Source organism: Lotus japonicus, chromosome 5 (genome assembly GCF_012489685.1).
Source record: "Lotus japonicus ecotype B-129 chromosome 5, LjGifu_v1.2".
Taxonomy (NCBI): domain Eukaryota; kingdom Viridiplantae; phylum Streptophyta; class Magnoliopsida; order Fabales; family Fabaceae; genus Lotus; species Lotus japonicus.
This window is the reverse complement of record NC_080045.1, coordinates 12216944-12289032: the sequence shown is the minus strand read 5'-3', so window position 1 is coordinate 12289032 and position 72089 is coordinate 12216944. Positions and strand designations below refer to the sequence as shown.

The window sequence follows — 72089 nt, the reverse complement described above, 5'->3', positions numbered from 1 at the left end:
GAGAAGACGGTGGTTGACGACGGCGGTCATGGCGGCGCTACGACCAGGGTGTTGGGCCGGCTTCGTCTCGTCCTCAGGAACTCAGTGGTGGTGGTCTCGTGGGCTGGGTCGTCACAGTTGAAGAGAAAAGGCCAGTCGCAAGTTGATTTCTTCTCGCCGGAATTTATGGAGCTTCTCGGTTTCTTCGTTTTAGCTTTGTTTCTTGCGATTCCTTCGCCCAGATCAGATATATGAAGGTCTAGGAGTGTTTTAAACATGTTATTTCATGGTTTGTGGAAACAATGAGGAGGCAACCACTGTCTTCTCCGGCGTAGGGACTTATTTTGATCAAACAAATTTTTCTAGGGACCCGGAATCGGAAAAAAAAATTTCAGGGACTTATTTTGATACGGGGTACAATTTCAGGGACCTACAGAGTATTTAAGCCATAATAGATAAATCTAGTACTATGAAATGAAATTTTTTATTTAAATAATTTTTTAATTATGTAAAGTATATATAAAACTTATTAACGAAGTTTCTTAACTTATTTGACCCTTCACTTCAACAAGGAAATCCTCGATATATCATTGGTAATTTTGTATTCAGATCCCTTTTGATCAAACTCCTCTTTTTGTGACCCTAACCTTCAAGCCATGTTTCATATGAAGGATAACGGAAATACTAGGGGAAATTGGGTGTCCATCCACCACATGGATGTGATAATTCCATATCATAGCAGCAGCAACCATCTTCATCTCAGTGAAGCTCATGTCCTTCCCCAAACAACTCCTTGGTCCTGCATTGAATGCAATGAACTTGTAAGAAGGCACATGAACAATCCCTCCTCTCTTTGAAATCCACCTCTCTGGCTTGAATTCCAAGCAATCCTCTCCCCATGTTTCTTCCACCCTTCCCACTGAGTAGAGAGAGTACACAATTATGGTATTTGGCTTAATTTTATGTCCACTAGGAAGCACATCAGAGTTCAATGCACACTTGTGCTCATTAGGCACTGGAGGATAAAGCCTTAAGGCTTCACTTATAGCTCCATGGAGATAAACCAATTTGTTTAGCCCTTCCACACCTAAATCCTTCCAATTCACCACATCTCTTGATGGCAAATTTTCTCTGATCTCTTCAACAATCTTAGCTTCAACTAAAGGGTGTGTTGCTACTAGCCAGAAAAACCAAGTGAGACCAGCACTTATAGTGTCTCTCCCTGCTGCAAGTAGATTGATTGCTGTGTCTCTCAAGAATTGGTCATCATTTTGGCCCTCTTCCCTTATAAGCACACTTAGCAAGTCAAATTGTGACTCAATATTGGTGCTGTTTCGGCGTTTGGATTTGATTTCTGCATACACCCAGTGGTTAAGGATTTTCTGGTTTTCTTTGAACTTTTTTTCATTCCCAATTTGAAGCCATTCCTGCAGCTTCCACAAGAAACTTGGCTTGACATGTCTGTAGAACAGAGTATCCTCTGCTTGACTGAATGCTTTCTCACATGCAACTTCTGGTAGTTCAATGGAAAGGCAATTAGGATCATATCCAAAAACCAGAGAACAGATGTTGTCAAAAGTTAGCCTTTGAAATGCATCTTGCAAGTCCACATGCACTCCTTCTGTCCATGCATGATCAAGAAAGGGAAGGAGACAGTTATCCACCTTTCTCTCTATGGTTCTGTGAAGAAACAACTGAAAACTCGTCTGCATGGACAAAATAAAATAAAAATGAGTAAGTGGCGCAAAAATTAAATGGGTTGTCTAAATGACTCATGATAAAGTTTGGGTTAAATAAATTGGGTTAAATTCCAACTCACTTATTTCCAATGTGATTGGATGATGGGTTATTTAACCTAAACTTTATCATGGGTTATTTAGACAACCCCAGAATACATATTTAACAGAATCAACAATGAATAATTAAATTGAGTTCAAAAAAACAATGCATAATTAAATTATGTTATTAGAATTAGAATGTCTAATATAACTCAAAAGCTAGCTTAAGAGTTGATATAAACATAAAAATTGGGTAAAACGACAAAAACTAAATACATATTTAATAAAATCAACCATAAGTAATTGTAATGTATATGTTATTAGAATTTGGGCGACGTAACTCATCTGAAAAATTAATTTAAAAGCTTAGGGTTTTTATGCATATATAAAGACTATCTTGGTCATATTGATTCTAATTGTTAGAATATAATATAAAATCATTCAAGTGATCTTAAAAGAAGCTTAAATTTTTGAAATAATTGGTTGTCGTCTAACAAGTTATCATAGCATTTGTGAATAACTGTTCTAGAGATCAATCTCTGCCGCCCTTAATTCTTCAAATAAAAAGTTGAATTTCAGCACATGGTAGGTGGATTTGTGAATTGTCAACGCTTCATAAGGGGCGTGTTAGAATATATATACTCCCTCCGTCCCTAATTATAAGCTAAAGTTGTAAAAATCACGCTTATTAAGAAAACCTTAATTGATTTGGTTTTCAAAAAAAAATGTGCAACTTTCCATGTTTACCCCAATTTAAGATAAAAAAAATTAATCATTATACTACTAATAGTGTTCCACTACCAATAAATGCAAGGGTATATGTGGAAAGAAATATTAATTTTTGCATAGTTAGCTTATATTTAGTGACATCACATAGGTCTCAATGTTAACTTATAATTAGGGACGAAGGGAGTAATATAAAACTATTTTTTTTATAAGCATAAAACTATTCATATAACTCTTGTCTAACAACTTAAACTTCTGGGATAATTGGTTGTTTTACACTAGTTAATGTGGGACTAGTACTTCTCAAGACATCCCCTCACGCGTAGGTATAATTGAAGCGTTTGATTTGGAGAAATGAACATCTGTGAGTGTCTCATATACAAGTGGTCTCTAATTTAATGGAATTAAGATAAACTCTGATACCATATCAAAGGAATTCACCAACCGGATCTCTTGAAACTCTAGATAATATAAGTGTCCTATCTCAACCCAAAAGTTGTCTAAAGAGTAAAGGATCGTCTTCTAATTTATATATATATATATATATATATATATATATATATATACTTTTTAATCAAGGAAATCCAGTAATAAAGATTTCTAAAGGGACTTAAGAATGGTAATGTTTCTTCCCAATCTGGCTGACCAACGGACTCACTACCTCTCAGGTTTTACGGCCGGGACCACTAGACTCCAGGGGTACCTCACACTAGATTCTTATATATATATATATATATATATATATATATATATATATATATATATATATATATATATATATATATATATATATATATATATATATATATATTTAACGGTTATTTTGATCATATTTTTAGGCAATGTGTGAAACTTTTTTTTACACCCCCTAGCTCATACTCAAAATCGGACATTAAGAGCGTGAGATTTACAGGTATGAACATCGCCCTATTTGTGATCTTCACTTACGGACCTATAGGATATGTTTTGATATTATATTAGAATTTAGAATATTTAAATTAACTCAAATACTAACTCAAAAGAAATTGATAATTTTCTTCTCATAATTATGGCTTAAATAAGTTTTTGGTCCCTAACCTTTACTAAATGATTGGTTTTCGTCCCTCGCCGGAGCAAAGGTGGGTTTTAATCCCTAACCTTTGCCAAAATGTTTGGTTTTCATCCCTCCGGAGCTCTGGGTCAACGCCGGAGCTCCGGTGGCCCATGTGGCATTGCCACATGGGATTAATGAGGCCAGGTGTTTTTTTATTTAAAAAAAAGAGAAAATTATTCTCTTCACCATATTTTCTGTTGTTTGCGTTAATTGGGGTGCTCTAATTAAACTCTTCAATTGCAATAAACTAATATTTTCCCTTCTTCAACAGCCTGCATCCACTCAAAGTTTCCAGATCTTTCACAATCTCCAAATTATGTTTAATCTCAACAATTCTTTTCATCTTTCAAAAAGCAATTTAAAATAGTATTTTCACTCACCCAAAAACGTGATCCTCCACACCACCCCTCCCAATCCCAACACACCATCATCAACAATCAAACCCTGTGCTACAGCCCAAATCAGTACTCGATCTTTGTCACATTCCCAGCCCTGAGAAGAAAACCACTGCACCAAATTGCCAGAACCAGACGAACAACAACATAATATAGAAGAACAATTGGAAGATCATGTGTTGCCTAATTTGGACTGGTAGGATTCCATAATGAAGGATTGATCTCAGATGCCGGTGGAAATATGGATCTGAGATGCATGTGAAAACCCAGATCCAGGGGTCGTGGTGGCTTGGTGCGGTGAGGGTTCGTCAAGCGCGCACCGCCGCCACCATCATCTTCATGGAGGCCATCCACCGTTGTGTTTCATATCTGGGTTGGGGTTTGAGGGATCTGAATTGGATTTGGGTTTCAATGACTGCCTCCCTCTACTCTCGTTATCTCCTCCTCCCTATCCCTTCAGTCGCACCCTTTGTATAACCATCGATGGCTTCATAGTGGCTCCGGCCATGGTGGTAAGTGTTTGAATAAAAGGTTGATTTGGGGGAATGGGTTGTTAAAAGTTGCGATTTTGAGGAAGAATCAGTGGTGAAGATGGGGTGAAGGTGGTGTTGGGGTTGGGGTTGGGGTTGGGATGGAGTGTCTGTAAGCAATTTCTGCGCTTGGGATGAGGTAAAGGAGAAGAAGATGAGGAAGGATGATGGTGTTGATGATGATGAAGAAGAAATCTGGGTGTGGGTTTTAATTAATTAAAAAAGAGGTTAATTAGTGCATTGTGGTGAGGGATTAGTTTAGGTTAATTGGGGTTTTTAATTAGTGAGTTAAGAGTTTTTAATTACTGAGTTAATTTTCTATTTTTCTTAAAAAAAATTAATAATAATAACAGCTGGCCTCATTAATCCCATGTGGCAATGCCACATGGGCCACCGGAGCTCCGACGTTGACCCAGAGCTCCGGAGGGATGAAAACCAAACATTTTGGCAAAGGTTAGGGACTAAAACCCACCTTTGCTCCGGCGAAGGACGAAAACCAAGCATTTAGTAAAGGTTAGGGACCAAAAACTTATTTAAGCCCATAATTATTTCTTTAGGCTGGGACCGCGGTCCTCGATCGATCCTTACCTGTTTGTAGATTGAATGGAGTGTGGTTCTGTTGTACTTCCATACGTGGGAATCAGACCTAAAAATTCCATCTCCAAGAACTTCAAAGATATCTCTGAAGTGGCTCCCTTTGCCGTAGTTATCGAATTTTGTGCTGGTGATGTGTCGCACGTTCATGGGGTCGCACGTGAAGACCATGTCCATGTTTGTTAGCCATGGTCCTTGAAACATGAAGGTGCCACCGTGAAGTTTCAAAACTGAGTTTAGATATTCATGGATGGTGGACACGTTGAGCAAGAGGCTGGGTAGCATTCCGACAACGGGCCAGTTAAGCATGGGTGTGTACCTGTTGAGCCTCCAATAGCGGATTAAAATGAAAACAATAACTGCTACAAGGAACTCTACGAAGCCAAGCCCTGCCATTGTAGGTATACCACGGATTTTTACTTTTTTTTTATGAAGCTTTTGTGCATAAGACAAGAGATGTTTTCTTCTTAAAGCTTATAGATAGTAGTTGACAAGGAAAATTATGTACCTTTGCAGTGTTTAGTTCTGTGAGGAAGCAACTGTGCTATTTATAAGGAAAATATGGAAAATGTTTGGTAGTTCAGCAAATGGTGTATTGTGAAAAAAAAAAATTGACATAAGATGTGTTGTGATGAGAAGTGAAAAATAGAGAAAAAAATAGTGTTTGAGGGTGGTGTATATTATTGGTGCTTGCTTGGGTGCCCAGAATTTCAGATGAGTGCACTTTTTATGCCATGACCACAATACTTGTTATTTTACTAAATATGTCCCTATTTTTGGGGACCAATTTCAGATCTATTTTTTTACCAGCTATCACCCTTCACTTAAAAATTAAAAAATAATTAGGAAATTGTAATTAAAAAAAAATCTCATCTTCTTCCTCTTCCTCTCCCATCTTCATCTTCTTCCCCACAACTCAAACCAGAAATTCATGAATCACCTCATCATCTTCTTTTATCAGTTTCAAACACAAATCTAAGAAGATTGGCCCAACCTTTCGAGACTCAACCGAGAATTGAGAGCCTGCAACGAGAGATCCATAATCAGAGCAAGGAAGAAGAAGATGCCTCTACCGATGGGTTTCTGTATGCAGCGGCGGCAACGCGAGAGCGTGGTGGCGGTGTTCTAGATCTGGTGTTTTATCAGGTGTGGAGGTTGAGTATGGTGCGGTGTGCTCCTGGTTCTGTAGTGACCATCTTCTCCTCCTCTCTCTCGCTAATCTGTGCACGAGCAATCAGCACCGTGACTTCTGCAATCATCTTCCTCCACAAAAACAACTCACTACCTTCACTTTCAGAAAGCCAAACCCGTTCCCTCTTCCCTCGGAAATCGGAAATCCAAAATCCCAAACTCAGTTTCTAACGAGGACGAGATGACGCGAGCAGGGATGACGACGAAAGCCACCACTGTAAACCCCATCGTTTCTCTGGGTTCAATGGTGCGGATTCAAACAATGATGGAGATGGCTTAGATCTAAGTTCCTCTAGTTCAGTGGTGTGTAATCAAACATGGAAAAGTTTGATTTTTAATTAATGTTGTTCGTGAATCATCTAATTAATTGAATATGAATGTTAAAGGAGGAATTCAGTGGTGTAATCAAACATGGAAAGGTTTGATCTAATTGATTTGGGTTCCTCTGGTTCAGTGGTGTTAATGCCGATGAACTCTGTATCCTTTTAAGTTTTAACTTGAGATGCGGACTAAATTGAAAACAAATGTAACCTATGGGGTTGGTTCATAATTTGAATAATCCTACTGGGTTAATATAAAATTTCAAGAGATCATAAATAATATTTACTAATATTTCCACATGTCATTTTTCCTATGGTACATGTCACTCCTGTATTTAACCCAAAAAGTTTTTGCTTGTACCAGAGGAATTGCCTATATTATTAGTGGTCTATATATCATAAATGGCTAAATGCGAAAATATTATCTTCAAACTCTCAAATTCACCTACATTTAGTGAGATATAAAAAGAGAATAGAGAGAAATGTCAGAAGTAGTGAATGATGTTGTAAAAACAAGAAAAATTAGAAGAAATGGGTTGTTTAAATGACTCATAAGAAAAATTAAGTTAAAATCACTTACTCATTTTCATTAGAATGTTTGGTAGATCAGCAAATGGTGTGTTGAGAAAAAAAAAATGAAGTGTTGAATTTGACATAAGATGTGTTGTGATGAGAAGTAAAAGATATATAGAGAAAAAAATTGTGTGTTTGAGGGTGGTATATATTACTAGTGGTCTATATATCATAAATGGCTAAATGCGAAAATATTATCTTCAAACTCCCAAATTCACCTAGTAAGATAGAGAAAAGAGAGAAATGCCAGATATAGTGAGCGTTGTTGTAAAAAAAATGAATAATTAGAAGAAAGAGGTTGTCTAAATGACTCATGAGAAAGTTTAAGTTAAATCCACCTACTCTTTTCATGAGAATCTTTGGTAGATCAGCAAATGGTGTATTGAGAAAAAAAAAAATGAAGTGTTGAAAAAGATGTGTTGTGATGAGAAGTGAAAAATAGAGAAAAAAAATTGTGTGTTTGAGAGTGGTATATATTATTGGTGGTCTATATATCATAAATGGCTAAATGTGAAAATATTATCTGATAGAATAAGAATATGTTAATTATTTCATATTTGTGTACCTATAATTACTTTGTAATTAGGTTTAACATTTATGTATTAGTCAACTATGTATCGTATAAATACTGTGACATTTTATCAATAATATTCACCAATTCAAACTATCTTACATGGTATCAATTATTCCATATTCTATCATTATCTTCAAACTCTCAAACTCATCTACATCTAGTGAGATATAAAAAGAGAAGAGAGAGAAATGCATAGTGAGTGGTGTTGTAAAAAACATGAAAAATTAGAAGGAAGGGGTTGTCTAAATGACAAATGATAAAGTTTTGGTTATATCGGGTTTTGGGTTCGGGTAACCAGAAATCTAGGGGTTCGGGTTTAACTTTTGCACTCATATTAGGTTTTGGTTTAGGTTTGAGTGTTAAGTTCGGGTTCGGGTGTGAAAATTGTCAAACCCGCACTTACGGAGTCCGCTACCAACCCTACCTGCTCCTTTTAATGAGAATGTGTGGTAGTCAGCAAATGGTGTATTGAGAAAAAAAAAATGAAGTGTTGATTGTACATAAGATGTGTTGTGATGAGAAGTGAAAGATAGAGAAAACAAATTCATGAAAAACAGAACGGAATTTTCATGTAAAGGAGTTTCCGTGTTCCATGTTTGAATGGAAGTCTCATCCATGCTCCTGCATTTCTCAAATTTGAAAGGAGGTCTTTATATTGTCTTGAGATAGTAGTTGTTGCAGGGGAGGTAGGAAATTGATGGGCTGTGTATCTGTTCTGTTTTTTGTTCGATGGTGGGGGTTAGATTATTGAGAATGTGGGAAGAACTATTATTAGTTAACAACAGTTCTTTAGGGTCTGTTTAGTTGCAGTTTTTTAAAACTGTTTTTAAAAACTGTTTTTCGAAATTGTTTTTGAAAACTATTCTTCAAGAAAAAAAATTATATGTTTTCCAACATTAAAATATTGTAATCTGAATACTAAAAATGGAAACAGAAAACATCTTTTATTTGTTCTGGTATTTTAGTTTTAAAAACTGAAATTGAAAACTATTTTTGAAAACAAATAGGTTTTCAAAATTTTCAGTTTAAAAAAAAAAAAACTGTTTTTAAAAAGTGTAATCATGAGTCTTCCTCTCTATCATTTTACTTATTTGTTTCCTTATATATTATTCTGGGTACACTCCTTTTGTACCTTATTCCTTTGTATTGGGTTTTAGCACGCCTTGTGCTAATCTTAATAAACCATTGCTTATAAAAAAATTGGCCTAAGCTAGTCATAGATGGCTAATATTGATCTAACCAAATAGTTAATGAAAATCGAAAAGTCCTTCAAAGTTCATTGACAAAAGACAAACCAGCACGTATTATTTGCCATGTGCTTTAGTGGCTCAGAGAAGGTTAGTACTGAAATACTCAATATATTGATCATATTAATTCAGCTCCCTTGTACTAGAAATTAAGGATACGAGTGGTGTGTGTGATACCCCGTCCCTTCACTGTGTAGGGACAATGCATATTAATTGGAAAATGATATATATAACATCAAGATAAAGTTTACACATGCTACATACTAGATAGTACAATGGCTAATAAAAATGGGAAAGTGCTTCAAAGTTTGTTGAGAAACAAGCACTCGCTACGTACGTTATGTTAATTGTTCCTGTCGCTCATAGAAATTAGAAGGTGATCGACCACCGACGAAATTAATATAATTAATCAGGTGTGGCAGAAATTAAAGTAATGAAAGGTGTGTGATTTCATCCCTTGGTACCTAAACAGAGGCAACCCGGACCCTCCAAGTTTTAGGAACACGATCTAGTTATACATGGATTCGATGATGCAGCATACATCAATATAAAGTTTACAATGTACTAGAAATACAATGAATATGATGTGTGAGTTGTGATTAGTGTAGTAGTTCAGCATTTCATTCCTTAAGCAAGTGGTTTGAGATTCAATTCTACGTACTGCTTAGTGCATTGACATGTCGAGAATTAATCTCACGAGAGTCACAAATATATGCTATGAAAATATCTTAGTTAAGACTAAATATATAAACTGCAACGTGATGTTCGTGTATTAAGAGTGAACTAGACATAGTGAATTTGTAATCATTTATAATATTTTTTAGACATTCACCAGTAGAGTTGTTGACTTGGGTCCAACCCGTGAGTCAACTCAACCCGCTCGAGGGTGTGTTGAGATGGTAACAATGCAAATTGAATATACTTGAGCTAGACTAACCCGACCCATTTAACCCTTGCGGGTCAAACGGGTTAGCTCATGGGTTGAGCAGGTTGCTCGTGGGTTGCACACTTTTTCTTTTGACCCTAAGTTGTTACTTACCTGGCCTACTCAAAAAAAAGTTACATACTTGGCCACCACTCACATGAGCCTGGTTTCTTTCTTGGCAAATTATTTTCTAGCGAAAGAATTGGCATCCTCGGAGAAGGAATCAAAACAAAAGCGTACTAACATCAACGTTGTTGATGATGAAGGCAGTTTTTCTTGCTCTGTTCTCACTTCATTTCCCCAATTTCTACTTCTAACATTACATAGGTTTTTGTATATGACTGGAAATTGAGGGAAGCCACATTGCACATTCAACCCAAGCATAAAAATGAGATTACCCTCTTAATGAATTCCTATAATTCTATGAATCTTGAATGGCTTCTCCTGCTAAAGTATGCCTCTCGTTTCCAATTTTTCATTTGCTTAATTTTCTTTTCCTAAAACACTCGAGCCAGCTCACCAACCCTTATTGGGCTGAGATGGGTTTAACTTATTTTGGCTTGTTCAAAATGTGAGTCGGGTTGGCTCAACCTATTTTTTCGGAACCCGCACGAGTTAAGGTAAGCCCTATTGACACCTCTATTCACCAGGAGTACTGGTCATTACATTTTGTTTGTTATGAGAGAGTTAAAGAATAGAGAAAATGAGAAGATAGAATTAGAGGAGAGACTACAAAGCCACCTTTGTTTGGTTTAAGATGAGTGGGAGGTCAAAATGTGGGACCCACCAACTTTGAGGCCCAGTCACTTGTATTGTGTACTTTGCTGGTTGCTTCTTTTACACATGCTTTCATTTTAATAATATATCTTTAATTTTTTAAAAAAATATATTTTACTTTCTCTCCAACCAAACAACCTAAAAATTGTCTATTTTTTCTCTCTTTCTTTTATTTATATTCTATTCTCTTTTCTTTTCTTTAGTTATTTCTAGTGGTTCTAAGTCCCAAAAACATCATTTTGACCACTAAAAAAATAATCTATTAGATAAAATTGTAATTTATTTTAGTTCTACACCTCATTCTTTCTTTTCTCTTATTGTCATATCAAACAACTAACAAATCTACTAAATTTCTCACCTCTTTTTCTCTACTCATCTTCCATCTTCTCTATTTCTCTCATAAGCTAGTTAAAGCTTTTTAAAAATATTTGAATTTGCGTAAAAATATTAATCTTTTAATTTTTGTTACGAAGTAACTTATTTTAATTTTGGCTATACATATTACTTAAACGTCAAAAATGAAAAAATGGCTACTTACAAAAAAGCATTTTATATTTGAAAAATAATTAAGGTTACAATTAATCACAAATTATTCGGTCTTCCTCTTGTAACAAAAAAATTAGAAATTATTCCAAGTAGCGTGTAATAATAAATAAATAAAATTTAACTTAACGATTACAACTCAAACCAATAATATTTTTTAAATTATTTCAATTATTCGCTTCAAAATGTAATTTTTTTTTGAAACAAAAATGTAAATTTAGTTCAACTCAATGTAGTTAAATTCTTTATGTATTATTTTTTTTTGAAACCTTTATGTATTATTATTTTCATCATATATGCACATCTTCATCAACTATCCAGCTAAAAATGATTTTTCTATTAACAAACCAAACATTGCTTTTACAGTTAAAATCAGTTGTTGAAATTTGAATACAAGAATAAAATGTGCCATTACATACATGATGCATTGTTCTATCGTGCGGTAGGCTGTGCAATGGATTCATCAATTGAGATGTAATTCTCTGTGGCGGAAAAATCCATAGAACCCATGTTCATGGAAGAAGCGTGACCGGAGTTTCTTACCGGCAACTCTTCTGAGTTCCCTTCGGCCTCTCTCTCAATGGCAATTGCGTCTTGGATTTCCTTCAGAACTTCTGAAATCGATGGCCGCATGTGTCCGTGAGGTTGAACGCACATCAATGCCTTCTCCGCTATCTTCCACATTGATTGCAGGTCATAGTCGTTTCCTAGCGCTGGATCAATGATGCCTTGTATGTCTCCACTCTCAATGTGTAATTTTGCCTGTCACCACACAATTGTTTAGGCAAATGTAATTGTAACAACACAATGTAATTGTACAAGCTGATGAATGAACTGAACCAAATCGACCTATTGATGACTGAGATTAATTGCTTGGGAATTCGTCATACCTACAGAGAAGGTAATATAATTGCAGATTATTTAGCAAACAAGGGCTGTGAAATTCAGGATCCCATATGGGAGCTTGTAGAGGACAGGAGGGGCGCGAATGTGGAAAGCATCTAGTTGTGTCTTTGTTTTACATAGGATTGTTTTCCCTTGTATCCTGGATGTTCCTTTTTGCTTTTGTGGAAGTTGTGTTAGGGCAATGTTGGCTCTAATGCTGCGTTCCTTTCTACCTTGTACTATGATCCTTTTTTTAATATTAATCTTCATCTTTCAAAAAAAAAAAAAAACAACACAATGAAGTTTTCTTATTTGTTGGTTGAAGTTACTAATATGTATGGAAGAACTTTATCTTATTTAATAACCATATTTATGAATTTAGCTTGTCTTGACTTTGGTTACATGTGGAAAGAATTTAGCTTGTCTAAGTCAAGAGGGTAAAGTAAGCATAAATGCTAGCTGAGAAATCAGAGGTTTAAAAGCACAATAGTTTGTTATACTTTTTTTTTGTCTTTGACGGGTGTAAACCCATTTAGAAAACTGTGGTAGTCCCTCCCAAAAGATGACTTTATCAGGGTTTGAACTTGTGTCTGCACCCTTACGGGAGATCTACTTGCCTACCACCGACACCTTGTTGGTAACATAGTTTATTATATGTGTACAAGTATATGATCATAATCTCAAACCAATTGATTTCTTAATCAATAATTGTGATTACTTTTAAAAAAGTCTAATCTATAATTGATAGGCCAAAAGAACCCAGGTTTGGCTGCCCCCCTAAAGGCCCTAAAGGGGAAATTAACATCTAACCATACATTTCTGGGTTGATATATTATCTCAACTTTGATTTTCAAACACTCCTTCAGCAAATCCACCCAGACACCTCATTTTTCATTCTCTCTTTGTGTCAGATCACATCATGTATCATATCTTTCAGTGCTCCCTCATCTCTTCCTATCTCTCTCATCCCCATTTTTTAAAATGTGCTCTCTTGATTTTCATATTCATGATTGAAATGTCTTGCTTCTCTAAAATGATTTACTTACTTTGGAGGAGCTAAGAACACACAAAGAATCGCACTCTTACCACTTTATAAATTTACACGTGCATTCTAATGCATGTAACTATGGTTTTTTTATTCCCAGGTTGTAAAGTTCAATTCAACTACTGTCCGAGTCATTTCAGCAAAAAAAAAAAATTTAAGGATTTTCAGATCATATATTTATTGATGCTTCACAATTATATATGATAGCGGAGAACTGAGAACTCACCCATTGGACTATGTTTCGGCAATTAGCACCAAAGCTGTCGTTAGATATTGCTTCCTGACCAGATATCAGCTCAAGAAGAATTACACCAAAACTATAAATATCACTCTTATCTGTCAGCTGCTGGGAAATATAGTACCTGGTACAGCAAAGTTACAATGATAAGTGTTCATTGAGAAGTTTTCTCAAACTGACCACTAAAAGACTTAGGTAATCATCAGGTTAAGTGCATGTTTGGATACACGGTGAAATATCACGGTGAAACCAAAATCACTGTGGATAACCCCAAAAGTTAGGGAAAGTTGTTTCTGTCCACCGTAATTTGGCTCACAGTGGTTTTCCACCATATATCCAAACATGCCCATGCAAATCAGTTCAAGGTCTTACTCAGGATCCAGATATCCCACTGTGCCCCGAACTATGCTAGAGACATGGGAGACTCCATCAACAGCAAGCTTTGAAAGACCAAAATCTGAAACCTTGGCTCTCAATTGCCTGTCAAGAAGAATGTTGCTGCTTTTTAAGTCTCTATGGATAACTGCAGGAACACAGCCTGTGTGAAGATATTCAATCCCTGAACATACATCACAGTAACACAATTAACACAACAAGATCTAAAGTAAGGGAAAGGGTCATTCAATCAGAAAAATAGAGTAAAGAAGTGATAACATTAGTGATATAAACCTTTGGCCGAATCTTCTGCAATCTCGAGTCGCTTGATCCAATTGATACTCCGTCCGTGTGTTAATGGACCTGCAAGAAGTTATGCATTACATAATTTAGCACATAGACTTCTAAATCTGTCTGTTCCTTGATTTAAATCATCGCAGGCTTACCGTAGAGATGTTCCTTGAGAGTTCCATTATGCATGAACTCATAAATAAGCATACTATTCCCTTCTTCTCGGCAATATCCAAGAAGCTGTACCAGGTTTCTGTGATGTATTCTTGATAGAAGAGCCACCTGCATCAAACATTATATGAATGCCTGTTAAATGCCAACAGAATTTGAAATGAGTTTCTTCTCTTTTATGTTTCATGTAGAAACCAAATGAACAGGAGGGGGGAGAAAGGTAAACTAGATGAAACAAAGAAGTAAAACATAGATTATGATATGAAACAGATTAAGCTGCAATGTTGGTGTCTGTTTGGGTTTTCACTGTACCCGCCTAAAAGCGAGACGGGACGGGCTAATTCTAACTTCTCTATTGATACTTTCAGATACGTGAAATCACTTTTGTGATTGCACCAACACCAAAACAAACATACACTTAGATTACTGGAAGAACTTTATGAAATGCAGGTTACCTCGTTGGAGAACTCTCGTTTGCCTTGATAGGAATTACTGGTCAGAACTTTAACTGCTATCTCTTTTCCATCCTTCAGTTTCCCATAGTAAACAACTCCAAAACCTCCAGAACCAATTTTTTTCTCAAAATTATTTGTAGAATTTTCAATTTCAGAAAAACTGAAGCAGTGAGCAGCTTCTGCCGGACCATTGGCTTTTGAAAAATCCATACTTTGAGAAGGGAGAGAATTAAGGTTGCCTGTGAAGAGTGTAAACAAATACATCAAGTTCTACCGTCTCAAATATCATAAAGAAAGACAATTTTGACTTGGAACCCTACCTTGCTCATAATATTTTTTCTTTCCTTTATGCATAAACAAGCAAGATATAATAGTAGCTAAAAGTAAAACAGCAGCCCCAATTGCTGAACCAATAATCGCATACATGTGGCTCTTTCTTCTGCTTCCTTTATGAAGCTTGACGTTTCCAGAGTAGCTGTTGAGGACAGAAATAAAAGTAGTGGTCATTTTGTAAGTATAGTGATGAGGGAATCAGAAAACTTGGGGAAAACTTGCAAGAAATATATTGATCATTTTGAAGTATTAGCATTTCAGGGAAAAAATAATCACAATGTCAAAATGTACTGAATATGGAGTGTCATATTAGCTGATAGATACTAACATCATTTATTTAACCAATAAAAGTGAGATCATTCATCTAGCAGAAAGTTAAAAACTAAGAGCTTATGTGAAATCCTCTAAGGAAGAGGTAAGGGTAAGTATTCATGGAGTAACAGATATTAAAACATTGCATAGATTCAAATCTAGAAGATAATAACTGGGTTTAACAGGGCAGAACATTGAAAAAGCATCCACCACATCTTATGAACATATTAATGAATTTTCCTAGGATTTAACATGCCAATTATTTCATCAACTTTTGCATGTGCAGTGCTGCATTATGCTTAAGTTCAACAAGCAAAAATAGCACTCACTTCAAAACCAGATCTTTGCTCAGAAGATCAGACGGTACAGTTCCAGATAACATATTATTTTGGACCCACCTGCAACCATTACAAGAGTTATCAAATATCCATATAAAAGGAGTATTTAGCATAATTTATTTAAATATTACTGAAGAGTCATTAGTAGTTTGTGACATTGTGAGCACTATTGTTACGCACATAAGTCATACATGAATGTATTGAAACTATACTAGTTTTCAATTTGATCAAACAACTCGTGTAAGTTTCAGATAGCTTACAGTTCCCTCAATTTAGGAAGGTTCACCAAAGAGGTTGGAAGCGCACCCGAAAATTGATTGTTCTCAAGATGGCTGTGAGATAACAAATGTCAGGTTAATTGAAAACTACAATAAAAATAAAAAATAAAAAAACAAAGAGTAAGGGAAAAACTTGTCACTATCACAATTACATAATCTTTAAGTCCATGCATCCTGTAAAATCTGGTATTGGGCCAGTCAGCATATTTCCATCAAGCCATCTGCATCCATGATTCAATCACGATTCCACCAAACATGAAGCAAATTAAGAAAGCAATTTAAAAACTTACAGTTCAACCAGACCAGTCAATTTGGTGATGTCCAAAGGAATATTGCCTGTTAAGTTTTTACTAGACAACAAACTGCAATCGCCAAGAAAACAAAGTAAATATGAATGCACAAATAGACAAAATAAAAACCTCAACAAGAAAGAACCATTACATCGAAACTATTCTTGGCTGTATATCCGAGCTACATCGGATCCATGACCATGGAACAGGTAAACATGGGTCACCCCCTTCCTGTGCCCAGTCTGCTGAAGAGTAGTGTGAAAGTACACTAGATATAGCTTCTCCTGCAAAACATCCAATAGCTAAATAAATCATTATGCTTCAAAAAAGATTTAACTGACACCGCTATGTACAGCAGTAGACATACTTATTAAAAGTCGGTTTATTTTTATTTTCCAAGGTATTTCCTTTAGAAAAATGTGCATCGTTAAGCTCAATTTCTCAGCTTGTGGTGACAACAATTTTAAGCAAACATGCTGCAAATAGTTAACTCTGCCTATGCTTGCATAGTCGGTGCCAAGCCCGGGTAAAGGAGGAGGGTTGTGTTAGGCCTTCGACAGCCAACGTAAAACTAGCCGATATCTTTATGATGGATTATGTTCTAAATAGTTACTCTACGGTTGCAAATAGCTAAAAAAATATATGTGGTAGGGACTTACCGTCAGGAGAGCCACCATTTTTCTCCAGATACTTATTAATCTCCATGGCATTTAGAAGAGGCCCCCTGGTAGAATCAGATGTTTTGCCAAATCTAAAGGACAGCACAAAGGGTAGGGATAAATTGGTATAACCAGGTTCATAAAGGCGGTATTTTCCCAGAGCATTTTCTTCAATATTTACCACAGCCTTACTAATATCAGGCTGGCCTGGAAGTACTAGCCTGAATTTTCTGGATTCATTTTGAGGCAGATCTTCAATCTCAGCAAAATAGCAAACTGCCCATCCAATACCAGGAAAACCGTCCAAGTTCATTCGGTAAGTTAGAGATCCATTGGTACCCACCACAGCTGTCTGCATTACTCTCCCCGGTGGCATTTCATCTCTGTTAACATCAATTGGTTCTTTGGTGGAAATTTTCGTAGTTCCAGGAGCAACATCAACAAGATAATTTGCTTTCTTGACAGAATCTGACTCCCAAATTCTATCAAATGGGTCATCAGGATACCTAATACGCCAGAAATATACACTTCCTTAGTGAAAACAAATTTGTTCAAAACCAAAAGAGCTAACAATTACCATGCAGTAAACATGTCAATCCTCAGAGATCTAATCTTTTGTGAGGTAGTTCTTTGCTATGAGGAAAGTTTAAAAAAGTTTGATATTTGTCACTAGTTTAGTGAATACACAACAATAAAATAAAGGTAAAAGATGTCTCTATGCATGTCTGTCTGTGTATGCTAAGCGCACACACACCAAAGTATCATAACTTTTCAAGCGAAATGGATCCCTCTCCCCAGCCATTTCAGCCTAAGAGGTGTGAAGCGGAATAGAAGGGATTCCAATACAATATAGATGAAATAAAATCAAACAATAGAGGGGTAAGGTTGTTCACTTTTAAGTTTTGTAGATTAATTTGGCACTACTCTTATGAATTAATAGGAGGTGAGCACCTTCATACATAAGAAGTTGTTCATTGTTTTTTCTAGACAGACGGACTGGTTTTATATACATTAAGAATTTGGATTTGGGATTTTTTTAACTGGTATCAGGATTCAGGAGTCAGGACTACTTGGCAACTTTATCTGAATCTAATTTCAACCAACTGACTCATCATAGTAAATATATGTATACTCAAAAAGAGTCATTAGAAGACTGATTTGCAATGTAGCACACTATGAAGCAACAGACAGAGTCGGCTTAATACCTGATTGGGGCATCGCTCTCTGCACCAAAATTTATCCTTGCAGAGACACTGAGGTAAAAGTGTTCCTCATAATCTGTATAATAAACCGAACCATTGAATTGCCGGAGTTCAAGTGTAGATATGAATGGTTGCCCTGTTGTTGCATTTGACAAACATACACTTACTGTGGGACTTGAAGCCCAAAATATCAGTTCTCTCACTTCTATAGTATTAGCATCAGATATAACAATAGTAGACCAATGAGTAGCCCCAACAGAAATGTCAAATTTCGGATAAACATTGTTGCTATCAAAGTTCCCATACAAGAATGTTGTCCTCAGTAGGTACCTTGTCCTACTGACAACATCAAGTGTGTAGCAGTATTTTCTAGAATCTGCAGGAAAGTGCCGTAGCGTCATGTATTGCTTCCGTGTCTCGTTGGTAACTGAAATAGTGCTTATTTCTCCATAACTCATTTTATCATCAGGAGTCCATTGAAGACCAATTTCATCAGTGAAATTTTCTTTACCTCCACAGTCCAAACTTACAAAACCTGCTTAACATGACATATATTATCCACCAATTAACAACAAAGATTAAGTGAATTAATTGCTTAATCAACTCTATGCTCTAATGAATCAAATCAAGTATATACTTCATCAAGCATCCTTGATCCTTGTACTTAAAACAAAGGAAGACAGACTAGATTGGAAATTTTACGCATATCAAATTACTCATAATTAGAGACAAGAAACATCCAAGTTCCAACCAAGTAAAACTGAGAACAAAAGAATCACTGTCTTCCATTATTTTGCTTATGTCTGTACTATGCAACAAAAATATCCATGCTAAATTACAGTAGTGGAACAAGATGGTGGGGAAATTCATTTAGCTCCACATGATTTGAGAAAAGAATTAAACTTTGGAACTGAAATTCAAAGGGTATTACTGGAGAAGATTTCAGAACTAAAGTTGCCACCAAAAAAAACCCACAACATGAAAACAAGAGTAACAGAGAGCAAGAACAAACATTGAAACAGGACTGCAAATTTGGGCGTTGGAACAGGAAAAGACTCAAACTTTAGAGAAACCAATCTAAGGGAAGAAAAGGGTACCTTTCATCTGAGCAGAGGAAAGACGCAAGAGTAGCAGCAGAGTGAGTGAGAGGAAGAAGGGTAGCCTCCATTTCCAGTCCATTTTTTCTGGTCTTTACAGAGAACGCAAAACCATGAAAACAAGTGAAACTCTGAGCACAGAAAGTGAGTATAGGAGCGTTTCGAAAAGAAGGTTGGATCCCTCACGTTGCTAAGTAAAAACCAAACCAAGCATTAGACTGAAACAACCAATATACACCAGCCTAATCTTCCACTACTTAATAAAAACAAAACAGAAGCACTAAATTTAAGATAAACAATAATGCTTTTTTACATACCATATACACACTCACCTTTATGAAGAAATGAGAAAGAAAAAATTGATATCATAAATGAATGATAGGAAATGCAGAAAATGATAGAAAGGAATAAAATAGTGAAAATGGAATGAAAGAGAAAGTAGAATGTAAATGAATTATTACTCATTAAAATTCATATAAAATCTACTAAATTATATTGGTCACGCTCTCAATCTAGTGGGACCTAAATAGATAATATTAGAAAAAGTGTGTTGCAAACACTTAAAAAAAAAACTATATTAAGATTTAAAAGAATGATTTTGATAATACCCATTTTTCTTTTTCCAAAATTTTATTTTTATTGGAAGAGACTTTAAGTTCTCAATTAAATTAGTCTTATGTTTGCGAGATATGTTGGTAAAATTAAAATAAAAGGTTCAAACACCAATTCAGCAATTCTTAAATGATTCATGAAAATATTTATTAATAATTTTGCCATTTGATTATTATATTTAAAATACTTTATTTTCCTTAAAAACTTTATAGTTTTGTATTTTTATCATTAACTCTAAAAAAAACGAGGTTAACAAAACGCTTTCACGTAAGTTCCCATAAAAAGTTGCATTAGAGCAGTGTGAGAGGGGACGGTAGAGTTTCAGGACCTAGGACGCGTGGGGTCCACATACTTATGGCTAGACGACAGAGGGTCATGCAAGGGTCCACATAAAGCCCTTGAATATTGTTTTCTAATCAGAGTATAACATGAGTTCACAGATGAATGTCGCGTTAAATATAGTTTGCTACATAAAGTTCATATCAATTTAATTATTGAAAGGTTCATCCATTGGCTTTCTCCAATGGTGGTGTTGAATTGAGGGTGTTTAGTATTGAAAGGGGTAAATAATGGTGTTAAATTGAAGTGTTGAAAGTTGAAAGAGGGAGAAAGGAGTTGAAAAAATTCAACATAGTTGAAACCTGCGTGTGGAACCCAGTGGAGAGAGGGGGGCTACAGATCAACACGTGGCTCCGTTTGATTAGTCCGGACAATTTTCATTTATTCTAATCTTTCCAACTCAATTATTTCATTCAAAAAAAAATTTAAAAAATATAATTTTTTTACCAAAATTCATGATTTTTTTTCTTTATAAATAAAGACTTGGTTCGTTTGATTTGGACACGGAAAAAAAATCAAGTTTTCCATCATCTTATTAACTTTCTATTATCTCCTTTGCTTTGAAATAAAATATATTATTGTGTGTTTAGTTTCTTTTCTTCCATTTGAAGTTAATAAAATAAAATAAATTATTGTGTATATTTTTTTAAAAAAATATTAAATTGTTAAGTGTTTTAATTTAATTTACGTTAAAAAAATATTACGTTAATTTAATTTAATTTAAAAAAATAAAAAAAAAACATTAAATTAAATTAAATCGATAATAGTTTATTTAATTTAATTTTTATCGAAAATTTTAATTTTATGAAATCATAAAAAGAAAAATATAAAATTAAATCAAAATATGAAATAAAAAAAGTGGTGGGGTAGGGGGTAGGGTGTTGAATGAAAAACCATTGGAGTGGGTAAAAGTTGAATGAAGTGTTGAACTGGAGAGAGAAGGTGATGTGGAGTGTTGGGAAGATAAAAAGTGGAGTGTTGAGGGTGTTGAATGTTGAAACCATTGGAGATGGTCTTATGTTTATTTATTACTACTATCTCCTCTCCGCTGTTTCAAATTCATTGTGAGTCTCATAAAAAAAATTATTTTTTATATTGGAAAGATAAATTGCATTCCTTAAAAATTTTTGACCTCTCTCACTCAACTCATATGTCATTTGGTGCTGAGTACTTGAACTATCATTCGGAGAAAAAAAAAAATTGATTTGTTTTTAATTATGTGTCCACTTTAAATTTCATAAAAGTACTAATTAATGTTTTCAAATAATGTATTTATGACAATAATAAATTATAAGATAAAATATATTTTAAAACAGAAAAATAAATAATATTTTTTGGGAAGTTAATAAAATTAATTACAATTTTTAATATGTGTGTTTTTCTCTTTCTTAACTGTTAATAAAAAAAACAAAGAGTATTTTTAACAATAGTTACTAAAAAAAACAATAGTATTAAACATGGGAAACCCTAGTTTAGATGGTCCATTAATACTTTGACACGTGACTTATAAAATTTTAACTCATAACACGTATAAAAGTATTACAATACTACCTAAGGTCATGGTCATTTTACCTCATATTTACTTATGGTAATTTAGACAACTCATTCGTCTAAAGGTAATTACGACTTAATTACATTAATGTTCCTTCTAATTCTGATTATGTGTGATTTTAATCTTTCTTATTGTTAATTTATGCTAATTTGTTAATAATTCTATTGTTAGAGGAGGTTTCTTAAAAAAAAAAGGGCTATGAAATTTATTTGTAAGTTGTTTGCACTGTCTAATAATTCAATTTCCTCTTTTATTATTTTTTTAAATTTTGAGATTGTTTCTTTAATCTTGATCATACTTGAGTGTTCGAGTGAACTACTCCTCACTTTACATTTTCCTTTCTCCAACCTCTAACTTAAGTATTGAAGTGCCATCACATGAACTCCTCCTAACTTTTCATTTTAATCGACCAAAAAAAAAAAAAAACTCCTCCTAACTATGGAGCTCCAGTACGTTACTATTAGGCCAGCGTGAAGCTTCGTGTTCCTTTCTAGATCTCTCAACATTATTGTAGTGGTTTGACCGGCGTTGTCCCATCAGTTCTTTTTCTGCTGACTACTGCAAATGAATTCACGCGCGTGTTATACCACTAGCTAACTAAACAATATCAATATTATGAGAGAGGAAGGGACGTACATGTACATGTATAAAGTGTCAAACCTAAATAGAATCTGAGATAAGACGATGTTTTCGGTGGATCAGCTTGTTTAGTGAAGCACTGTGGTTCACTCTATTTACTGTCTAAAAATACAAAAATAACCTTTTAACAAATAAATATTTCAAAAATACCATTTTCTCTTTTCCACCACACCTCCTCCGCCATGTATCTTCCGACCACCACACCACACCTTTTCCACCACACCATCTCCATGCACAAGATCTCCTCCATTTGACAACAAATCAACAAATTCATAAGGTTCTTTTTGTTGATCCTGGGATCTATCCAAACAATAATATGGGCATAAAAGAAGAAAAGCTACAAGTCACAGAGCCAGCACCCATCACCGATCAATACAATCAACACATTTTTTCACCTGAAGCAACTAATTTGATAAGGGAAAAACACAAGATCTCATGAATTCAGTTTGGGAAAATCAAATTGTGAATGGAGATTTCATGAATTCAGTGTCAGATGAAGCTTGGGTGGTGGGGGAGAGTTGGTGGCGGATCTGGAAGTATTGGTGGTTGGCTGGTTGCAGACCTGTGCGGTGGTGGTGGATGGTCGGAGATGGTGGCGGATCTGAACATGGAACTCGTAAACCCTCGGAATCCTTTCTCTGCGATGTTGGATCTCGGCGCCGAGTTCAAAAGCGGGTCGTAACTCGCCGACGACGGTGGCGGCGTCTCCGAGAACCCCATTTCTTCATCTTACTCTTTAGGGATTCTGCGATAGAGAAGACAGTAGGGTGGGAGAGATTGGAACGAGGGTATATTCGTCATTGTAGTTTTTTACAAAATTTAATCTGGATCACTTAATATTTTAGTATTATATTCAACGGTGACAATTCAACTGTACCACCGTAGTTCACTTTTTAATTGTCACACTGAAGCCAACACCCTGAGATAGTCCAAACTTGATTGATTGATCTCCATTTATTGTTGGGTACAGGTTGATTAATCTCCACGCTAACATGAAAATTTAAGGTAAAAATTTGCTTTTTGGTCGTGATTGATCTTCATGTTCCAATTTACAAGTGACAGTTTCATGGACTATATATATGTCTGTCATCATAAAAAAATTGTTGAATAATGGGAAAGCAATTGGGATAGCATCCACTTACAAGTAGGCTAATTAAAGGTGTGTATGCAGAAAGCAGCACAAGAGGCTCACTACAACATTTTGGGTCTACAGCAACGCCCAGAAACCGTGGCCTAATATCAAAAAACCGTTCCCTTTGGTTTCTGATACGTTTCTGCAAGTGTGGTTGTCTGAGGCGTTGCCTATTCTTTCTACAACGCTTTACTGAGTCATCGGCAACAATAACAGAAAACCGTTCTCAATAAGAAGCTATAGAGAACGTTTTTCTGGTAAACCTATGGCAACGCATTTTCACTCGTTTCTTGTGATGTCACAGGAAAAGCGTTCCCCACGATCATAAGGAGAACATATGCTAAAACGTTATCAAAGGTATTTGAGAACGTTTTTATTTGTAGGTCAAAGAGAACAGTTTTCTAACCGTTGCCATTTCATATACTAAATCCAAACAACACAATCGAACTTTAGAGGACCCTGAGATATTTAAAATACTACATTTCACCTATAATATGTTAACCACATTTGCAGCAATCAAATATAAGATAAATCATAGCTAAATAGAAAGGTATAAATATATGTATAAATATAAGATAAATCATTTCATATCAAAATGATTATGTATGCAACTTGTCTTAAAAATTTCAACTCATTAATTTTTTTTAAAACTTTCAGATTGAACCAAACATATGTATCTGGTTCAGACCAGAGTGAAACAAGAGCTATGAAAGCTAAAATCTAAACTCATGATTTAGATGAAATAAATTTACCAAATAAGAAACATTGAGAATCCAAAATTTACATAAAGTACCTAACAAATGTATTGTATAACTTTCTAGGTCCCAGTTCATAGCCTTTCTTGTGCCCCTTGTTGAGAAGAGTCTTCACTGTTGTTTCCCATTGAATGGGTGAAGTAACCTTCAATTGCATTACAAATGCAATTATTTCTAGTTCATGCATAGTCAACCTAGCTAAGTAGCATTTATTAAATAATCACATATGCAGCTTAGATAAAATGCTATCTTTGCTACTGTTGCAATATCCAGGACAATTCCATGTACCTCAAAACCCAAAAAGTGACTACCAAGACGACCAAACCCTGACTGAATCTCATCGGCTATGACGAGACCTGCTTTGTTTTTGATGCTATAAACTGCAGGCAAGTAACCTGGAGCAAATTTTATTACACACTTACCCCGTCAAACATGAACCTTCCACTTAATAATAAGCAAGCCATTGTGAGTGTCAAAATAACACTATGTTTATCTATGTTTTATGCTTGTACTAGGTCATACACTTAAGCATTTGATGTTGACATTTCTAGTGGTAGGGGAGAGAAGCTAGCTTGTAATAAGTAGGATGTGAATGTGATCTTACCTTTTTTCCAGCTTCCACTTAATAAACAGCGAAGTTCTAAAACATGTGAATGAATTGAATAGTAAAGTGAAACTTACTGCGACGAGTGCGCTAACGAATTGAATAGTAGAGTGAAACTTATTGCAACGAGTGCGCTTCTAGTAAAAAACCGCAGTCACGACCCTTTATAATGTCACCTGGCTTCAGGATATTCTCCATCCCACAATCTGCACAAACACACATCAAATCACATTCTCCAAACCCAAATAAACACAAACAGTACACTTGAAGAGAGATTAAAAGAGAAGAGAAAAAATTGAAAAAAGAAAATGAGTGATTAGAGTCACATCATATTGTCTCTGATCACCAAGAAAAGCCGCTGCAATGAGCAAAAATGCAATCAGAAGTCTTATACAACATTGATCTTTATCAATGGAACCAAATATGTTATATGTCTCCCCTCCTATACACAATAGAAGAATGCTACCATGTTCTGCATGTTGAGAAGATTTAGTTAACCATTACCTACCAGGAAAGAAACACGATATAGTGGGAGGAAAACAATGCAGTAAGGAATTACTAAGAAGTGTCATGTGATGCAAGCTGAATGCAATAGAAGATCATTCTTATTCATTAAATTCCATCATATGTACGCAGATCAGTTTAGTTAACCATTACCTATTTCCAATGCATGCTTTATCCTTCTAAAAATATATACATGCTTTCCAAGCTCATACACACCATTACATGCATTCAAAACTAAATAAGAAAAGACCTGGGAGTGCTTCATTTGGATATGATGTCTACACATTGAATCTGTTGCATAAGGTAATATCTCACTGACTTCATAACTAATATGCAATTGTAGACCCAATCAAAGCATAATAGACCATAAGCAATAAGCATAATCAAGACCACACTACAACCTCAAAATGAAAAAGAAAATGTTTACCCTCAAAATGATCTTGACAACATTCTTACAATCCTAAATCAACATACACTAAAGCTGTTAAACACTGCTTTGAAACACTACACCCACATAACAAAAAAGTCATGGTGAGCAGAAAGTACTTAGCTGCAGTAGTAGTAGTAGTGCAGAAATACAAAAACAGATAATGCATCGATGATAATTAAGAAGGGAACTACATTCATGCACAATGCCAAAAGAGCGAGCTGGTGATAATAATAGTACATAGCCCTTAGCTATAAACATAAACGCTCTTGAGCCATATCTATAGTTTAACATGGAAAATGAAGTATAGAAAACCCATCCTTACATTGGGACTATCTGTGTGCTTGGCTACTGCCTTACTATCTTGCGGGAGTTCCATGATTCTGTTTACCTTAAAGAGAGAGATAGCATGCATCATTAGTAACCACCAATGTATAGCAGGAAAAGATGAAAGTAAATAATAAAATAAGCAGGGCAAGGAGGGTAAAAATTTAACACATATTATGCAAAATTATTAACTACTGATCGAAGGAGGAAAAAACTTCAATAGAAAGAAAATGTAGCCAAATGGAAACAGATTTCCTGAGACTACTCACAGCTCTTGTTCATGCTAGCGTTTTTGAAAGCATCCCATTAGATTCAGGTGGTTCCCACATCCTGAAAAACCCCAAGTTTAAAACATGTTATAGAAAGTCATATTTCTCATGAATAAAATTTTTCGAAATTGAAGCAAAGCATGCGACTGAGAAATTGAATTATTTCTTTTTTTTGTAATGACATGAATCAAAGGTACCAAGGAGACTAGATTTAGACCAAGAAAAATAACAATCACTTCCAATATCAAGCAATACTTACTAGGCCAATATTTGATCCAACAGTTCTCTACCCTCACATAACCTAAGAAGGTAAACACGAGCATATAAACAACACATAAAGAGTGAGAAAAGCACAATGAAAACATAAACCGAAAGTCTATGTGCGGCTAGCTGCATAAGCATTGAAGTTTCTATACAGCACAAATACACTTGTTCAAAACTTCAAATAACATAAAGACTATGTTCATATCTTCTATAATCTATGTTCAAGAATTGATAAATTCAAACCTAAGATCTAATTCTTTCTTATACGAACTTTTAATTGGAATTTCACTTATAAGAGTCCTAGCATATTTAGCATCTAATAAGAGAACAAAGCTAAGTTTTCAACATGCAATTTATCCGTCAAAGTCGTGAACCAGAAGCACAATGAAAACGTTGAAGGCTTGAAGCATTACCTTCCAAAATCGATGAACATGGTGAAGTGTAATCCATGAGCATTCGCAGAAAATCTCGAAGTGAAGGTCAGAGAACGAAGTTTCCTGGCTGGAGCAAAATTCCGATTCATCGTTGCAGCACGAGAATAGCAATTGCTCAGAGCAAGCGAGATCGGGATCGGTGCTTGAATCGTCTGATTCATGTTTCATAATCGATTGCGTGAGGCGAGGTTGAGTGGAATCAGAGATTCAAAATCTAAGAAAAAGAAAAACCCTAGCGACAGAGAGATGAGTGAGAAAGAGAACCAGAACCAGGGTGAGGGGACGGTAAGACATGGTGTCGCCGTCGCTCAGACGCGGCGGTGGACAGCCGATGCACGGCGGTGATGCACGGCGGTGAGTCGCGCGAATCGTGATTCGGCCAGGTGCAGTCGTGAACTCTGAGACGCGAGTCGCTCGAGGAAGGGGAAATCTTCAACGGTGAGCCTAAACCCAAGTTCTTTTTGTTTTTATCTTGAACGGTGAATTAAGTTTCTATTGAAAAAAGTCTTTTATGCTACGGTTCTGCACCTGTGTCTAAATTAAACATTAAAAAACCGTTTTCCTTGAATTTTTCATCCCCAGAAACAACGTAAAACAAAACCGTTTTCAAAAACTCTCTACGGCAACGGTTTACATGGCGTAGGAACGAATGGCGTTGCCGTAGGCCCAAAATGTTGTAGTGGCTCCAGCTAGGCAAGCGAAGGCATTACCTTTGCGCAACAAAGTATGAATTTCAACGACCATTGCGCCATAGATCAGAGTAAAAGCACAAAATGCACGTGTATCCAACTAATTATAAGTCGTTCTAGCTTTCAAAAAATCATGTACCAAAATGAGTCTCTAAAACCTGCAGGTTTCTTAAACAATTTAAAATAACGTTCGTTTTGTGTATGATGAATTAATATAATTTGTAAAAAATATATATAATTGTACTGTGAAATTAATGAATTGAATATATATGACAATATATAGAAAAACGACTTATATGTCTTCTCTATAAATATATCTAAAATCATTTTGAGGAGTCCTTTTTCCTATTGTCACACATCTAGACAATTGCTGTAATTTTTTCAGTTCATCAATTTCACATTATGTGGTACGTACAATTATATATTTATTTTTTCAAGTCATATTAGTTCATCCACACTATAAATTAATAATCATCTTATAATCAACAACATGCTTACAATACTTTGACTGCATAAATATCACACTTCATGCTAAATGATTAATTTGTAAGACGTAAGAATGCATAATCATATCTTTCCTACAATTCTTACATAGTGTTTCCCACTTTTCATTATTCAACTTTAAAACATGCGAGTTTTCTATTTAAACTATCGTCACCTTTTGCAAAAATGTCATCGTTAGTTTGTCATATGTCAAGTAAATGATTTGTCGCTTTGCATATACATTGTGCGATCCCTTTTCATATAGTGTGAGTACATTTCTACAGTCAATCATTTGGAACTCGGAGTTGTTGTCCAAGGATCATCATATGGTTCAGAGTAGGCTATGAGAACATCAATTATGAATATGTATTCTTCCTACATTTTACTTAGCCTAAACAATGACGTTAGAATTTGTCATCGTGGCAGAGATGACGTCACAAAGAAATTGGTGGTAAAGAGAGAAGAAGGGGCGCGGAGGTGAGGGTTACAGTGGACTGGTGGTGGAAGGGGGAGAGGATGGTGTGGCGATTGCAAGAATGGCAATGGGGTAGTGGAGGGAGAAGGGGTGAGTGTGGTAGTGAGGATGGACTGGTGGCTAAGGGAGGCAAAGTGGCACTGTGGCGTCGCAGGAATGGGAAGAATGGCAGAGGGGTGGCGGTAAAGGGACAAGGAGAGGGTGGCGGAGAGAGTGGACTGGTGGCTAAAAGAGGAGAGATGATGTAAGTGGAAGTGGCGTTGCAACGACGTAAGGGTTAAGGGGGATGACATATTTTGTGTGCCAGAGGGGGATGGGGGCGGAGGAGGGGGGAGGGATGGGGTAAGGAAGATAGGGTGAGGGTTTGAGGAAGTTAGTGAATGAAGGGGCTTATGTGAAAGGTGGGGCGGATAAATCATCGAACATTAGTGTCAGCTAGGCCGACACAATCTTGTGGACTACAATATGGACTAGTCCTAGCTCACTTTAATACCATCCCTAACTGATGCTAAGTTTGTCGATGAATGTAGTGTCATCCTAAATTCGCCGTAAATTATCAGTGGGCGGACACTAAGTTGGTTGAGGATCTTAGTGTTGGTTGTAACCGACGCTAACTATCAATAAACCTACTCTAGCTAAAATGTTAAGTTTTTTATGCTATGTCAGTTAAACTGACATTAGTGAGAAAAAATTAGTATCAATATTGGGGCTGACGCTAGTTTTTATTTTAAATTACCATTTTTTTGGGTTCACATGCCCAAGACTCGCACTCATCTGCAAATATGTTGAACTTATTTCACACCAAGAAATTAAAATGATTATTTTCAGTCAAAAAAATTAGTAACGAGCGGTTAGAAAAAAAGTCAATACTACACTGGACCATAAGATTGATTTGGAGGAATTGAGTATGAAGTAAAATGGTCATACATGCTCTTCTACATATGTTTAGTCATTTTGATTTTTTCGGTTTGATGACCTTTCTGAAAAGCTTGATATATATCAACCCTTTTTTTCTTTCGTTGAATAAATATTTTCTTTTTAAAAAGAACATCTTGATAAGAGCATGGCCTTTATTAACTTTCCAAAAGATGACAGAATTATCACAGTTTTCTATTGCCTTCCTTTTTCCCTTTCGCTCTTGGACTTCGGATTCGGATGGAATCAAAAGCATTATAGGTAAGCAAATTAATTTCGTAACATCTAGATGCCTTTATCTGCAATGAAGATTGAATATTATTTTAATATAAGTGAACTTTCTTAAGGTCTAAGTATGCCTATAACCAATTTAAAACTAAAGTATTTAGAGGATAAACTATAAATTAAAGAGAAGGGACGAAGGTATACCAACCAATCACTTAACCTGCAGCAATTTGCTTTTGCGGTAGCACAAATTAAAGGAAAAACGGCTTCAGACCAGATTTTAATGCTGCTTCATTAACCAATAATTTCATCACTATAATTTAGTGGTTTTTTTTTTTTTTTGGGCAAAGAAATATATTGATATGAAGTACAAAGGGGTACTTCAACCCAATACAAAGAGAGAAAAAGAAAAGTAGCAAGCAAAGCTAAATACATTACATAGCTACAACTCAAGCAAAACCCTAAGAGAAACCCCTTTGAAGAGAGACTAAAGAAAGAAATGTCTCATTAAAACCTTACTAGGAAAAACTCTCATTGGGGAAAACCTTACTAGTAGATGAGTTTGGTTTTATAGTGAAGCACCAAAACAAAAATATTAAGTTTTTTATTTACATCAGAAAGATAAATTGCACCCTATAAAAATTGAACCCCGAGCTCAGAGGCTGATGTAGCTCACATTGAGGGGGTTCATGAGGGGGTTCGGAAAAAAAATTGCACTTACTCCTCTATATAATTTTATTTTGAACCCCCTCAAAGTTTTAAATTATACTAGTATATCAAGTTTTGCACATATTTGTACAACTATGACTTGTATAATTTCTCATGTATAAACATACTAAAGTTGTTTTTAATTATATTTTTACCGATGTGTTTATTTGATAAATTTGAATCATCTAACTCTGGGTCCTGGATCCGTCACTGCCCAAGCTTTCCCCAACTAATCCATATGTCACATTACTCTTACCACTTAAGCTATCATTTAGAGATAAAGATAAAACTTAAACATAAATAATGTTATCTCTCTTTGAAGAATGTTTATTAATTTCCTATAAAAATCATTTTTTAAGTAAAGTATCAAAATCTGAATCACATGATATTCAATTCATTTTTATCATAATAACTTTGTGAGAGACAATTACATCCAAAAATATTGGTGCGTATGTACGCACCACTTGTTGCAGTTTCAACCTGCTAGAAGTGTGTTTTGTGTTCTTTTTGTTACTTCATTTATTTCACAAAGATTATTGTTTAAGCGTGTGGCATAAAGTGTAAGATGACAATTATTGATCGCATAATGTTATTAAAGTATCCTTATTTAATTTTACTAGCACCATGTGCAGCTATTAAACTCAACTTGGATAAAGAAGAATCTAGTTGATAGAGAAGAGTTGTAGTTGATTAATATTAAATGTGATAGGTGAAAGAAAAAATTTATTAATGAGGATATAGGTGGTAAAAATTAGTAAAAAATGTATTGGCTTTTTAATACAATAAACTTTTTAAAATATTTTAAAGAGTGTCTAAAAAACAGTGTTTTTGGAATGGAGGGAGTAACTCCGCAACAAATTGTTGTCGTTGTCAAATGTCGTACAGTCGGGTTATGTCTAACAATAATTTTCCATAAAACTAAAAACAGAAATTGAGGAAGTGAACAAGCCCTAAAGTTTTGGCAATCCTCATTATCTAACTACATGAACTTAAAATTGTTAGAGTATGAGGAAGAGACAGAGGGAGAACTCTATAATGGGCTTAAGAGATGAGATCGGAATAGTGATTCCAACATCACATCTTGACCCAAAATCTTAAGGCATTGAGTTTATCCCGTTAATAACCAATGTGGTACTTATTACTCACACTTGAAATTTTCAATATTCTCCCACTCAAATGTGAGTCAAGAGTGAGCCTCAACATCATACTTCCCCTCAAGTGGAAGCCATGCCGGGCAGTACAAGGGCACCGACCATTACCAAACTAAATATTCGGCCCAAATAGAACCATCGGCTTTGATAACGCTATTAGAGTACGAGGAGGGGACAAAAAAATATGGAGAACTCTATAATTGGCTTAAGAGATAAGACCAGAATAATGGTCCAACACCACATCTTGATGCAAAACCTTAAGACTTTGAATCTATGAGTCTTCACACTTATATTGTCTTTAATTAACCCGTTATTAGCCAATGTGAGACTTATTATTCACACTTAAAATTTTTAACATGAACCTAAAACATCTAGAGGAGTAATGGTGAAATATCACTACCGCAAAACTTACCTTTAGCGACACATTTGTAGTGGCAATCACTCTTTTGCCGGAAATTTAACTAAAAAATTAAAAAATTTGTTAAGCTTAAAGATTAGTCAGATTAATTTAATGTACACCGGCAATTAGTGATAACTGCACGGGAAAACACACTTAGCTCTTCATTCCCTCATTTTTCTTCTCATTTCCATATCTGATTGCGAAGGCTAGGGATTGTTCTGCTTTCCTGTGAAATTGAACCACAAGGTGCGTCAATAGTGAGAGAATCGGAGAGGACGGTGACGGCGAATCAGAGGCGGCGGCGCCGATCGCTGAACCCCGGCGTTGCAATCCAAAGGAAGCGGAGCTTGGTCACGGTTCCGGTGGTTGTCCATATGACGGTGCGGTGAGAGGCTGAGGTAGTTCATCTGCTTGGGGCACTTGCGAATGGCGTTCTTTGCAGTTTGCATAGATGCGACCGTCGTCAATGTTGCGTTGCTCGATGGCTTTCTTCACCTTCAGGTTCTCCAATTTCTCCTCCTTCCAAAACCACACGATAAACACCTTTCTGTTTCCAAATTATTGATTTGTGTTGCATTTTGTAACAAGTTTACAAGAACAATTAGGGTTCATAAGAATATTGCATTGCATCGATTTACTCACTCTGTTAATTACAAGTTCACATCAACAATAAGGATTTAGAAAACGAAAATTGAGTTTCTGACAAAAATAATGAGAGGATCTATTTGCTGTGTTGTTTTTTTTGTAGCATTTGGCAGGGCAACAACATGCAGATGATACAGTACACTTTTTCTCCCACAATTTAGGTAGGATCCTACTTAAATTCAATATTAAGTGACCAACTATAGTTCTTGATTGTAATTACTGAAGTTTGAAATAATTCCATTGTCTAGACTCTAGAGCATTGAAGGAACGAGTTTGGGTGCTGATTTGACTGATTTATACAAATATTCTAATCTTATGAACTATAACTATTGTTATCTCTATTTTCTTGATTAACAACATGCTTAAACTGTTTTACATGTGTTTCAGGTGAAACAAGCAGCTTTAGATGATGTTGACCACTTGTTTCAAGGAAAGTCTGAATACTAGAAAATCATGGTCTTCTAAGCACATGGTGTTCCAGTAAATTTTGAAGTTGCAATTACATTATTAGTAGTAGTCTTACTCTGAGCTTTTGTAGTACTTGATTTGTGTGTGGACCACGAAATTGTCACTTCAGAGCATAGATTATAAACATATGATCTTGTGGTGTGAAGATGTTTAGTTTACTCCTTATATGTTATGTAGGTGGACTCTTGAATCGCTTGAACTTAATTTTTTAGAATATTCATGGTGGAAGAATTGTACTTCACCCCATCAAGAATGTCCCGTCCAAATTTGAGCATGTGGAAAAAGGGGATTCATTTTGAATTTTTGATCAATGATAATTTGTTTCTTGCAGGTGTTTGGCACTTTGATCAAAGACTGCTTCATGAGGAAGATGCTGGTTGATCTTGAATATCCTTCTTTTTAGTCTTTCTTTACATTTGGTTAGTAAAGTTCTGTGTTAGATTTTAAAGGCTATAAGCTTAAAAAAAAGGGAGGTCTGGTTTTACTTATATATGCAAGCCTCTTGTGCAGCAGACTTACAATAGTAAGTGAACCTGTCTTTCTGATCTTGAGAGAAGAAACACGTGTGAATCCATAAGAAGAGAAAAAATTTATTGTTCAGATTCATTAGCAGATTATTGGAGTTCTAGATACACGCTTGTATAAACAGGAAAGCAAGCTACTTAAAATCTTCGGCTTTATGTGGAACCCTCTAATGGGTCATGGAAGTTGCTGCTATCATCGGAATTGCATAGGCAAATGGAGGGGGTACGTTCTGTTCTTCATGGCATTGGCATATATGCTGATTAGGAACAATATTTTTTATATATGTTCTCACTTAGATGAATATGATATTTTTCTAGGTCTCAATATTGTGTAAGAAAGCATCCCTCTGTCCTATCAAACTATGAATCTTAACTGCTTTGAGATTTACACTTTGATTTTGTTGCACAGGTAAGATTTTGCACATTATACAGCGCTATGCTTCGGGGAATTTAGTGACAAGATTAAGCTCTGGATCACAGGTAAGATTTTGCACATTATCACTTTGAATAAATTTACACTTTGATTTTGTTGCACAGCGAGATTATTCTTCAGGACATGTTCTGTTTGCAACTATTTGTAGGTAATGTCATCTTTTACAGTTTCTATTGGTTTCCTGCCCAATTGTGCAACCATACTCTAAACTTGTACCATACTTGTTTCATATATGTACTTCTAAGAGAAATGTTAAATGTTTAGAAATAAGGGGTCCATTGATGATTCAAAGTGGAAAAAAGGAATGATGAGATTTGTGAGCTATTCCCAAATTATGAACAAAAAAATGAAAAACATTTACTTTCAGTTGAGTTTGCTTTTCTCCACAGGTCATGCCTGGGTGGCTGATGTGCTAATCTTGAACTGGGTATATACTAAGCTGTTGTAGCTTGCTGATTATGAGGGGGAACAGAACAGGTATCATAATAGTTTGAAAAAAGTAAGAGCAGAACTCATAAAGGTACCATCCTCAAACCTCAACTCTAGATGGCTCCTCTCATTTTCTTTTATAGTCATCACTGTAATTGGACTCTTTGGGTGGGTAGATTTTCATATAGTTGTTGTGTAAGCCTGATGCAGCAGCGGGTGAAGCTGACTCTTGGCTATCTTGAGCTTCAACAGTGGCTTGCCTCATCAAGGTTATGTTAAAAATTTGTACACTCCCGAGTTATTCCTTAGATTTTCTGAAAGTCCCCATAATACATGTAAGATTTCTTGTGGTTTTAATTTAACTCTGAAATGTCCTTTAACCTTTGACAGTTAATGTGAATGAGGTTGAAGCTTTATTTGGCTTGTCTAAGATACTAAACAGTCCAATAATTGATGATGGCATAATTCACAAGGTCTCTCCATTTAAGTTAGTTGTAGCACTACAATTTCCATATTTGGTTTATCATTATGTCTTGCTTGTGTGCTCAATGTAGGTCTATTTTCTCCTATCATCAGTTAAAGTTAATATCTCTATATTCATTTGTATTATGTGTCTGATTAGTCTGTGAGCTAGATCCTTTGTAAATTCTCATTTATCACTAGGTATATAGGTGCATTTAAATTTATGTTCTTAATGGGGGCTGTCATAGTGATGACTTGAATATTCCTTGTCATAATATCAATTTATTGTAGTATTAATTCTTCATTTTATTCTTTCTCAACAAAGTCATTGTTACTGGTATTTCAAGGGATTTATCATTTTGGCAGATATGAAACTAAATTCTGGCGGTTTAAAACCGCCAAGAGTAGCTTTATAATGGTAATGCACAATATGACATTTAGCGGCAATACTAACTGCCGGAAATTATGGCCGCTAACATAAGACGGCTTTTACCGGCTGTTCTTGACGTCTTTACCGGCGCCCTGTAAAAGCGCCGGCAAAGCCTTTACCGACTCCCGATACACCGGTGGAAGGGTGGTTGTCGGTAAAAGTGTTTGCGGCCATTTTTATTGCCGTTAAAAGCAGTATTTATTGCCACTAAAAATGTTTTTTTGTTGTAGTGTATATTAGTGCTCACACTAAAATTCGGGTTAGCACTCATAAGTCACCTTATACTAAAGAAAACATGTCTTAGGTCCCGTTTGGGATGAATTTTAGTTTTATAGTTTGAAAATTTTAAAACTCAAAACTAGTTTTCAATTTCATAAATTCAGTTTTAATTTTTTATGATTTTTAGTTTTAAAAATTTATTGATAACTTTGTAAATGCACAATAGTCAGTACCACTGTTATAAAACTACTTCTATAAACATTACCCGGTGGCAATGGTGAACGTTATCTAGTCGTGCTGGTAGTGGTGTAGGAGGAATTGAAGGTGGGTGTTGTTCGGTATCAATGACAGTAGTGATCGTGGCAGGCCAGTGGTGGAAGGTGGTACAATCTTTTCTTTTGTAGGGACACAATCCTATTTTTTTTGTCTAATTAATGAACACAATCTCTCTTTTTTTTCAAATAATGAACACAATCTCAAAGTACATATTTTTGGAATCTATGGACGCAGGCACTAAAAAGATTTCGTGGACCTAAGAAGGCCCAAGAAAATGCAATAAATCGGGCTGGAAGAAGAAAAGAAACTCGGACCACTTGTGAGGGAACTTTCTGGCCATATGTGTCAAAAAAAATTGACAAAAAAAAGTGCCAATTTTATCTGATTAAGTTATATTGTGGTTAATTGGTTAATTACTTTTAGTGTAGGGTAAAAAGCATAAATTATGAAAATCCACTTTTACATAATGTAACTTAGTTTTGTGATGTTTCTGTTGTGTGTTGCAGTTGGATAACTTTGCTAAGTTATGATAAGTGTTTTATATTTGTTGATATAGAAGTTGTTCAATTAATTTTGCTAGTTTACTAGTTACCGCAATTTATATACTAATATAACTAGTTTTTTTCGAAGAATACTTTTTTTTTGGTACAATTTTTGAAGAATACTAATTAATATAGCTAGTTAAAAATCAGTGCATAGTATATCGAATTTAACATAATAATATTAATTTTGAAGAGCGGCATTATTTAGTACGAACCTAAAGTTTACAAAACGCAAAAAGATCAGCTTAAGATTAAAGATTGAGATTAATTATGTTGGGAAATAATCTGTTGGGGAAGATGCTTCAACACTTGGATTGATAAAGATGTTGATGACGGAAGCACTTGAAGATTCAAAGCGTGCATACGCACTAACCTTTAGGTTCAATTCGCCCCCACTAATTAATGTATATTGGATGCAATTGAGAAAACCGGCGAATTCCCTTTAGGATACTTTGAATTCCTTGATGTGGTTTGCACTAACACACCAAGCGTATCTTTGATAATAGTTTACAGAAGTATGATTCTCACACTTCACTCATGCATTAGTGAAGTTAAGGATGATTTAGGAAAAAGTAAATGGAAGAGAAATTGGCCAAAATGAAGTCCAATTTCGTGCATATGGTCTGTCTCAGTTTTCTGCCCAAATATCTCTTTATATAGAGATATTAACATCCCTTGGTGAAGAGATATATCTCTTGGAGAAACAACTACAGAACACCCTTATATATTATTAATGTTCAGAAAAAGGACACAACCTTTCCATGGCTCAACTGGTAAACACGTCCTCACACAAAGGGACGCGCCTCGCAGGTTCGAATCCTGTCCATTGCACCTTTTGGCTAAAATTTTGAACCCGGGACACAGAGGTAAGTGGAGAATTACACAACCACTACACCACTATCAACATATTGATGTTAACTCGAACATTAATAAATATAACAATTAATACAAACATATTTCCAAGTTTATATATTTTGGAAATATTTCTCACAAATTATAACAATAAATGGGATGATTATTTTTGAAAAGCCCATGCAAAAGTATTAAGGTAGTATTGAAGGAGAATTAGGAATGGAAATATGTGAGGTCAGGTAGGCTTGGCATCGTTTAAGTCTGACATTCATTCTAATTTTATAGTTTAAGTTGTCTTGTGGTTTGTCATAAACTAAATTTTGGTGGATCACAAGAAGATGGATCATCACATTGGGCTAACAAAAGCATATCAAAGTGGATTAGACATCACATCTTTCACCCAAAACCTGAAGTGCTCATTACTCATAAAGTGTATGGGTCATCTCACTTATAAAGTGCTCATTACTCATCTAATCTTCCAATGTGAGACTTCTTACTCACACTTGACATCTCAACAATCTCTCCCTCAAGTGTAAGTAAATCTCAAGCGAAAACCTCTGAATCTTTGCACCGTTGTTGGATCTCCATCAACGGGACACGTCGCCTAACCACTATTTCTAAGAAAACTTTCGACACAAGGAGTCATCACCATGGTCGCACTAACTATCGGCTCTGATACCAGTTGTTAGGGAAAGATGCCAAATAATATAATAGACAATAATTTAGTGGAAGCTCCTAAATCGACTTTTCCCCTCAGTGCAATTAAAATAGGCTTCGGACAAACAACTAAGACAACAATAGTAAGCACAGAACATAACAAATATAATCAAGAGACGCCAGTTTTTTTTAAGCTTAAATATGGTTTTTAATCACATTAAGTCATTTGGCTCAATTTTGACCAGTCAGCGATTCAGTGGTGAACCTAGTCAGCAGATGGTGTCCACGTAGATTATTTCGCATCAATTTAGTCCTTGTAAAAATTTTAAATCATATTTTTAGTATATGTTCTTCCACGACCATCTTCTTCCTCTTCCACCACCATCTTCTTCTTCTCTCACCTTCATCTTCTTTCTTCTTCAATTCTCATCCAAATGATGAAATTCTTGTTCCTTTAAGCTTCTGGGCACTTGCATGCTTCATCTTCTTCCTCTTTCACTCATCCTCTTCTTCCCTAATTTTATTTTTTAAGAATGTGACCAACAAATTTTAACTTGTAGATGAGAATTACATCCATGTATGTTTACAGTAACCATATAAATTGTTGTAAAAAAACTTTTCTTAATTTGCTGGTTATGGACTGAGGAGGAAGATGAATAGGAAGGGAATGAAGGAGGTAGAGGAGTGTGGGAAAAAACATCTGGGTTAAAGGTTGTGGTCTGAAAAAATATTTCGGGCAGATGATGGAGGTTGGTGAAGAAGGTAGAGTAGTGTGGTGGTGGGAAGGAAGGACTGAAAATATGATTTAAATCTTTTTCAAGGACTAAAGTTGATGCGAAAATATACATGTGAACACCGCCGCTGACTAGGCTTGCCACTTGACCGTTGACCGGTCAAAATTGAGCAAAAAGACTTAATTTGATTAAGAAAATATTTTAGGGATTATATTTCAAATAATTTTTTCAGGGACCCAATTTGAATTCCTTTACAATCGCAGGGACCAAAAACCTGTTTAAGCTTTTTTTTATGGGCAAATGTTAGTTGTTAGTAATATTAGTAAATTAGTTTTTCTCAGGGTTCGAACCTTGAACCATTCACCTGTCCCATAGACACCAGAATTATTAATATGGGAAAAACCGTAAAAGGGAAAATAAAATCCACGGGACCAAGCTAGTAAAATTCTCAACTAATAAATTAATGTGATACACCACAAGTCCTCTTGGAACCACCAAGGATCATCAGAGCAAATACAATCTTCACCAACAAAGTGGGTAACACTGAAACACAGTACAAAGAGAAGGCAAAACACTAAAAGAAAATTACTAACGTGGCAAAACAAAATCTCTGTGTGCATATTTAATGAAATTTGGTGGGAATGTTGGAAATATGCTCCTTGAGGTACACAAAAAATCCATAACAAAATTCAACCTTTAGGTACTGTGGAATGGCCCAGGTTTCACGTGGAAAACTAGGAAATCTCAACATTCCACGTGAAATTGGTCAAGTTTCACGTGAAAAGCTTGAAAAACTCTAGTTCTCATTTGAATATTTGCTACTACCACCAAGATCTGCACCGACGACCGCTCCGCTCGGGCGCCTCAGTGACACTCTCTCCTCTGTGGCTTCATGAATTGCCAAGCATCCATCACTAACTACACTTGGATTCACTCCTTAGCGGATTTCGACTTCCATGACCACCATCATGCTGTCTTAATCGACCAACACCCTTTGTGGTGCTAAAAGCAAGCCTACGCTCTGGATACATTAGCATGGGATAACACCACAGGATTCTGGTCTTATTGTGTTGGCCTTCGGGATCGGAGTAATGATTAACATGTGTGTAAACTTGAGTTTTCCTACCTTTCCACGTGAAACTTGGGCTATTTCACGTGAAAATTTGAGTTTGCCTAGCTTTCACACACAGTAATTTCACCCAAATCAGAGCATTTTAACAGTACCACACTTCTGTCAAGACTGAAGAATAAGTTTTCTTCTCTCTCTGTCACTCGGCTGCAATGTTCCCTATTCTTTCTTTTTCTCTGAAGAGGCTTCTTCCCTCTCGTTCTCGCTGTGTCTCTCTCCTTTTCTAGAAATTCCAATTCTCTCTTCTTGCTCACATGACGGTGACTACCAACATGAAATAAGGGTGTAACCCCTTAATTGAGATAACATGGGCTACGACCCACTCTTTACATCAATTCATTTTTTTTTTAATATATGTAATGTGGGCTCACTTGATTGGTGACTCACATACAACAAGTTTAAAGGTCTAACTTGACTTCCTAACATGCTTTTTTTTAAACAACATACTAACCCGTTTAAAAGCATATCTAACAAAAAATGTCTTTTAAAGTTGTCAGTATACCAGTGGTCTAGGTCAATAAGCAAATAGATATTTCTTCATATCATTGCATTTTCATTTATTTATATTATTTAGAAAAATAATATTTTACAACCAAATAGAATTTTATGATAGTCCGAGCTCAGCCATTTTACTTAATCTGACTTTTTAAAAAGCTCAAGCTTGGTCTTTTTAATAAATGAGTAAAACCAAGTCAGGTCTCTGAAAAACCAGGCCACAAACCCTAACAGGCTATTTGGTATACTTTCACCTCTAAGAAAAATGTATGTAGTAAAATGTGAATATTTGTCTGAATTGTCACTAGTCGAGACCATGGCCATGAACCTCCAAACCCCCATCTCGGCCACCCTCACAGAAACCAGAACCTTCTACCATCTCACACACAACCACCCTCATCGAAACCTCTCTCATCAACGAAACCTCTCTCATCATCGCGGAACCCCTCATCCCATCGGTCTCACCGCATCATCGTCCTCATCATTACAACACCCAAATATGGAACCCACATCATCGTGCGTCCTCCTTTGTCGTAACCACTTCAGTGGTTTTCAAACCCATAACCACACTGAACCCTAAACCCAAAATCGATGGGTTTTCCATTGATCAAAGTAGAACCGAGCAGATCTAAAAAGGAGATTGAAGCTTGTTGGGGTTTCCTCTTCTTTTCTTTGTGTGCTTCAGAGATCTGGATATCACAGAACCATAGATGCAAAGATTGAAGCTTTTATGAGTATCTCTTTTCTAGTCTTCAAGTCTTACCAGGTCACCTATACGAGCTCGCTCTCTACTCCCAGATTGTGAACAATTGAGATGCTACTTCTCTCTCCGCTCACCGCCTCATTACCAAGTTTCTATTTTTGTGTTGTACTCCCTATGTTCCTAATTATAAGACCTAATACAAAAAATTGCGCTTATTAAGAAAGCATTAAATGTGTCTAATTAGTGTCTTGGTTTTTTTAAAATGCATACATTCTTCTATATTTACCCTTTGTCATTTTCTCTCACTAATTAATAATAGGTTGTAATAAAAACTTTGGAATTGAAAACACGCAATTAATGTGAGAGGTATATATGGAAGAGTGAAATATTTTTTTCTACATTATGGTAAAAGGTCTTATATTTAGGAACATGAAAAATTTAAAACTAGGTCTTATAATTAGAAGCCGAGGGAGTAAGATGTAAATGTTCAACCTTTGGATGAATGGGTTGCAGGGATAACATATGCTGCATTTTTCTTATTAATTAAATTTGTTTTGTTATTTATTTGGGGTTTTAAATTAGTTTTCTTAAAAATATAAATGATTTTTCAAATGCTATCTACGTGGAATTAGAATATGGGTCCCATGTCAATTAATCAATGCCATATCACTCACTTCCGTCAAATTTTGGACGAAGCCCTAACGGAGGGACCAAAAGTGCTGACGGCAGAAACATGTGATATGCAAATTGCTCGTTTTAAAACAGTGAGACCAAAATCGCACAATTGTGATAGACCAATGACGAAAAGTAGAATTAAACCAAAACAAAATTAACTAAACTTTAGTTTAGTTGGATTTGAAAATTGACGTTAGTTTCTGAATTTGTAGGAATTGCAATGGCTGAATTAGGATGGCTACTCATTTACGAAGCTTCATTGGATTGTTTGAAAAGTTTGTTCCATGCTTCAAGTTATATTGCTCCCTCTTTAAGTAAGCACAAAAAGATGATTGATTTGTATGTTGCTCGTGAATTTATGTTTCTGAGTGATGGTAAAATGTACTTACATGGGGGAATAAAAGAGGCAAGGGTATTCGAGGGCAACAATGGCTCTGAAACCTATTTCAAGTTAATAAGGCAGCTTGTTGGGCTACGGTGATTTAGTGAACAATACATGCAAAATCTAAGGTTACAAAATCTAGTGTTTAATATAAAAAAAGTTATCCAAGTATCTTAAGGCGATTTTGTTCGTAAAATTAAGTTTTTCTTAATGTTGATGTCTACTACACCATTCTTCTCTTTATGAGATAAGAATTTGGAATTTGGCACTTATTAAAAGTTGTTGCGGTGGCTTGAATTAATAGTTGAAATATTTGATGTTGTTTCATATTTTCATCTAGTAATTTTGTCTTTTTATTGGAGACTCTTGCTCATTGATATACATTTTTTTCTTTTCTTCTTTGTTATGTTTTCAGCCCACTGTTTATTGCGAGAATCAAACACCAATGAGTGTTGCCCTAATGGAGTTCATTGATACAAGAGAGCATGTGGCTCTTAGTAACATACTGTTGTCACTATTTTTGTTTGAAATTCAATATATTTAGGAGTTCTTTGTGCAAACAATGATTTTGTTTACCACATTTTTCTGATAATTTCAATTTTAACAAGTGGTCTTGCACTTGCTGAACATGTATCATCAATCTTGCAAGCAACACGAACATATCACGTAGGTATTGATACTTGTACTGGTTATTTTAATGCTTATAATAGGATGCAAAGGCTTTACTGTTGCTTAGTTTATAATTCAAAGCGTATAATTCTAGGCACATTCAACAAACGTGATCTATGCAGAGTTGAACTATTTGGTTCTCATAGTTTTGCAGTTCATTTTAATAAGATGATTACTTGTTTAATAATAGTAACTTCTAGGTAGGGCTGAGCATCGGATGGGTACGGTCGATTTGGGGCTCATTTTAGCCGAACCGACCAAAACCGAACTGAGCATAATGTGATATGCCGCCAACCATGATCATTGTCGGTTTTGTCGGGTTCGGTTTTCGCCGGGTGGCGGGTGGTTAGGGGCGGCACCGAGTATTACAAAACAAAGGAGAAGATGGAAAAATAGATGAAAAGAAAGATTAAACAAAAATAAAAATCAACATAAAACAGAGAAAAATTCTGGAACAAAAATACATAGCATACGATCAACAAAAAAGCTTGCTCTCAGTCCCCACACTAGAGATAGAAAGCTCTTATTTTGCAAGGTTTGTGCGATTGTGATGACTTGATGAGAAACTAGACCTCCCAAACCTCTGATAGAAGATGATGAGTGACCAAGAGATTGGGAGAGGGAACCCAAGGCCATACATGACACCTTCGAAGATCAACTGCGTCAACCGTCGTTTGCACACTAACTGAAAAAAAACCTCCACTCATTTTCTTCTATGGAAGGATGACGGGGTGGAAAAATAAAGAAGATAATAAAATGGAATAAGACATTTCTTCCTAAGCCACTTTTGCCATATTCTGGAAGTGGTATGAAGTTGTTTTTGATTTTTTAGTGAGATGTGTGGTAAATGGTAATAAAGAGGATGACGTAAAGCCTGCTCTCCTTTACCAATTTCAACGTGTAGTAGTGGATAAGTACAAAAGGTGTAACTTGCAAGGAGTGAGAAAGACATCACAATTACTTGATTAGACAAATATGCTGAAAATCATGCCAGTAAGTAGTCACGTGAAGAAGATCAGCATATAACACCTATTTTTAAATTCAAGCTAAGCCTTAATGTGTAACTTCAGTCGGTTGCGGGTACCGACCGGAGAAAATTTTAAAACCTGCACCTACCCAAATTAACCGTTTTTAACCAATCTTTTTTGCGCGTACAACCCGATATCCGTGCCTAACCGCCCGAAAAGCTGAACGTTGCTCCAGTTTTTTCAGGTTCCGGTTGGTCCGGTTTTTATGATCAGCCCTACTTCTAGGGATGCACTTCTTTAAAAGTAGAATACATTTCTCATATATTTCCTAAACTAATTTCTAAGTTTGACTTTTTTGGGCACGACTAAGCCGAGATTAGGAAACTCTTCTATCAACTATCAACATGAACAAGAAAATTATATTTGGAATTGAAATGTTATATCTTCGGCGGCTTTTATTTTCTTAACGTTGAAGATGAAAATGAGATCCATAAAGTTCCGCCCATTGCTTCTCTTACTTTTGGCTTGTTATACAGAATGCTAGAGCACCTTTTATTACACATTCCTATTTATATTTTGCAGATTACCTAAGAAATTTGTCAAAGGGTCTAAAGTATTTGTTATTGATCCTATCTTTCCAACTGGTACGTGCAGTTTACTCATTTTGACCTTTGTCTTTATCATAGAATGAATTCTTGTAAGTTTTTCTCTTGATTGGTCATTCAGTCTTTCACATAATATATAGTTGTACAAGAGGCGGCCTAGAAGTTGAACCTTTTATCTTATCTTTATATATTTTCACATAATGCAAGTTCTCTATTACATCTCTTTGGGTATGTATGTATGTATGTATGTATGTATGTATGTATGTATGTATGTATGTATGTATGTATGTATGTATGTATGTATGTATGTATGTATGTATGTATGTGTGTATGTATGTATGTATGTATGTATACCTTAAAATAATATTTTGCATGCACTATTACCATTGTTGCAAATGTTCGGCACCTCTATGTTCTTGTAATCTTTTTCTTATTAAATTGAATCATGCCATAGTCAACTTCTTTGTGGTTACATGAGTTTGGTGAGTCTGCTATCATGGATTGGGTTATTGGGCTACGTATTTGACTTTAAAATTATCTTTCTTTAAAATACAATTGACATTAAACTAGCACAAAACTAGAAGTGTAGACTGCATACATATCAGATTGGTTTAGTTTTTTCTTAGTTTCAAATATTTTACAACCCATGACTGAATAAATTTTGTTTGAAATTTCAATCTATTAGAATTTAATTGCGTTAATGGTTTGGTTTAAACTTTGGACACTCTAATGCAATAAGTCATATTTACACATCAATTTTGTATTCATATACTTGAAAATATGCTCTACCATAATGTGTTTTCATAACTCGTATGACTTATTTATTATTATGCGATTTTATTTTCTGTATGAATTGCAGATGGTACCATTATGACAACCCTAAATATCTTAAATGATTCTGAAGCTAGCAATGATCACATTACCAATACTAAGACTCGCGCTTTGTGCGGGCAAGTTCTTGTAGTTCACAATGACTTCTCAATAAATAAAATCCACACAAAATATGATATGACAAAACATGTTTAAATCTAATCGCTTATGTGCCGACCTAATCGCTTATGCATTTAATAATCACACTTCTTATAATTTTACAAGTTAAAATGCTTTTCATAATGAAAACTCTCACTTCATCTAATGTCCTTTGTTTTTTGCGTGTCCTATTGGTTAAGGATGACATGAGTAAAAAACCTTAGTTTCTTCTTTATGCCTTACACCATGCATTTGTATTTTAAAATTGTCAATACTCATGCATACATGTGCAATATAATTAAGGTAATTGATTTTCGGACCCCCCCGACATCTATTCAGACCCCCCACACATCTATTTTCAATTTTCGCTCGCACTTTGAAAGTGCTTTTGAAAGTGTGTTATGTTGCGTTATGGTCGCACTTTGAAAGTGCGTTGATAAGTGTTTTTGCATTTTAAAGGGGGTTCAAATAGATGTGGGGGGTCTGAATAACAACTCCCTTTAATTAAGTTATGCATATAAGTGCATTATAATTAAGTTATATTCTCTCGTCTCGAGATATAAAAAAAATGAATATCAAATTCCCTTCTCTCTCTATCTGTACCAAAATGAAAAACCCTTAATGAAAAACCTTTAACGAAAAACTCTTAACCAGATTCACCGCTCTTCTTCTCTACAACTGAGCTTTTCCATGGATTCCTATGGCGGGTCTTCTTCTCGCGGACATGGCAAACACAAGAAGTACAAAAAGGGCAAGATCTTTAAGGAAGGATCTGATTACAAAGAAACACCTAAATTCATATATGTTATGTTCTACCCATACTGTAAAGGGGGAGAATACCAGTGGAACACTTGTTCGACAATCATTGTCAAAATATTCGGATGACAAAAGCGTTGATGAAAAATCAGAGCTATGAATTTGATCAACTATTGGTTCTAGATGACGACGAGGAAACTTTGGTTATGTCTACCAAAAGATCGCTTATCAAATATGCTCAGCAGAATTGTCCTCATATTATACATCCCAACTCTGTCGTCCGTGGTTATATTTCTAACTTAACATATAATGAATGCAATGTTCGTATTGGTAAATATTCTGGTTTCGCTCCAAAAAAAATAAGGCAGTAGGTAACCAGAAAATCAATATCTTGAAAGCTTATCACATTAGGCAATCAGTTCTCATATTCAGAAATAAGTAAATTAATAAGGATATTATGAATGATAACCTATGTCTTAAAAAATCATCTTGTTCTTTAAAAGATGAATCATTTATTCGCCCATGGCTATATTTCTAACTTAACATATAATGGATGCAATGTTCGTATTGGTAAATATTCTGGTTTCGCTCCAAACAATAAGGTCGTTGGTAACCAGAAAATCAATATCTTGAAAGCCTATCACATTAGGCAATCAGTTCTCATATTAAGAAATAAGGAAATTAATAAGGATATTGTGAATGATAACCTCTGTCTTAAACAATCATCTTGTTCTTTAAAAGATGAATCATTTATTCTATACTGCTTTCTTATGGTCACGAAGATTGGTAAGTTGCTTTGTAGAAAGCCTGAATATTCTGATGAATGGGACACAACATTTAAGTTGGGGCTATATTTGACGTGACAGCATTGTATGCCATGGATACCGGGTATTGGGTAGAGTTTGATGAGTATATGAGTCTTCGTGTTCCAGGTTTTATCAATAATTGTCAGCTATCTGGAAATGTCACCAAAGGCTCTAAAGTGAAAGCGGTAGTTCTTGATGTTTCAAAGAGAGAACGATATGTTTATTTAACCCTAAAGATGTGTTCCTTAAGAAGTTTGAAGAAAGTTCTTCTAGTCAATCTGGAAAGAAGAGACATCAAATGGAAGCAAACTTGGTAGTTGATGAGATGGTTGATGCAATAGTAGAAATTGTTATAGCAACCCACTTGGTGCTATCAATTTTTGAGAAAATTCATGCTATAGAATGCATCTATATGGGACTACAACAGTCAACTCCATCCTCGAAAAGTTTTCCTAGAACAACAGAGTGTTGATGCAATTGGTGTTGCTCTTCCGAGCTCTAAAACACCAGAGAGGTTGCTTTTATGCCTGGATGGGCTCAATGGAACATAAAGTGCTAAAAGAGCTAGGAAGAAATCAACCTATGGTGTTGGGGCATAGTTCCAGGAGCTGCAATCTCCATCATTAGGTATTGTGCATTCTCGGCTCCCATTCTTTGATGCTTTTCAGGGTTAATATGTATGCTAGAGTTATTGACCCCACGGTTAATGACAAATGATATGTTTCTCCCAACATCTTAATTTAATTGTAATATCTTCATTTCATTCCATATTACTCAATTGTTAATTTTTCCTAGTGAGAATCATTGCTTTGTTCCTCGAACTTCCCTGATGGCTAAACCTTGAAGCTAGCTTATCTTACCTCCAAATATTAATCTAACCATGCTAGAGTGGAGTTATAAAAATTTAAAAGAAAATCACATCGCAAATTGAGTGTTTGACAATGAAGTTATTTTGGGTGAAAATCAATGGGGCATTTAATTTAGATGGAATATATGACTAAGGCTAGGAGTTTCATTTTGATGAAAACAATTAGGAAATGAGTGTTCAAGGGTATTTTAAACACAATGATATTCTTTGATGAAGGCTAACACAAGTTTAATGGAAGATAAAAATATATTTAAAAAGTTTTTATTTTTATTTATGAGGGGAAGGAGTATATTATAAAATAAAAGAAGAGAAAAGTGTAATAATTATGTGCTAGGGGAGGAAAATGTATTTAAATCTTTCATTTAATTATTTATTGGGATAGGTAATACAACAACACTCTCTTAGATAATCCAGCCCTCAAAACAATTAAATTCTAGTTCTAATTTCAGGATTGAGGAGCACAAGAATTTCCATAAAATTATCACATGAAACCAGCAAAATCCATACAACCAACAGCAGAACAATAACAATCACATGCTGAACTGAATTCTTTACCAACCTTCGCTTGACATCCCCCCAATCCACGCACATTCCAGCTTACCCACACCTCGCTTCCCATGATCAGCTCAAGCCAATGCAAGGTGATTTTCGTTGATTTGATCCTCCAAACCTCTCAGCATTACCTCCTCTGGTCCAGAAAACACCAATCTCAGTCTCTTTCCCAAACACCAAACATGTTGTGCCCTTGTTTCAACGCCAACTTCGTCGTCTGCGTTACACCCACGCGAACTCTCATCCACCCTCTAAACTTTGTTTTTGCTCCCTCTTGGTAGGGCTAATAGAACTTTAAAGGAAAATAAAAAATAATTAAAAAGTTTATATTTTTATTTATTGGGGAAGGAGTATATTTTAAAATAAAAGAAGAGAAAAGTGTTAAAATTATGTGTTAGGGGAGGAAAGTGTATTTAAATCTTTAATTTAATTATTTATTGGATAGGTAATTTAGAGAATTATAGCACTATTGATTTGTTTACTTTTACCTATCTTGTGTAGGTTTATGATTCTTGGTCTTGGAGATGTTAGGACCGCAACTATGGTACATGGTGCTACACGAAGTGTATTTGGGAATAATTTACCTCTAATCCAAACGTATATTATATTAGCTAAAACATCATTCCACCATGAATATTCTCAATTTTGCAAATGAGATGATACGTGAATATTCATTTTGCGTAGGTTTATAATTTCTGATTTTAGAAACATGCCACATTCTCCATACACACATTTATATAGATGAAAATTGGTTTTACTCATTTTGCATTTTGTTCAGTTTTGTGTTTCAATCAAATTTTAGATGCTAAAATTGATTTTGCTGAACACAACTTTGGGTTTCTTGTACGTTATTGATGAATCGATTCTTTCTCCCCAATTATACAACAATCAAAATTCTCATATCTACCCTTCAATTTCATGGTTGTAGACTTGATGAGAAAGAGAAAGATAAATGTATGAAAATACGTGATTGTGATAGTAAGAAGACCTTACGAGAAGCTTCCACTATAAATGCTTTGGAATGAAATCCTAGATTCAGTAGCGTAAGTGTGTGTTTGGATCAGTGTTAATAGAATTTGAGTCATATAAGCATGAGTTAAGGTCAAGGGCAGACCCCCATGGTACACTGATGGGGTTTAGATGAACCCCTTGAAAAAAATTCCACTTACCCCCCTGTATAATTTTTTTTTGAACCCCCTAAAAATTTTAATTTGCACCAAAGACCCACTCCTCTCTCTCTCTCTCTCTCTCTCTCTCTCTCACACACACACACACAGTTAGGGCTGAGCATGGGTCGGTTAGGGTTGGATTCGGGTAAAAAATGTCTCACGCGATCGTAACCAAACATCTAACATATTCATCCATCTCCGACCGTAAAATGTTTCAGGTTCGTTGGTTGGATGGTTTCCTCGGGTAGGTTGAGTCGGTTCTGCTGCACACATGTCCACATCCACTGCCAAATGTTCACATCCACCGTCGTCAATGCAAAAACGAGATGGACCGAATCTATCCATACTGTCACAGATCCATTGCTTGCATGTTTACAATACCATGGAGAAATGAAGAAGAGTGAAATTCTAGAAATTCACAGCCAAGGATTAATGGAACCCAAAGATGTTGAGAGAAAGTGGGGGTTTGGGTCTTAAAGGTCACATGGGTCATGAATGGTGGAAAAACGAACTTGTGTTCCATGATTAGGCACTAGTGGGATGACAGGAATGCTTGTTACTCCTTGATTGAGGCGTGGTGCTCGCTCCGCAACACCGGGCCAACATGAGCAAGATGAGTTTTCAACGAGGAAGAAGATGGACCCCGCTTTTGATGGTGTCCGTAACTTAGGATGCTTGGTGAGGCAAGGGAGATGATGCAGTGGTAGAGAGTGAAGAGGGTGTTGTCCAGGTGGTGGAGATTGGAGACAAATGAATAAAATGGAGAGAAGGATGGTGGTAGAATTTACTAATTTAGAAGGGTGAGCGTGTGAAGGAGAAGAGAGATTATAGAGCCATAAATGCTATCTCGAATAGCATTTCAAGTTAATTTAGAAGTTTTAAGAGATCGAGGCAAGACATTTTCATAAAGCTCTTTACTTTTTCCATATAAAAAAATGCAAATTGAATTAATTTTTGACAAAAGTACAGGCAATGTCATTTTGATTTGACTTGGTCATTGAACACTACGCCTAAGCTATTTTAATAGGGTCACTGCGCATACTCACAGACTATATCTCATAGGTGCAGTTGGATTTAAAAAATACTACTACTTTATTTATTTTATTCGGTTGGTTCGTTTATCGATGGTTTTATTTAACCAAACCCGCAACCGACCATCTACACCCGTTCCAACCCATAATAGTGTTTCGAACAAACCCGAATTTCGAGTAAACTCGCTCGTTCAGTCTTTTTTTTATTCGGCTATGGGTCGGTCCGGGTTTTATGCTCAGCCCTACACACAGTCATACACACGCACCATTGGGGACCACCACCAGTCCACCACGCACCCTGCGCCGCTCAGCCCAGGCCCCAGCCGTGTCTCTGCCTCTCTATCTCGGCTTCTTCAATTCTCCTTCTCCCAGACCCAAGGCCAAGACGGCAAGACAGAACACACATGGACTACGCCCACCCACCACCAATCACCACCCAATCGTGCCTCTGCCTCTCTATCTCGGCTTCTCCTTTCTCTTTCAGTGGGTTACTGGGTAAGGTTGCTAATTGATTTTTGGTACAGCTATTTTGCCTATTTCAATGTTTATTTTTTTTTCCTAATTCTTGAGTGCAACTTGATTGCTAAATTGTTTTTTTGGTGAAAACCCATGTCGTTGTTGTTGAGATCAGAGGGAAGAAAAGGAAACATGACACAAAATGAAACATGAACAGTAGGATTTGATATTATAAATTGTAATTGTTAGGTAGTAGAAAATATGCATACTAAGAAGAACAATATCAATGTATTATTTACTTAATGAGATCTTGGTTAACACTCAATATCTAGAAACTGGTATAGCAATGTATACAGTTTAAGAGAACGGAAATAATATGTAACCAAACCCAATTTTGAGAGTACCTATTCTCTCCCAATTTCCAAGTAATTCCCTATTTCCCGTCCTCTTACGGTTATATTCTCCCTCCACTCAGCCATCATGCTTCCGTCACTGGTGTTATGTCCATGTTGATTTGAAGTTAGGATGTAGGTGTAGAATTGAATTGGGGAGGCTTGATAGAAGCTCTTCTCTTTATTGTGTTCTATAAATACTCCCACATTGTAGCAATAAGTTGTTCATATTGTTCAATTGCAACAAAATCAAGTAAATTAAAAAGTAACTAGGTTGGAATTAGCTAAAGGTTCATAAAGGAAGGAAATGTATGTAATAACTTTTTTCCAAAGTGATTAAATTTTTTAATTATAGTCCTTTGGTATTTTAACTTTACTTCATATATTATTAGAAATTAGATTTGGTATTTCTGTTTTCTCAATCCCCAATTTATTGATTTGGTATTATTGTATTAGAAATTGCAATTGTTTATTTTTTTGGTATAGTGAAGTTGAGTATGTTTTTAATTCTCGGAAGGTCATGGACAGATTTTTAGTAAAGACAACAAGGTCATCTAGTGAGTAATATGGATCAAGCCCACAACAACAATAACCACCACCACATGTTGAAGTTAATCTAAATGAGTTCTTATCGGATCCTGGACTATGACCAAGAATTACAACATATCATCCTAATGATCAAGATAAGATATGAAGAACATATTTGCAAAAAGGTTCATGTCAACCTAAGAATCACAACTTTTCACGAAAAAATATCGGAACCTCAAAAAGAAGATTTTATACGGCATGGTTCACTGAATTTGCAAGTTGGATAGAGTACATCATTGAAAAAGATGCTTCATATTGTTTGTGTTGCTATCTCTTTAGGCCCGATCATGGAAAGCAAGGTGGTGGTGAGACATTTGTCACCGAGGGATTCAACAGTTGGAACAAGAAAGAAAAGATCACATCTTATGTTGGAGGTCGTAATAGTGCTCATAACATTGCTTAAAGGAAATGTTAGGACTTAATGAAACAATATCAACATATGGACACTGTGATGTCTAGGCATTCTAACAGACTTCGTAACATCTACAGAACACGCTTAAAGACAATAATTGATTGTGTTTGCTGGCTCTTAAAGCAAGGCTTAGCTTTTCGTGGTCATGATGAGTCAAGGGGGTTCTACTAATCAAGGTAACTTCCTTGAGCTACTTAAATTTCTTGCCATGCACAATAATTTGATAAAAAGTGTAGTTTTGGTTAATGCTCATGAAAACCATCAATTAATTGCTTCAATAATCCAAAAAGATATTGCTCATGTTACTGCATAAAAAACTACTAATGTTATTATTGCTGGTATTGGAAACGAATTCTTTGCTATTCTTATTGATGACGCTCGTGACATGTCAACTAAAGAACAAATGGAAATTGCTCTGCATTATGTTAATAAAATTAGAAGTATTGTTGAGCATTTTCTAGGTATTGTTCATGTTAAGGATACCACTGCTTCATCATTGAAATCAACAATTAATGAACTATTTTGTAAACATGAGCTTAGTATATCAAGTATCCGTGGACAAGGTTATGATGGTGCTAGCAACATGAGCGAAGAATTTAATGGCCTAAAAAGTTTAATTTTAAAGGAGAATCTATGTGCATATTGTGTCCATTGCTTTGCTCATTAATTACAATTTACTTTAGTTGCTATTGCTCAAGAACATGGTGAAGTTTCCTTATTTTAAACTTAGTCTCCAATTTAATGAATGTTGTTGGGGGATCTTGCAAGTGAGTTGACATGCTTCGTGAAAAACAATTGGAACATATTAGAGAGACATTAAGCATATGAGAAATTTCTAGTGGGCAGGGTCTTAATCAAGAAACTAATCTTAAACGCCATGTTGATACTCGTTGGAGTTCTCATTATGTCACTTTGGTTAATATAATATTGATGTATCATGCTATTATTGATGTTCTGCACATTATGTAAGAAGACGGATACCCCCGACAGGCAAAAGGTGAAGCACATGATGTTCTAATTATATTGCAAGGTTTTGATTTTGTATTCTTCCTGCATTTGATGAGAAGTGTATTGGCTATTTCACATAAATTGTCATAGTCATTGCAAAGGAAAGATCAAGACATTATGAATGCTATGAACTTGGTTAACATCACAAAGACTAGGTTTGGAACACTTAGGAATGATGGATGAGAGCTTTTATTGCATAAAGTCATTTTATTTTGCAATAAGCAATCTATTAGTGTTCCTCCTATGAAAATTGTGTTTGTTAGTGGGCAGTCACGACATCAAACTCATAGCATTACAACAGAGCATCATGATCGTGTTGAGTTATTTTATACCGTAATAGATATGCAGCTTCAAGAACTTAATGATCGTTTTGGTGAGACTAATACTCAATTGCTCCTTTGTTGGACTTCTTTGGATCCATCTAATTTGTTCTCTACTTTTGATAAGGCAAAGATGTTGGAATTTACAAGTGTTTATCCAAATGAGTTCACTCCATTTAATTTAGTGATGCTTGGTGATGGACTAGATTGTTACATCAACGATATGCATATGAATGATGAATTTGCCTCTTTGAAAGGATTCCAACAACTTTCGGAGAAGTTGGTTGAAAAAAGAAGACATGTTGTTTATCCACAAGTTTATCTTCTTTTGAAATTGACACCAATTTTGTCTGTTGCAACAACAACTGTAGAAAGAGCTTTCTCTGCTATGAATATTGTGAAGAATAGGCTGCGTAACCGAATTGGTGATACATGGATAAACAATTGTTTCGTTACTTACATTGAGAGTGATGTATTCAATAGCATTGACTCTGCGCTTATTGTTCAACGATTTCATAATATGAAATCACGTAGAGGACAACTATGACTTGTATAATTTCTGATGTATAAACATATTAAAGTTGTTTTTAATTATAATTACCGATGTGCTCATTTGAAAAAATTGAACCCCTAACCCCGGATCCTGGATCCGCCACTGCCTAGAAGCACTTGAAGTATAAAAGGAGGACTTGAAGATTTTCATAAACAAGAATCATCAATGTTAAAACTTTTTCTTTGAATAAAAAATCTTCATCAAGCAAAAAGTGAAAAAGTCCTCACACCTTTTGAGAGAGTAAATCTTAAGAGTCAAACCTCTACATCTCATTCTCTCTAGATCTATAACTAAAAGTATTTCTTAAGAGTCAAATCAACTTCAATAATTTGTAGTTTCTGTGCTTAGAAACTTTCTACTATCACTCTTGTGAGAAGAGAACTTCGTAGAAGCAAAAAATCTTGAAAAAAGATTGTAGGAGAAGTCCTTGAGAATACTTGTAAATGAGAAGTCCTTGATACTTGGTGTTAGTGAAATCTTGGTAAAGTCAAGGACTGAACGTGGCCCTACTATTTAAGGGTGAACCAGGATAAAAAGACCATGTCTCTATTGTTTACTATTCTGTTCTTTTATTCGCTGCACTAAACGTTTTCAAAAAGATCTTTAAAATCGATAATCTATTGAAAAACCAAAATTTTAACACAACACAATTCAAACTCCCTTTCTAATTATGTTATTTTATTACATCTCAGTAGGTGTGTGTGTAACACCCCGATTTCGGTGGCGTCACTTTAGTAACCAAAAAGAAAATAAAAGCGGAAAAACGTGAATATTTTTTTTCGATATTTGTTTTCAGTAAATAAAAGACTTGTCGAATTTAAAGACGTATCGACGAAAGATAAACAAGACTAATATACAATATATATATACACTCCCCACAGTAAACAACATGCCACGTCACGAGTAACCTCCAGTGACGGGAAAGTAGTGCCTGTCGACAAATATGTACACACAAAATATAAGGTCAATATTCTGAATACAGTCCTCCAAAAAGAAAGTAGGTCAGCTCAAAACAGCCCGAAGACCTCCTAATCCGACCAACTCCCTGTGACTCCCGTAAAGAGAACCACACAAAAAGCTAAAGGTCGAGGACCTACCCTGCCCCAAAATGAGAAAAACTGAAGATCAGAGCCACGACGCTACTCCTACCCTAATCCCGACTAGAGGAGTACTACACACCACTCCCGGCTACTCATCACCATGATCGTCGTCTGAATCTGAATCCAAGACGATCAGATCAATGACTGCATCGGTCCTCACAGCGGGTCACTGTACCCGATCCCAAAACAGCAGCAGCCGTGACGGTGGGTGAGCTAGACTCAGATGAAGCCCCTCTTACCGGCAACTCCTCCGAAGGGTCCTCCTCGTCCTCAGGTGATGGTGGTGGTACCACAACTCCAGGGCCACAGTGCACGCCCGGTGGTAGGTTGAAGCTAACCGTGTGGCGTCTCAAGACTCCTTGCGTCAGGTTTCCCATTCGGTCGACGTGGTCCTCCATTATTCGCCCCGTGTAAATGGCTCGGTGACCGGCGGGGTCGACCACCCAAGAGCCCGGGGTGTCCGTGTCTAACAACTCAAACCTGGTCCCCCCGAAGGGACGACCATCTCGAACCACTCGGCCATCGACATCTGACAAAAAGGCATACATAGCCCCCATACACAGGTAGCACGCGCAAGGGTCAACTCAAAGAATTACATAATAGTACATACAATAGGCAAAGTTTAAATAGTAGCCACATAGGCTTAGTTATGAATGACAACATGATAAATTTCATATCCTGTCAAATAAGAATAAATAACATTTGCTGGCAATTAACATATCTCAAACAGCGTTAACAGGTAACAAATACAATCAGCAACTAAATCAGCATGAATGGTGCATGAAATGCATATGCAAAGGAACAAGATGCATTCCGGAGGGATGGGCACCAACGAGTCAGCCCTAACACCAGCCACGGTGGGACCATTTCTGCTCGGGTGTCTCTTATACCAAACAAAGTGTAGTCAGATCAGCAGTAAACCCGTAGGCCTGCCATTTCCGTTTGCTACTAAGAATCACCGCAGTGTTCTTATGTGGAAATCCGGGTCTTATGACCATTTTAGAATCCACCGAGGTCCGGCATCCCACCGTGTATTAACCTCAAAATGAGTGCATGAATGCAACGTGATTAGCCAAACAACGTCTCCGACCTCACTCATCACGTCTTCACGTTTTCTAGCTAACTTATTGTCTCTAAAAAGATTACCCTAAGGTAAATGTCGATTCTGCGACAAAAGACAATTAATTATAAAAAGTATCTCATGATGATTTCTTGAATCATCCGACTCATCTCCATCCGATGGTCAAAAACTGCTCAGCGAGCAAAAAGTACCAATGTACTTGGAAACTACCTGTTTCTCGGCTTATCTTTCAGATAGCCCAACAACAAATCAGCTCATCGAGCGAAAGAGTATCAACGTACTCGGAAACTTATTAATTTTCCCGACTTATCTTTTAGATAGTCCAACATCAAAACTGCTCATCGAGCAAAGAGTATCAACATACTCGGAAACTCATTAGCTTCCCCAAAACTTGGACTCGGCGACACTTCTCATTTTCCAAAACTAATATTCAAGTCCTAAGCTCTTAGTTGCGATTATAATCATTATTCAAAGATTCAGAGGTTGTTTAATGTCTTATGAATTTTCCTTGTAAAATAGTTTCCATTTAGTTTTGTCTCTAAACTTATGAGTTTAAAAGATCCCGTAATCCCAAGTAATTCCCAGAGAAGGTCTCGATCCATCAAAACAACAACAAGGGTCCGAACCTCGGTCCGTCCCGTCAAACTTTCTCAAAATCTCATGATAAATCTGGCATAAATGCCCATTATCCTCACTCTGCCGAACAACAGATATTTGTGTACTTGCATATTCAAAACAGTACAATCCAACGGTCATGGCACATATATCAACACATTGAGGAATAACCATTTAGCACATAGCATATAGGGCAAATATCACACATCCTAGATTAACCAGGTAGCACATAGCATATGAATCAACCTCAACAACAATGAAGCAATAAAAGATTATCAATTGTCAGCCGTAGCCTCAGAAAACGTTTTTCCCAATCAGACACAATCAAGTGCATAAACAATAAATCAAGTCGAAATCGTCGACACCTAATTCATTATCTAGTATTCAGTGAGTAGCCCTCACCTGTAAGTTTTCCAGCTTGCTCTCCAAGTTTTCCTTCACAGACTTCCTCTTCGAATCCACAAAGTTCCTCAAACGAACCTTAGGACAAATTCACAGAAATCAATCACAATGAGTCAGAAACTCAGCAAACAACACGTACTAGGGTTACACGAAATATTACAAACTCCGAAGTACGACAATCTAACGCGTTAAGACAAGTTTTCGAAAAACGAAATCCCCCCCCCCCTTGATGAGGAGCTCTCGGCCACTATGCACAATTAGGTGGGCCGATTTTTCTTCGATCAAACTTGGTTCCTAGGTTATCATTAGCCGTAACTAAGACGAATCTAAGCTCAGAAAAATTTTCGGATCAAAAACTGTCGCAGGGGTATTTTGGTCATTATTTTCAGCTCAGAATTTCAAAACTGGATTTTCGAAAAACAAATTGGATGGGGACGTCACCAACGACGTTTATGACGACTAATCCTACTAGCGCTAAGCTAAGTCGTGAATTTTCAGCTTAAAGAACGAAACTTTGCCCAGAAATGGGTTTTTCCAACAGAAATGAATCCCGGCGGCGTTTCGGCGACATTCAGCAAAATGTAATCCGCTAAACACGCTCAGGAGAATGTAGGGAATAAGTTTAGACACTAAAATCAGCTTATTTGGACAGTTTTTCAAAAAGCTCAAAACTTTGAGCACAGAAAGACATAGAGAAAGACGACAGAATTGACGATCAGAAGTGAGATATGATATCCCTACCTCGAGGTCTTCAATTAGCAACGAACGGTGCAACGATCGGGCAAGAATCGGCGAAAATCACTTTCTCCCCCTCCTTCTCCTATGCTCGCGGGTTCAAGGAAAGAAAATGGCAAGTTTTTGAAATTTTTTTCATTTTCTCGCTATTTATAGGTTTTGGAAAATTTGGAAAAATGAAAATTTCGCGATTCCGATTTTTCCTGCGGATTCCTCAGAGAATTCTAAGATAGGTTCTGGCAACAGAATTCCAGAACTCAAAACAGGTTTCTTGAAATTAAATCAAACGATCAAAAGTCGGTGTAAATCGATTTTACCCGAAAAACTACTTTTTGCAGTTGATGTCGGATGAGAAAATTCGTTCTGAAGAAAGATTAGAAATATCGAGAGAAATAGGCGTACGTGTGTGGAATCTTCGTTTGAAGCTCCGAATAGAAAAAGTATTCATCGTCCGTTGATTTTAGGGTTTTTGAACTATCAGGGTTTCGGTTTCGGCAACCTTCCGAGTATTGGAATTTGACGTTCGTACATTCCAAGGTTTCGTATCGAAACGCTTGTTTATAGACGAATAAGAGAAGTTCTAACATTTCTCTGAAGATTTTTGGAATTAGTTTCCATCGTGTCTTAAAATCTAAATTAGCTATTTTCTAGCGTTTTTGACCTAGGTTTAAGCGAATACTAATCGTGCTATCACTTTTATCGATTTTGATACAATCCTTAGCTTTTTCCTGAACTTTATCCTTCACAAATTTATTCCATTCAATAAACACTTGTTCAGGTTTTCCTTCACGTTACATCGAATTAATCGTGAAAAAAAATTTTATTCGGTTTATTCCAAACTTAAAAACTTGGGTCTCACAGTGTGAGGCTTGAGGGCACATGTCTTAGGTTTAAGGGTCCCGCCATGGATAAGGAAATGTATCTGGTCGAACTTAAGACATGCTTGATGAAACCCAACTAGATTATCCGGTCGGTAAAATAGGTGTATGTCGAAAGAGGGTTTTAAATCGCTGTTCTCAATGACTTCTTAAAGGATGATGTGAGACTTGATCATACATAACATAATGAGAATATGATGAGATACATGGAACTAATATTTCGACATGAGTTGCATGCATACGATATTGGACGTAGCATGTATATGACGAGATGATTTAAGTATCGGCTTCGAGGATGGATATGAAGGACATTACATTTTACTTATATTTTGGTGTCGAAGCTATAAATCAAGCATATTAGGGATGATAATGAGAAGATTTTATTTTCCACACCCATATATTTTAAAATACTCATACCCCCTTCTTCTCTTCCTCCCTCTGTTAAATTTCCTCCCCCATTTCTTTGAATCAAGCATATCAAGGATGAATGGGGAGGCTTTATATGCCTATGCCCGCATTTAAAAAAATCATACTTGTACGCTCATCGTACTGGAGTGGATAGTGACTTAATTCTCATTTAAATATTTGAATAAGATTTTATGTGATGAGTTTGTTCTACAAATTAAGAAAATAAGAATGTTTGTAATATTCTAACTTAACATTGTACAAAATGTATAAGTATTTTGACTATGGAAAAACTCAATAATCACCTATTTCTTAATTATAAAACATAATATAGCTTCTAAATCCAACTAAAATAATATTGAAAATATTTAAATCATAATAATATAATAATCTGATTGATATATATATATATGTGTGTGTCTATATATATCACGATTATGGATATGGTGCTATTTAGCGTCCGTGGGGATGGATGAACGTTAACAAAATGATGTGATTTATGTTTATCCATCGCTATGGAAAAAATGGATTTTCTGGATTAGTGTTGTGAAATTCAATTATAAAATTTCAATATTGACCTCGTTTAATGTAGAAGTAAATATTTGTTGTGATTGATTTATACAATTCTTCACCTTTGATTGGTGCTAGCGTGGTTGCTTTTTTCTCTTTTGGGTGGTTGTTCGGGTTTTCTTGGGTGGTTTGGTGTTTCTTTTTTGCTTTCCTCGCCTTGTTGGGTTGTATCATTCTTTTTATCATTGAATAAATTTTCTTTGCTCTCAAAAAAAAAAACTTATTAAAATTGATTTTAAGCAAATAGAATCAATTGGATTCTATTTTTCAAAGCTGCTTGGTAATCTTTGGGGCTTAAAGCTCAAACTACTCCCTCACATGAAGGGTATTACAAGAATAAAAAAATGAAAGGAACAAGACAAAAGGGAGCATTACTAATTTATTAAAATTAAGGGAGCATTACTAATTTATTAAAATTGATTTTAAGCAAATAGAATCAGTGACTGGAATGCAATCCATCTTCACTGTGGAATCGGGGTTGCTCCTCATTAGTTCATGGCAGTAGTCCCATAACCTACCATACTGCTCTGCTTCACTTCCTTCCACAGCCTTCCTTGCCTGCTTCATTAATGCCCTGAAGATTTTGGTGTCATCCAAAACAACTCCATATTCAATCTTCATTACATCAAATGCCTCAGAGTGAGTAAGGTTTGGTTGTGCTCTAATTCTGTCCAAAAGCTTTCCAGCCACCCACCTTGTATTTGCTTGCTTGTTTTTGAAGCCTCTGCAGCAAGTGTGTATGTCATCAAAAGTTTTAATTTGGAAGCTTTTTGTTGCATTGCTCCATGCACAGAATATCACCCAAGGACACTTTTCCACCCTGCATCCAGCCCTGCACTTTACACTATCATTTTTCAACCACCTCATTTGTCTCCCTGCTTGTATGGTGTAGTCTCTCACAGCTTGTTTAAATGTGCCCAGATCAGCAAATTCCATTCCAAGCTCCAAGTGAACTTGCCCAAAGCCTGAACCTTCTTTGAATTGAGGGAAAACTCCCTTTCTTCTTGAGTTGCCTTCATCATCAGTACTGACAGGGCTGTTTAGCTCTTCACTATGGTAATTCTCACTATGTTCTTCACATGACCACTCCTGCTCTGCCACATGTGTTGGCTCATATACACTGTCTTCATCATCTGAACTCTCAGAACCACTTCCATAATAGGATTGTGTTTCACTGGTATCAGTCTCTGAATTACACCTTTTCTTTCCCACCATTGGTTTCTTCCCCTTCAAGTCTTTCTCCTTTGTGACTGGCTTCTTCCCCTTTTCATCTCTGCTTGGCTTCTTCCCCTTTTCATCTCTGCTTGCCTTCTTCCCCTTCTCCTCTGTGCTTCCCTTCTTCCCCTTCCCATTAGCAGTATCATCCCTTTCCATAAATCTGTCAACACATGCATCTATATCAGCCAACATTTGTTCATTCATCATCAGCTCAACATTGTCCTCATTGTCTTCATTACTATCCACATGCATGCTTTGATCATTTTCAGCATTTGGTATGATCTCCAAATCATCATCATCATCACTAGCCACCACTAGATCAGGAACTCTGCTTGCAATATCAGCTACTTTGCTTCCCTCTGGCTCTACAACATTTTCAGCATTTGGTATGATCTCCACATCATCATCATCTTTACTAGGCACCACTGGATCAGGAGGTCCATGCACAATAAATGGCTCATGATTCATAATATGCTCAAAGTAGACTTCTATCTCCCAGTTGTTCTTCCTAGCAACTATGAACATGTCTCTTATAGAATCATCCCCTTCAACCTTAATGAGATCCATTATCCCTTCTTCAGCTCCATGATTCCGAAACCATATTTTGCTAAAGCTATGGTAGTAGTGTTCTTTGGCTAATGCTTCCAGCGTAAATACATTGAATGTATCCACATCAATGTCTTCCCACACACACATTTCACCTCCATCATACAACACACCAACACCATCAGGCTCAACATTTGTCACTAGATTTCCACCATGGTGCAAAATCAGAGTCATCCTGCGATTAATCATCTGCATTGCATGACACACAAAATTAGAAGTAATATCATGAATTTTTTTTCGGTTTTCTCAGTACAAAATTTGGGGTTTTTCACATAACATCAAAACATCAAAACCACCACAAATCAACTCAACAAAGCACGGCAGGTTAGAACACAAATAGAAAAAACAAAACTTTTCTTCATTTTCCCATAATAGCATGTATCATCATAAACCCCAACCCCAAATAGAATCCAACAACCAGACCCAAAATCTCACTACACAAACACCAACCTAACATCCATTCGAACACTAACACATACAAAACCAAGAAATAGAAGCCGAAAATAACGATGAAACTTAAAGCAAAAACCTACCTTTACGTCGTGAAGAACGATGAAGACACACCGTGGAACTCGTCACCGTCGGCCGTCGTCCTTCACCAGACAACAACAATGAACACACCCAACTTCACCGCCGCTCGGGAACCAGTGTTTTTCAACCTAATCCTCTCAAAGGTTGAAGCTTTTCTCTCTGCAATGGGTAAGGAAGAAGAAGATGGTCTGACACTCGCTCTCTCTACTCTCCAACGTATTATGATCATAGGTTGACAAGGACTAATTTGCCCACATATTGGTCCAATGGGGAGGTGCCACGTCATCAGGGACCATTGTGAAATAAAGATTTTTGGGGGGGAAAGTAACTTATGACACGTGGCACGACACGGGGGCAAGCCAAGGTGTCAATTAAAGTGACATGTCACTTTTCCGTCCCAGGGACTAACAGCCCAACGTGGTTAGGGACTACTTTGACCGACGGAGACAAACTCAAGGATTTTTTTTCACCATTAATGAAATTCAGGGACTAATATGACCGACGCTTACATTCTCAGGGACCAAAATGGTGATTCACTCGTATAATTTTGCATGTACCAATTAAGTACAAATTACCAAGTGCAATAACGTTTTCTAAGAATTAATAAATAATAACAAGAATCTTTTATACAATTAGAAAATTTAGCCATCATAAAAGTGTTTTCATACATTCACACACTTTATTTTTCCACTCACATCATTTTCACCTTCTTTGTATCAAATTTTCTTATGACATCAAATATTTCTTTATTTCTCTTCATGTAGTGTAGTATATTTTTTGAAAAGTATTTTCCTTGAAATATTTGCGCGATAAAGTTGAAAAGATTTCCAGGTACGGGGCTTTCTGTTTTCACTTTTCCCGTACACAGCACATTACTTCCTCGTTTCTCTCTTATTTCTCTCTCTCTCTCCTCTTTCTCTCGCGCTCGTTCTATCTTGTGTTCTCTCGTCCTTTATCCTTCTCTCTCTCTCTCTCACACATTTCTTCTTCTTCTTCTTCCTCGATCTCACCGTAAGTCCATTTCTCTAAACCCTAATCCTCATTTCTCGATTCCACTCCTCTCTTCACTGTTCTTCACCCTCTCGCTTCTTCTTCTCCTTCTCTTAGGGTTAGCATTTTCGATTTCTGTGCTACATTTTCAACAAACTGCTCCTGTTTGCTCCAAATTGACAACAATGTGATCAATTTTTCACGCTTTTCGTCATTTTCCGCTTACTTCACTGTGTTTTTCAGCGTTTTCCGAGTTCTGTAGCGAAACGGAACAACGAACATGCATTTCTCATTTCTTCCTAGGGTTTTTCTTCGTTTACTGTTTATACCGATGGTTGAAGCTAAATTAGTTGAAATTTCTTGAAAATGTTAGGTTCTTGTTACTTTCGTTTACCTATTTGAACTGAACGGAAGATGCATGTAAAAAAATTCAAGAAAAAGACACTAGTGATTGTTTTGTGTTAGTGGGGAAATGTTCACGCGTTGCATTTACTACTGCATTTAATTCGAAATGGTGCATTTTGAGTGTGTTGGTCAGTTTGTGGTTTTGTTCTTGAATCTTGACAACGCAGCAGAATCTAGTGGAGTTTTTAGCACGTGATTTTGAAGCATGCTAATATTTTATTAATGGAGACTAATTTAATCTAATTTAAACAAATGGAGATTGTTTCAGATGATTGCCAGTAGCTTTTTAATATTTCATTGTTTAGCAATTTTGGTAAATATTGACCACTTTGATTTCCACTTAATACTCTCATTGAATGTTTGTTGTTTCGCATAATCTTAAATTGTGCTTATGACTTTCTGATTGACACACTAGCATTAAGTGTTATCTGTTGATGAGGCGTTTTCTGTTTTAGGCAGGATTTATGTATTATTTCATTAGTTTCTTGTGTAGGTAATTTTCCTGGATGATAATGGGTGACAAAGGGGAAAAATCATGTCCCATTTGCACTGAGGAGATGGACTTGACTGATCAGCAGCTGAAGCCATGCAAATGCGGCTACGAGGTTCAAACTTTTATTTACCGATGGATACGGATCTATTGTCGTGAATGACTTGAATTTATCATGTTTGTGTTTCTTAATTTGTTGTTGAACACCCTGGTTTGATGCTTGTTCATGTGGTTGTGCATTATCCTTATTCCAAAATCCGCTTTTTATGAAAATGGAAAGTTGATATCTAAACTGTACAGCATATTTGGCATTACTTAAGAGAAATAGTGAATTCTTATATATCGTAATGCCTATCCTGATAAATCATTTTTGTTTGTTCGCATTCTTTACTTTTCTGACAGATATGTGTATGGTGTTGGCACCATATAATGGAAATGGCACAGAAGAATGAATCCGAGGGTCGTTGTCCCGCCTGCCGTTCACCTTATGATAAAGATCGTATTACATCAATGGCAGCTAACTGCCGAAGGTTGTTTTGGTTATGGCAGGAGTTCTAATTACCATATCACATTTTATTGTTAAGCTATTGTTAGTGATAGATACTAATATGTTTTGCTTGCTTAAGCAGATTGGTTGCTGAAATGAATTCAAAGCATAAAAAGAAAATGCAGAAATTAAAGCCTAAATCATCAGATGGAAGGAAACATCTTAATGATGTTAGAGTCATTCAACGCCACTTAGTGTACATAATTGGACTGCCTCTTAATCTTGCGGATGAAGATGTGAGTTATTACAATATTGTTCTGTATCTAACTTTTGCAGATGCATTTGTGTGAGACTGTGCAAGGCATAGTCCATATTGGTTTTTGCATCATTTAAATTGTAAATTATCTTATCCATTTCTATCCTTAATTAATAACATTTTGTTTGTTTCAATTATACCAGCTACTTCAGCGTAGAGAGTACTTTGGCAGGTATGGAAAGGTTATGAAAGTGTCAATATCTCGTACAGCAACTGGCTTAATTCAACATTCTGCAAACAACACCTGTTGTGTGTAAGTTGTTATGATTGTCTCAAAAGCAATCACCCTACATTGAATTTCAACTAGAAATTATATTCTTTCCCCTGTTTATTTTATTATTTCTTTTATTTTTGTGTCTATTGAAGTATTGGTTTTGTCATGTTTCTTTCTATGTTTGGATACCAGTTCTTGTTGGCTGTTGTCTTGTATTTCTTGAATGAAAATTTCTTTTCTTCAGGTATATAAGTTACTCAAAAGAGTCTGAAGCTGTTCGATGTATTCAATCAGTGCATTGTTTTGTATTAGAAGGTCGACCATTGAGGTGAGTGTATGTCATTTTTATTGGGTTATGACTTGTGAGGCTTTCATGATCTTGTGAGTTGTGATGATATGTGGTTATTTACATTTGCAGGGCCTGTTTTGGAACCACAAAGTATTGCCATGCATGGTTGAGAAATGTGGTAAAATAACACTCGAAGTCAAATTTATGAATGTTTTGTTACACGTAACACTGTGCTTTTGCTAATATATAAATTATCTTGCTGGTCCAGCCTTGCAACAATAGAGAATGTTTATATCTACATGACCATGGTTCTCACGAAGATAGCTTTACCAAAGATGAACTAGTATTAGCATTTGCAAGGTATGATCGATTTTCATCCCGTGTGCCTTTTCTCCATTTTGAACTTGCTAGTTGCTATGTCTTATATATGTATCAGCTGGTTATCCTTTAGCCAAATTATTAATTCAGTTGGGAGTTCAAATAGTAAGACTTACTCCCAAATCAATGTCTTTTTACTTCTCTGGGGCTGCTGGATGATTGCTTTCAGTTTTTATATTTTAATAAAACCTACGTAGTAGTTAAATATACAAAACAGATTGGTTATTTCATGCATAACTTAATCATTTAGGTTTCCATCTAATTTACATAGATATCTCAAAAGAGGTATTGGGCGTACGCATGTCCTAATTCATTGTTGCTTTTATATTATTCCTCCTGTATGACCCCGTTTTATTATTTATTTATTTTGTTTGGATTTCTTTTCCCTTCATCTTGCTAGTTAGACTTGCTCATAATTTTCAGTACTTGGTATTATCTGTTGTTTGGGTTATGTCATCTTTGATAATATAGTTTTGGTGTTTATATTTTGGATGTTAAAGGAGTAGAGTCCTACAAATCATTGGCGCTACAAATAATTTGCATCGGCGTTCAGGGAGTGTTTTACCTCCACCAGTAGATGATGCTAGACATATGTCATCAGCCACCAAATTAGTGTCTAAAAGTCCTTCAGATGTGAGTTTAATGAACATCACTTTCATTGTAAATTTGTCTATTGTGGATGATATGTCACTTGAATATTCAACTATCTTTGCAGTTATTAGGACTAGGCAGTGGACTAATTATCATATATCATTAACCTCACGTTTTTATTAAACTTGAAAATTTAGAACCAGATTAAAGGATCCTGTTCTGGCACTGGGGCTGCCAATTTGACCGCACTTCCTGCAGTAACTTCTTGGTAATTGGTTTACTGACTAAGTGACTAGTAGTATTTTCACATTAATTTGCTTGTAGCGTGAATGCTGACTCTTTTGGTATGTTTTACTAGGGCTAGGTGTGTATCTGGTAGCCTTCGGCAGGATTCGACTTCATCACGTTCTAATAATCTGGCCAATAGAAAGGTTGAAGCATCTAATGATCCCCAAGCCCTTGTAGGAGTTGCTTGCACTGAAAGGTCTACTCTGAATAAAAGATCAGGGGAAGCTGAAGATAGCTCTAAAGTGCACTCCAATGATGTGTTCATTCCTTCAGAGTTGAACAAGCATCTTCACATTGGTGGAAATTCACAAACACGTGAGTCAAATGTTTTCAATGAAGTTACTGTGTTGAAACATCCTAGCATTGTATTGTCTAACTGTGAAACAACTCTGGCAGCTTTTATGGGCAGTGATCAAGACATGGTAGCACCTTCTGTGAGCGAAAGCTTCCCGGAGCTCTCCAGATCACATTGTGATTTCAGCACTAACAAAGCTGTTTCAAATAGGGATGTGCAGGGCTTATGTTCAGGGTTATCGTCTATTAGCATCAGTAGCCATCTTGAAGATTCAAATTTCACTCCTGATTCAGACAGATTACTTTCTACTCAAAACTCTATCAATTCCTCTGTAGGGAAGCATTCAGAAGATAATGAGTATTGGAATGAACAATCAACTATACCAGCTTTTTGGGAAGATATTGTTGTAGATGATGTACTAAACATAGACCAAGAACCACAAAATTTCAGTAAAAGCATCAACAATTCGCCTTGTCTCTCTCAGAATGTAAACAAATCAACCCATCAAGCAGAGCCACAAGATCAAATTTGTCACCAAAGTCATTTGAGGAGACCTTCTGAGTCTTTTACTGAACCCTTGGAGACAGGATTTGTGAAGCATGTGGAGAGTGAGGATATTACAGGAGTTGATGATAAGGCTGCATCAGACATGGGAGAAAACAGCATTATATCTGACATTTTGTCTTTGGAATTAGATGCATGGGAAGATTCACTTGTTAAGCTGTTGGATGAAAGTGATGAACCATACACACTCTTTAAAGCACCTACTTTGCGGAAAGTCCAAAACAAGAATCAGTCTAGGTTTTCCTTTGCCAGGCAGGATCATTTCACAAATGACGCATCTGACTTGCAGCAATCGTTTGGGATTATTGGACATGAACCAAACGGGAACTATGCCTCGGGTGGTTTAATGGGAAACAAAGATATGCTCACTGAGAAACACCCACATGTTTTCCCATCAGGCAATTCTGTGCAACCTGATAAATTTGTTGGAGGTCAGTCTTTTGTGCCCTTTATCGATTAATAACATGCTTATGTGCATGTTTGAAAAAAAATCAAGGCCAGAATCGTGTAAAAGCTTAAGCTACTGTGAGTAGCTTTTGCTGAAGTAAAGCGATTCCAAGCCTCTGAAATTTGGACTCAAACATGCCATAAGTACTCCATATTTTTTAACTTGAGGGTTATTGTTTCCTTCCATTCAGGTCTTAGCTGCTGTCAATATTGCTTATACTTTATTGAGTTTATATGCATAAATCTTTTAGTGCTCAAACTTTCATTTCTAGTTTGGTGTTTTAATTTACTGTGGCATTTTGCTTGTTTCTATTGATTGGATTTTCATTCCTTTATCCTTTACCTTCTTAAAGTTCCTGTAATCTCTCTTCAGCTTTATCTTTCTTGTTCACTGTTTAATAGTAGGAGAAATATGGTCTTTTGAGCACTTGCTACTCAGTGGATGAGTCTTTTTTGGGTGCTTCATTGGCTCATTAAGTAGTTCTGGGGCTTATTTTAGGTTTAAGATTATTTTAGTGCTTCTCATCCCCACAGCTGCTACCATGTATATAAGTAGGGGTAATTTGTTCTTCACAGGATTTTTGTTATGTGCTTGTGAACTGAAGTTTAATAGTACTTTTCGCTTCTACAGTTTGTTTTATTTTTTCGGCTGTTATTCTTCCTGTATATATTTTATCTTCGTTTCCACTGTGTTGTCTATATGGATTGGATTGTAATCGGACAATCTTGCGCTGAGAAAAGTGTTTTGCAAGAACTTCAACTTTCCTGTGACAGCCAATTAAGGAGCTAAACATCTGCCAAAAGAACCTCAACTTTTTGGTCATAACTTATTAAGGAATCAAACTGTAATAAAAAGAGCATTTTGATAATATTTATTAATTACAACAGATTTTTTAGGTCATAAATGCCATGTAGTGTTATTATGATTGATTATTTTATATGAAGTTAGATTTTTTTTTGTATTTTCTATATTTTTTATCAACAAAAATATTTTTAGTTAAGCAGAGGTCCTGAGTTGGTAATAATCGAAGTTTTTTCCTGATGGTTGATAATTTTAGGACCTGAAACAATACTTCACTTCTATCTGTGACATATCTGGTCTCCTTACCCCTTATCGAATGACAAAAATTTAGAGCTTTAACATGACAAAAGTTTTTTCCCTTATTATTGATTGATGTTAGTTATGGTTGCTGTGGAACTTAGTTTTGATCAAACTTATATTTTCGCTCTTGTTTATAATTGTTGTTTATCAGTGGCAAAAGCTCATGCTTCAGGCCCACCTGGATTTGCAATGGCCAGCAGAATACCTCCTGGGTTTTCTTGTGGGAGAGTAGAACGGGGTTGTAATAGTTCTGGTATAACTTTCTTTATAGTTTGATACTCCACTTGTGTTATTTTCCCCTTCTGTTTCTATTCTTCGCTAAATTTACTTCTTACAGAGAAATTTCTCATAGATCTTCTACTTTCCAGTGAACTATTTGCAACAGCAGCATATTCCTCCATCTGCAAGTAATGCCAGGATAGGAGAGGTTCAATTTAACAATCCTTCAGTATTGGACCTTGGTAAGAACATAATGGAGCAAAGGCTGAATAGTGCATCATTTGACCTGAGGCAAACTTTACTTCCGCGATATAGTCTTGATGAAGATGAGGCTAGACTTAAGCTGTTAATGCAACAATGCCCACCTTCACAGAATTTTAAACTTCCAGATCAAATTGAAAATAGATTTTCGCCTCAAAGTGATGCTTATAGAATTTCTTCGAGGTTTCTTGATCAATTTCAGGCTACTACTCCATCGATTTATGAACAGTTACATTCTCAACAGTTCAGCAGTAATATTCTCGCATCAAATAACCAGTGGGGCGTCTGGAATGATGCCAAGTATTTCAGTGGCCTGTCTATGTCAGAAGTATTGAATAGTGAGAGAGTGGGATTGAACAATATCATGCCTACTTACGACAATGTCAAGTATTAAGAATTCACTGATCTAGTTCACTCATGGTGGTGATTGTCTCAGTAATCTCTTCATTGCACAAATGAGCTCTTAAATAGTCATTGGTAATCGTCAACTACTCTTTTTTGTATGCTTAGCTTTACTGCTAAGCATTGGAATCTGGGTTTCCATATTATAGTTGGTGACATAACTGGCAAATGGTGTCAGTTTTTTATATGGGGTGCATGTACCTTGGCCTTGAAGGTTAGTATGGTGAGTTTAACTCGTGATTTGGCAATATTATGTATTTGCATTTGTGTTTACATAGTAGGATGAGGTCTGGACTGTAACTTATAATCTTAAACTTCACTTCTAGTTTTTCTTTTAAATTCTTGCTGTTTATATGATTAGTTTAGGATAATGACTGTTATGTCCTCTATCTCTGCAGTTGAACTGGATGTCAAGCAGTTTGTCATCAAAGTACAGAAACTGATAGAGAGCCAAGCAGTTTGTCATCAAGCTACAGAAACTGATAGAGAGCTAAGATGTAAGCCTTATGGATCGGTAATTCATGCTAAGAATGGTGAAATATGATATCGAAACTTGATGTTATCTTTAGACCTGAAGTAGTTTGTTCAGAATTTGTTACCAATCTTGAACTTGGAACTCCTGCTAGAACTGACAATGTAGTTAGTGTATGCATATGAAAATGAATATAGTAGCTTCTGGGAAACACTTTAGACTAGGACGGAATGGAGCATAGAGCTGGCAACATCTCTATTTTTTTCACCACCTTAGAATTACATGCATTTACTATTCAGTTGAGGTGATTACTAAATAGTAGGATATAAACTTATATTTATAGACTTCGGTCATGCACCCTCGAAATATTATTTTACTAAATTGATTTGAAACTTAGTGTCTTTGATTTGAACAAATGATGATATATTTTTAAATTATGAATTTCTCAGTCAAATAATTTGAAATTTTATTTTAATATAAATCATCACGGGATTTCAAAATTTCTCTTCTTTAAAGTGAAATGATCAAAAAACCATTTTGGACAACTATATTTTGGGTTTTTGAAATTTTTCTTTGGCATTCTCCACCTAAAATAGTTTTCTATATTTATGTTTACATCTTAAAATAATTAAATTAATTTTTTATCTGAAAATGTTTTTTTTTTAGTTTTTCCTTTTAATTTCATGTATTTATTATCAAGAAATTAAGCTTCGAATTGATTTTAATTAGTTTATTTAATTAATTGAAATTGTGAAAATGATTATTTGAATGATTATGGCCATAATTCTGGCTGAATAAGCTGAACTTTTCTAGAAACATGAAATTAAATCTCAGCCTTTGATTTTGATACATTTTGCCAAAATCCTAGCCATACTATTCAGTGTTTCTCCACCTTCACTTCTCAAAATTTTGCTTCATTTCCTTCCACCATAACCATGTTTCATTTCTCACCAAAAATCATATATTGACCTCTTTGATTGTCATCTTATGATCACAAAATCCTAACAATCCATTATTCATGTAGTAGTGTTCTAAGTATATTGGCTATGTTTGGCATGCCATTTCAGCTAGCTTATAACTTATTTGACTAGCTTAAAGCTTATTTGACTAGCTTAAAAGCTCTTCAAAAGTGTTTGGTGAAGGAGCTTATTTTAGTAGCTTAAAGCTTTAAGCTATAAGCTATCTCAGGTAGCTTATAGCTTAAAGCTTATAGCTTATTAAATTTATTCTCATTTTTATCCTTATTATTTTATTAAAATTCTACCCTTACCCTTATATATTTATAAAAACACTAAACTTATTTTCCCATCACACTTACGTATGCAGTTTCCGTCACCATTCCCGCCACACCGTTGCGCACCACAAGTATTATAAATATTATATTAATAAAAATAAATATTATATTTTTTTTTGGTACATCGGAAAACATAAATATTATATTTT

The 72089-nt window shown here is 35.8% G+C and overlaps 3 protein-coding genes, 2 long non-coding RNA genes and 1 pseudogene across 24 annotated transcripts in view; 3 read left to right on the top strand and 3 right to left on the bottom strand.

Annotated features, from left to right (window-relative positions):
- LOC130721187 (alkane hydroxylase MAH1-like) overlaps window positions 1-5625 on the bottom strand; it is a 5828-nt gene extending 203 nt beyond the window's left edge. The window contains exons 1-2 of the mRNA XM_057571932.1: window positions 5090-5625; window positions 1-1685 (exon numbers count right to left, since the gene is read on the bottom strand). The exon at window positions 1-1685 is cut by the window's left edge and continues 203 nt beyond it. Of these exons, the coding sequence (XP_057427915.1) occupies window positions 600-1685; window positions 5090-5491 (1488 nt within the window). The 5' untranslated portion in view covers window positions 5492-5625 and the 3' untranslated portion in view covers window positions 1-599. The remainder of the gene's footprint in view (window positions 1686-5089) is intronic.
- A 5934-nt stretch (window positions 5626-11559) lies between these two features.
- On the bottom strand, window positions 11560-19458 carry LOC130717714 (probable LRR receptor-like serine/threonine-protein kinase At1g67720). The gene is made up of 15 exons (XM_057568053.1): window positions 19215-19458; window positions 18121-18652; window positions 16916-17421; window positions 16408-16540; window positions 16257-16328; window positions 16119-16187; window positions 15949-16020; window positions 15680-15748; window positions 15026-15180; window positions 14706-14944; window positions 14235-14361; window positions 14083-14151; window positions 13786-13972; window positions 13402-13537; window positions 11560-12007 (listed from the first exon to the last, which is right to left on the bottom strand). The coding sequence occupies exons 1-15, from the start codon at window positions 19294-19296 to the stop codon at window positions 11678-11680; spliced, it is 2778 nt and encodes a 925-aa protein (XP_057424036.1). The 5' UTR covers window positions 19297-19458; the 3' UTR covers window positions 11560-11677.
- Window positions 19459-24195: 4737 nt separating this feature from the next.
- Window positions 24196-27551, bottom strand: LOC130718362 (uncharacterized). Of its 9 annotated transcripts, XR_009012603.1 has the most exons (7): window positions 27337-27551; window positions 27052-27224; window positions 26634-26675; window positions 26375-26435; window positions 26104-26169; window positions 25174-25205; window positions 24196-25053 (listed from the first exon to the last, which is right to left on the bottom strand). It is a non-coding gene; the product is annotated as an uncharacterized LOC130718362 (long non-coding RNA). The 9 variants fall into 9 exon arrangements; XR_009012600.1 differs by having other exon boundaries at window positions 25174-26169; XR_009012599.1 differs by having other exon boundaries at window positions 24196-25319.
- Window positions 27552-32251: 4700 nt separating this feature from the next.
- On the top strand, window positions 32252-36502 carry LOC130718364 (uncharacterized). Of its 9 annotated transcripts, none has more exons than XR_009012610.1 (6): window positions 32252-32619; window positions 32867-32924; window positions 33151-33978; window positions 34165-34235; window positions 34578-35090; window positions 36239-36502. It is a non-coding gene; the product is annotated as an uncharacterized LOC130718364 (long non-coding RNA). The 9 variants fall into 9 exon arrangements; XR_009012607.1 differs by having other exon boundaries at window positions 34578-36108; XR_009012613.1 differs by lacking the exon at window positions 36239-36502 and having other exon boundaries at window positions 33563-33650; window positions 33742-33978; window positions 34578-35383.
- A 15432-nt stretch (window positions 36503-51934) lies between these two features.
- On the top strand, window positions 51935-54289 carry LOC130720826 (uncharacterized; annotated as a pseudogene).
- Window positions 54290-63291: 9002 nt separating this feature from the next.
- LOC130717596 (uncharacterized) lies at window positions 63292-70916 on the top strand. Of its 4 annotated transcripts, none has more exons than XM_057567893.1 (15): window positions 63292-63447; window positions 64313-64436; window positions 64724-64851; window positions 64951-65104; window positions 65268-65377; window positions 65583-65666; window positions 65757-65805; window positions 65896-65987; window positions 66506-66638; window positions 66794-66864; window positions 66955-67199; window positions 67281-68174; window positions 69444-69545; window positions 69661-70397; window positions 70573-70916. In XM_057567893.1, exons 2-14 carry the CDS (start codon window positions 64338-64340, stop codon window positions 70164-70166), a joined length of 2667 nt encoding a protein of 888 aa, XP_057423876.1. In that variant the 5' UTR covers window positions 63292-63447; window positions 64313-64337; the 3' UTR covers window positions 70167-70397; window positions 70573-70916. The 4 variants fall into 4 exon arrangements, with proteins under 4 accessions (XP_057423876.1, XP_057423875.1, XP_057423874.1 ...); XM_057567892.1 differs by having other exon boundaries at window positions 63293-63447; window positions 64325-64436; XM_057567891.1 differs by having other exon boundaries at window positions 63294-64436; window positions 69661-70388.
- Window positions 70917-72089: the final 1173 nt, after the last annotated feature.

Excerpts from the sequence above, each read along its gene's own strand:
- LOC130717714 (XM_057568053.1), bottom strand. The coding sequence starts at position 19,296 with ATGGACTGGAAATGGAGGCTACCCTTCTTCCTCTCACTCACTCTGCTG. Across the intron at positions 16,188-16,256 it reads TTGACTGGTCTGGTTGAACT|ATGGCTTGATGGAAATATGC; the intron begins GTAAGTTTTTAA and ends TCATGGATGCAG. Across the intron at positions 12,008-13,401 it reads GCCGAAACATAGTCCAATGG|GCAAAATTACACATTGAGAG; the intron begins GTGAGTTCTCAG and ends GTGTGGTGACAG.
- LOC130717596 (XM_057567893.1), top strand. The coding sequence starts at position 64,338 with ATGATAATGGGTGACAAAGGGGAAAAATCATGTCCCATTTGCACTGAG. Across the intron at positions 65,806-65,895 it reads ATGCATGGTTGAGAAATGTG|CCTTGCAACAATAGAGAATG; the intron begins GTAAAATAACAC and ends TTGCTGGTCCAG. Across the intron at positions 68,175-69,443 it reads ACCTGATAAATTTGTTGGAG|TGGCAAAAGCTCATGCTTCA; the intron begins GTCAGTCTTTTG and ends GTTGTTTATCAG.